Source organism: Dermacentor variabilis, unplaced genomic scaffold (assembly GCF_050947875.1).
Source record: "Dermacentor variabilis isolate Ectoservices unplaced genomic scaffold, ASM5094787v1 scaffold_13, whole genome shotgun sequence".
In the NCBI taxonomy this organism is placed as follows: domain Eukaryota; kingdom Metazoa; phylum Arthropoda; class Arachnida; order Ixodida; family Ixodidae; genus Dermacentor; species Dermacentor variabilis.
The window spans coordinates 193,714-265,802 of NW_027460291.1; positions in this window are offsets into that span (position 1 = coordinate 193,714).

The window sequence follows — 72,089 nt, forward strand, 5'->3', positions numbered from 1 at the left end:
TTGACAGATTCTGCCGCGTATCATCAGCAGTGCGGATCCCAGTTCAGCAACTGTTAACGTCACGTGGATTAGCCAATTGGATCGTCAAGCAGCAAGGACATCAGCAACGGGCAGCGGGCATATAAAGCCAACACTGCACTCGGCTACCTTCAGTGGGGGCTACAGCACGGCATCGGCCATGGCGCATAACCACGCATGGCTTGTTTTACAGGTTCTGCCGCTTATCATCAGCAGTGCGGATCCCAGTTCAGCAACAGTTAACGTCACCTGGATGAGCCAATCGGAACTTCAAGCAGCAGTGACATCGGCAACGGACTGCGGACATATAAAGCCAACACTGCACTCGGCTACCTTCAGTGGGGGCGGCAGCACGGCATCGGCCATGGCGCATAACCACGCATGACTTGTTTTACAGGTTCTGCCGCTTATCATTAGCAGTGCGGATCCCAGTTCAGCAACGGTTAACGTCACCTGGATGAGCCAATTGGATCGTCAAGCAGCAGTGACATTGGCAACGGACAGCGGACATATAAAGCCAACACTGCATTCGGCTACCTTCAGTGGGGGCGGCAGCATGGCAGCGGCAATGGCGCATAACCACGCATGGCTTGTTTTACAGATTCAGCCGCTTATCATCAAGAGACCGGATCCCAGTTCAGCAACGGTTGCCGTCACCTGGCTGAGACAATTGGATCGTCAAGCAGCAGTGGCATTAGCAACGGGCAGGGGGCATACAAAGCCAACGCTGCACTCGGCTACCTTCAGTGGGGACGGCAGCACGTCAGCGGCAATGGCGCATAACCACGCATGGCTTCTTTTGCAGATTCTGCCGCTTATCATCAACAGTGCGCATCCCAGTTCAGCAAAGGTTGACGTCACCTGGCTGAGAGAATTGGATCGTCAAGCAGCAGTGGCATAAGCGACGGGCAGCGGGCATATAAAGCCAACACTGCACTCGGCTACCTTCAGTGGGGGCGGCAGCACGGCATCGGCCATGGCGCATAACCACGCATGGCTTGTTTTACAGGTTCTGCCGCTTATCATCAGCAGTGTGGATCCCAGTTCAGCAACGGTTAACGTCACCTGGATGAGCCAATCGGAACTTCAAGCAGCAGTGACATCGGCAACGGACTGCGGACATATAAAGCCAACACTGCACTCGGCTACCTTCAGTGGGGGCGGCAGCACGGCAGTGGCATTGGCGCAAAACCACGCATGGCTTGTTTTACAGATTCTGCCGCTTATCATCAGAAGTGCGCATCCCAGTTCAGCAACTGTTAACGTCACCTGGATGACCCAATTGGATCGTCAAGCAGCAGTGACATCAGCAACGGGCCGCGGGCATATAAAGCCAACGCTGCACTCGGCTACCTTCAGTGGAGGCGGCAGCACTGCATTGGCAATGCGCATAAACACGCACGGCTTGTTTTACAGGTTCTGCCGCTTATTATGAGCAGTGCGGATCCGAGTTCAGCAACGGTTAACGTCACCTGGATGACCCAATTGGATCGTCAAGCAGCAGTGACATCGGCAACGGACAGCGGACATATAAAGCCAACACTGCATTCGGCTACCTTCAGTGGGGGCGGCAGCACGGCAGCGGCAAAGGCGCATAAACACGCATGGCTTGTTTTACAGATTCTGCCGCTTATCATCAGCAGTGCGGATCCCAGTTCAGCAACCGTTAACGTCACCTGGATTAGCCAATTGGATCGTAAAGCAGCAGTGACATCAGCAACGGGCAGCGGGCATATAAAGCCAACACTGCTCTCGGCTACCTTCAGTGGGGGCTGCAGCACGGCAGCGGCAATGCGCATAAACACGCATGGCTTGTTTTACAGGTTCTGCCGCTTATTATCAGCAGTGCGGATCCGAGTTCAGCAACGGTTAACGTCGCCTGGATGGCCCAATTGGATCGTCAAGCAGCAGTGACATCGGCAACGGACAGCGGGCATATAAAGCCACACTACATTCGGCAACCTTGAGTGGGGGCGGCAGCACGGCAGCGGCAATGGCGCATAACCACGCATGGCTTGTTTTACAGATTCTGCCGCTTATCACCAGCAGTGCGGATCCCAGTTCAGCAACCGTTAACGTCACCTGGATTAGCCAATTTGATCGTAAAGCAGCAGTGACATCAGCAGCGCACAGCGGGCATATAAAGCCAACACTGTACTCGGCTACCTTCAGTAGGGGCGGCAGCACGGCATTGGCAATGGCGTATAACCACGCATGGCTTGTTTTACAGATTCTGCCGCTTATCGTCAGCTGTGCGGATCCCAGTTGAGCAACGGTTGACGTCACCTGGATGAGCCAATTCGATCGTCAAGCAGCAGTGACATCAGCAAAGGACAGCTAGCATATAAAGCCAACACTGCACTCGGCTACTTTCAGTGGGGGCGGCAGCACGGCAGCGGCAATGGCGCATAACCACGCATGGCTTGTTTTACAGACTCTGCCGCTTATCATCAGCAGTGCGGATCCCAGTTCAGCAACCGTTAACGTCACCTGGATTAGCCAATTTGATCGTAAAGCAGCAGTGACATCAGCAACGGGCAGCGGGCATATAAAGCCAACACTGCTCTCGGCTACCTTCAGTGGGGGCGGCAGCACGGCAGCGGCAATGGCGCATAACCACGAATGGCTTGTTTTACAGATTCTATCGCTTATCATCAGCAGTGCGGATCCCAGTTCAGCAACGGATAACGTCACCTGGATGAGCCACTTGGGTCCTCAAGCTGCAGTGACATCAGCAACGGGCAGCGGGCATATAAAGCCAGCACTGCACTCGCCTACCTTCAGTGGAGACGGCAGCACGGCAGCGGCAATGGCGCATAACCACGCATGGCTTGTTTTAAGGGTAATGCCGCTTATCATCAGCAGTGCGGATCCCAGTTCAGCAATGGTTAACGTCAGCTGGATGAGTCAATTGGATCGTCAAGCAGCAGTGAGCTCGACAACGGACAGTGGACATATAAAGCCAACACTGCATTCGGCTACCTTCAGTGGGGGTGGCAGCACGGCAGCGGCAATGGCGCATAACCACGCATGGCTTGTTTGACAGATTCTGCCGCTTATCATCAGCAGTGCGGATCCCAGTTCAGCAACGGTTAACGTCACGTGGATTAGCCAATTGGATCGTCAAGCAGCAAGGACATCAGCAACGGGCAGCGGGCATATAAAGCCAACACTGTACTCGGCTACCTTCAGAAGGGGCGGCAGCACGGCAGCGGCAATGGCGCATAACCACGCATGGCTTGTTTTACAGATTCTGCCGCTTATCATCAACAGAGCGCATCCCAGTTCAACAAAGGTTGACGTCACCTGGATGAGACAATTGGATCGTGAAGCAGCAGTGACATCAGCAACGGGCTGCGGGAATATAAAGCCAACACTGCACTCGGCTACCTTCAGTGGGGGCGGCAGCACGGCATCGGCAATGGCGCATAACCACGCATGGCTTGTTTTACAGGTTCTGCCGCTTATCATCAGCAGTGCGGATCCCAGTTCAGCAACGGTTAACGTCACCTGGATGAGCCAATTGGATCGTCAAGCAGCAGTGACATCAGCAACGGGCCGCGGGCATATAAAGCCAACACTGCACTCGGCTACCTTCAGTGGAGGCGGCTGCACTGCATTGGCAATGGCGCATAACCACGCATGCCTTATTTTAGAGATTCTGCCGCTTATCATCAGCAGTGCGGATCCCAGTTCAGCAACGGTTAACGTCACCTGGATGAGCCAATTGGATCGACAAGCAGCAGTGACATCGGCAACGGACAGCGGGCATAAAAAGCCAACACTACATTCGGCTACCTTCGGTGGGGACGGCAGCACGTCAGCGGCAATGGGGCATAACCACGCATGGCTTCTTTTGCAGATTCTGCCGCTTATCACCAGCAGTGCGCATCCCAGTTCAGCAAAGGTTGACGTCACCTGGCTGAGACAATTGGATCGTCAAGCAGCAGTGGCATAAGCAACGGGCAGCGGGCATATAAAGCCAACACTACACTCGGCTACCTTCAGTGGGGGCGGCAGCACTGCATTGGCAATGGCACATAACCACGCATGCCTTGTTTTAGAGATTCTGCCGCTTATCATCAGCAGTGCGGATCCCAGTTCAGCAACGGTTAACGTCACCTGGATGAGCCAATTGGATCGACAAGCAGCAGTGACAGCGGCAACGGACAGCGGGCACATAAAGCCAACACTACATTCGGCTACCTTCAGTGGGGATGGCAGCACGGCAGCGGCAATGGCGCATAACCACGCATGGCATCTTTTGCAGATTCTGCCGCTTATCATCAGTAGTGCGGATCCCAGTTCAGCAACGGTTAACGTCACCTGGATGAGCCAATTGGATCGTCAAGCAGCAGCGACATCAGCAACGGGCAGCCGGCATATCTAGCCAACACTGCACTCAGCTACGTTAAGTGGGGGCGGCAGCACGGCAGCGGCAATGGCGCATAAACACGCATGGCTTGATTTACAGGTTCTGCCGCTTATCATCAGCAGTGCGGATCCGAGTTCAGCAATGGTTAACGTCACCTGGATGACCCAATTGGATCGTCAAGCAGCAGTGACGTCGGCAACGGACAGCGGGCATATAAAGCCAACACTACATTCGGCTACCTTCAGTGGGGGCGGCAGCACGGCAGCGGCAATGGCGCATAACGACGCATGGCTTCTTTTACAGATTCTGCCGCTTATCATCAACAGAGCGCATCCCAGTTCAACAAAGGTTGACTTCATCTGGATGAGACAATTGGATCGTCAAGCAGCAAGGACATCAGCAACGGGCAGCGGGCATATAAAGCCAACACTGTACTCGGCTACCTTCAGTAGGGGCGGCAGCACGGCAGCGGCAATGGCGCATAACCACGCATGGCTTGTTTTACAGATTCTGCCGCTTATCATCAACAGAGCGCATCCCAGTTCAACAAAGGTTGACGTCACCTGGATGAGACAATTGGATCGTGCAGCAGCAGTGACATCAGCAACGGGCTGCGGGCATATAAAGCCAACACTGCACTCGGCTACCTTCAGTGGGGGCGGCAGCACGGCATCGGCAATGGCGCATAACCACGCATGGCTTGTTTTACAGGTTCTGCCGCTTATCATCAGCAGTGCGGATCCCAGTTCAGCAACGGTTAACTTCACCTGGATGAGCCAATTGGATCGTCAAGCAGCAGTGACATCGCCAACGGACAGCGGACATATAAAGCCAACACTGCATTCGGCTACCTTCAGTGGGGGCGGCAGCACGGCAGCGGCCATGGCGCATAAACACGCATGGCTTGTTTGACAGGTTCTGTCGCTTATCATCAGCAGTGCGGATCCGAGTTCAGCAACGGTTAACGTCACCTGGATGACCCAATTGGATCGTCAAGCAGCAGTGACATCGGCAACGGACAGCGGGCATATAAAGGGAACACTACATTCGGCAACCTTCAGTGGGGGCGGCAGCACGGCAGCGGCAATGGCGTATAACCACGCATGGCTTGTTTTACAGATTCTGCCGCTTATCACCAGCAGTGCGGATCCCAGTTCAGCAACCGTTAACGTCACCTAGATTAGCCAATTTGATCGTAAAGCAGCAGTGACATCAGCAACGGGCAGCGGGCATATAAAGCCAACACTGCACTCGGCTACCTTCAGTGGGGGCGGCAGCAAGGCATTGGCAATGGCGCATAACCACGCATGGCCTGTTTTACAGGTTCTGCCGCTTATCATCAGCAGTGCCGATCCCAGTTCAGCAACGGTTAACGTCACCTGGATGAGCCAATTTGATCGTCAAGCAGCAGTGATATCAGCAACGGGCAGCGGACATATAAAGCCAACACTACACTCGGCTACCTTCAGTGGGGGCGGCAGCACGGCATTGGCAATGGCGTATAACAACGCATGGCTTGTTTTACAGATTCTGCCGCTTATCATCAGGAGTGCGGATCCCAGTTCAGCAACGGTTCACGTCACGTGGATTAGCCAATTGGATCGTCAAGCAGCAAGGACAACAGCAACGGGTAGCGGGCATATAAAGCCAACACTGCATTCGGCTACCTTCAGTGGGGGCGGCAGCACGCCAGCGGCAAAGGCGCATAAACACGCATGGCTTGTTTTACAGGTTCTGCCGCTTATCATCAGCAGTGCGGTTCCGAGATGAGCAACATTTAACGTCACCTGGATGACCCAATTGGATCGTCAAGCAGCAGTGACATCGGCAACGGACAGCGGGCATATAAAGCCAACACTACATTCGGCTACCTTCAGTGGCGGCGGCAGCACGGCAGCGGCAATGGCGCATAACCACGCATGGCTTGTTTTACAGATTCTGCCGCTTATCATCAGCAGTGCGGATCCCAGTTCAGCAACCGTTAACGTCACCTGGATTAGCCAATTGGATCGTAAAGCAGCAGTGACATCAGCAACGGGCAGCGGGCATATAAAGCCAACACTGCTCTCGGCTACCTTCAGTGGGGGCTGCTGCACGGCAGCGGCAGTGCGCATAAACACGCATGGCTTGTTTTACAGGTTCTGCCGCTTATTATCAGCAGTGCGGATCCGAGTTCAGCAACGGTTAACGTCGCCTGGATGACCCAATTGGATCGTCAAGCAGCAGTGACATCGGCAACGGACAGCGGGCATATAAAGCCAACACTACATTCGGCAACCTTGAGTGGGGGCGGCAGCACGGCAGCGGCAATGGCGCATAACCACGCGTGGCTTGTTTTACAGATTCTGCCGCTTATCACCAGCAGTGCGGATCCCAGTTCAGCAACCGTTAACGTCACCTGGATTAGCCAATTTGATCGTAAAGCAGCAGTGACATCAGCAGCGCACAGCGGGCATATAAAGCCAACACTGTACTAGGCTACCTTCAGTAGGGGCGGCAGCACGGCATTGGCAATGGCGTATAACCACGCATGGCTTGTTTTACAGATTCTGCCGCTTATCGTCAGCTGTGCGGATCCCAGTTGAGCAACGGTTGACGTCACCTGGATGAGCCAATTCGATCGTCAAGCAGCAGTGACATCAGCAACGGGCAGCGGGCATATAAAGCCAGCACTGCACTCGCCTACCTTCAGTGGAGACGGCAGCACGGCAGCGGCAATGGCGCATAACCACGCATGGCTTGTTTTAAGGGTAATGCCGCTTATCATCAGCAGTGCGGATCCCAGTTCAGCAATGGTTAACGTCAGCTGGATGAGTCAATTGGATCGTCAAGCAGCAGTGAGCTCGACAACGGACAGTGGACATATAAAGCCAACACTGCATTCGGCTACCTTCAGTGGGGGTGGCAGCATGGCAGCGGCAATGGCGCATAACCACGCATGGCTTGTTTTACAGATTCTGCCGCTTATCATCAACAGAGCGCATCCCAGTTCAACAAAGGTTGACGTCACCTGGATGAGACAATTGGATCGTGAAGCAGCAGTGACATCAGCAACGGGCTGCGGGAATATAAAGCCAACACTGCACTCGGCTACCTTCAGTGGGGGCGGCAGCACGGCATCGGCAATGGCGCATAACCACGCATGGCTTGTTTTACAGGTTCTGCCGCTTATCATCAGCAGTGCGGATCCCAGTTCAGCAACGGTTAACGTCACCTGGATGAGCCAATTGGATCGTCAAGCAGCAGTGACATCAGCAACGGGCCGCGGGCATATAAAGCCAACACTGCACTCGGCTACCTTCAGTGGAGGCGGCTGCACTGCATTGGCAATGGCGCATAACCACGCATGCCTTATTTTAGAGATTCTGCCGCTTATCATCAGCAGTGCGGATCCCAGTTCAGCAACGGTTAACGTCACCTGGATGAGCCAATTGGATCGACAAGCAGCAGTGACATCGGCAACGGACAGCGGGCATAAAATGCCAACACTACATTCGGCTACCTTCAGTGGGGACGGCAGCACGTCAGCGGCAATGGGGCATAACCACGCATGGCTTCTTTTGCAGATTCTGCCGCTTATCACCAGCAGTGCGCATCCCAGTTCAGCAAAGGTTGACGTCACCTGGCTGAGACAATTGGATCGTCAAGCAGCAGTGGCATAAGCAACGGGCAGCGGGCATATAAAGCCAACACTACACTCGGCTACCTTCAGTGGGGGCGGCAGCACTGCATTGGCAATGGCACATAACCACGCATGCCTTGTTTTAGAGATTCTGCCGCTTATCATCAGCAGTGCGGATCCGAGTTCAGCAACGGTTAACGTCACCTGGATGACCCAATTGGATCGTCAAGCAGCAGTGACGTCGGCAACGGACAGCGGGCATATAAAGCCAACACTACATTCGGCTACCTTCAGTGGGGGCGGAAGCACGGCAGCGGCAATGGCGCATAACGACGCATGGCTTCTTTTACAGATTCTGCCGCTTATTATCAACAGAGCGCATCCCAGTTCAACAAAGGTTGACTTCATCTGGATGAGACAATTGGATCGTCAAGCAGCAAGGACATCAGCAACGGGCAGCGGGCATATAAAGCCAACACTGTACTCGGCTACCTTCAGTAGGGGCGGCAGCACGGCAGCGGCAATGGCGCATAAACACGCATGGCTTGTTTTACAGATTCTGCCGCTTATCATCAACAGAGCGCATCCCAGTTCAACAAAGGTTGACGTCACCTGGATGAGACAATTGGATCGTGCAGCAGCAGTGACATCAGCAACGGGCTGCGGGCATATAAAGCCAACACTGCACTCGGCTACCTTCAGCGGGGGCGGCAGCACGGCATCGGCAATGGCGCATAACCACGCATGGCTTGTTTTACAGGTTCTGCCGCTTATCATCAGCAGTGCGGATCCCAGTTCAGCAACGGTTAACTTCACCTGGATGAGCCAATTGGATCGTCAAGCAGCAGTGACATCGCCAACGGACAGCGGACATATAAAGCCAACACTGCATTCGGCTACCTTCAGTGGGGGCGGCAGCACGGCAGCGGCCATGGCGCATAAACACGCATGGCTTGTTTGACAGGTTCTGCCGCTTATCATCAGCAGTGCGGATCCGAGTTCAGCAACGGTTAACGTCACCTGGATGACCCAATTGGATCGTCAAGCAGCAGTGACATCGGCAACGGACAGCGGGCATATAAAGGGAACACTACATTCGGCAACCTTCAGTGGGGGCGGCAGCACGGCAGCGGCAATGGCGTATAACCACGCATGGCTTGTTTTACAGATTCTGCCGCTTATCACCAGCAGTGCGGATCCCAGTTCAGCAACCGTTAACGTCACCTAGATTAGCCAATTTGATCGTAAAGCAGCAGTGACATCAGCAGCGCACAGCGGGCATATAAAGCCAACACTATACTCGGCTACCTTCAGTGGGGGCGGCAGCACGGCATTGGCAATGGCGTATAACAACGCATGGCTTGTTTTACAGATTCTGCCGCTTATCATCAGGAGTGCTGATCCCAGTTCAGCAACGGTTCACGTCACGTGGATTAGCCAATTGGATCGTCAAGCAGCAAGGACAACAGCAACGGGTAGCGGGCATATTAAGCCAACACTGCAATCGGCTACCTTCAGTGGGGGCGGCAGCACGGCATCGGCCATGGCGCATAACCACGCATGGCTTGTTTTACAGGTTCTGCCGCTTATCATCAGCAGTGCGGATCCCAGTTCAGCAACGGTTAACGTCACCTGGATGAGCCAATCGGAACTTCAAGCAGCAGTGACATCGGCAACGGACTGCGGACATATAAAGCCAACACTGCACTCGGCTACCTTCAGTGGGGGCGGCAGCACGGCATCGCCATGGCGCATAACCACGCATGGCTTGTTTTACAGGTTCTGCCGCTTATCATCAGCAGTGCGGATCCCAGTTCAGCAACGGTTAACGTCACCTGGATGAGCCAATTGGATCGTCAAGCAGCACTGACATTGGCAACGGACAGCGGACATATAAAGCCAACACTGCATTCGGCTACCTTCAGTGGGGGCGCAAGCACGGCAGCGGCAATGGCGCATAACCACGCATGGCTTGTTTTACAGATTCTGCCGCTTATCATCAAGAGAGCGGATCCCAGTTCAGCAACGGTTGACGTCACCTGGCTGAGACAATTGGATCGTCAAGCAGCAGTGGCATCAGCAACGGGCAGGGGGCAGATAAAGCCAACACTACACTCGTCCACCTTCAGTGGGGGCGGTAGCACGGCAGTGGCATTGGCGCATAACCACGCATGGCTTGTTTTACAGACTCTGCCGCTTATCATCAGCAGTGCGCATCCCAGTTCAGCAACTGTTAACGTCACCTGGATGACCAAATTGGATCGTCAAGCAGCAGTGACATCAGCAACGGGCCGCGGGCATATAAAGCCAACACTGCACTCGGCTACCTTCAGTGGAGGCGGCAGCACGGCATTGGCAACGGCACATAACCACGCATGCCTTGTTTTAGAGATTCTGCCGCTTATCATCAGCAGTGCGGATCCCAGTTCAGCAACGGTTAACGTCACCTGGATGAGCCAATTGGATCGACAAGCAGCAGTGACAGCGGCAACGGACAGCGGGCATATAAAGCCAACACTGCACTCGGCTACTTTCAGTGGGGGCGGCAGCACGGCAGCGGCAATGGCGCATAACCACGCATGGCTTGTTTTACAGATTCTGCCGCTTATCATCAGCAGTGCGGATCCCAGTTCAGCAACCGTTAACGTCACCTGGATTAGCCAATTTGATCGTAAAGCAGCAGTGACATCAGCAACGGGCAGCGGGCATATAAAGCCAACACTGCTCTCGGCTACCTTCAGTGGGGGCGGCAGTACGGCAGCGGCAATGGCGCATAACCACGAATGGCTTGTTTTACAGATTCTATCGCTTATCATCAGCAGTGCGGATCCCAGTTCAGCAACGAATAACGTCACCTGGATCAGCCATTTGGGTCCTCAAGCTGCAGTGACATCAGCAGCGGGCAGCGGGCATATAATGCCAACACTGCACTCCGCTACCTTCAGTGGAGACGGCAGCACGGCAGCGGCAATGGCGCATAACGACGCATGGCTTCTTTTACAGATTCTGCCGCTTATTATCAACAGAGCGCATCCCAGTTCAACAAAGGTTGACTTCATCTGGATGAGACAATTGGATCGTCAAGCAGCAAGGACATCAGCAACGGGCAGCGGGCATATAAAGCCAACACTGTACTCGGCTACCTTCAGTAGGGGCGGCAGCACGGCAGCGGCAATGGCGCATAAACACGCATGGCTTGTTTTACAGATTCTGCCGCTTATCATCAACAGAGCGCATCCCAGTTCAACAAAGGTTGACGTCACCTGGATGAGACAATTGGATCGTGCAGCAGCAGTGACATCAGCAACGGGCTGCGGGCATATAAAGCCAACACTGCACTCGGCTACCTTCAGCGGGGGCGGCAGCACGGCATCGGCAATGGCGCATAACCACGCATGGCTTGTTTTACAGGTTCTGCCGCTTTTCATCAGCAGTGCGGATCCCAGTTCAGCAACGGTTAACTTCACCTGGATGAGCCAATTGGATCGTCAAGCAGCAGTGACATCGCCAACGGACAGCGGACATATAAAGCCAACACTGCATTCGGCTACCTTCAGTGGGGGCGGCAGCACGGCAGCGGCCATGGCGCATAAACACGCATGGCTTGTTTGACAGGTTCTGCCGCTTATCATCAGCAGTGCGGATCCGAGTTCAGCAACGGTTAACGTCACCTGGATGACCCAATTGGATCGTCAAGCAGCAGTGACATCGGCAACGGACAGCGGGCATATAAAGGGAACACTACATTCGGCAACCTTCAGTGGGGGCGGCAGCACGGCAGCGGCAATGGCGTATAACCACGCATGGCTTGTTTTACAGATTCTGCCGCTTATCACCAGCAGTGCGGATCCCAGTTCAGCAACCGTTAACGTCACCTAGATTAGCCAATTTGATCGTAAAGCAGCAGTGACATCAGCAGCGCACAGCGGGCATATAAAGCCAACACTATACTCGGCTACCTTCAGTGGGGGCGGCAGCACGGCATTGGCAATGGCGTATAACAACGCATGGCTTGTTTTACAGATTCTGCCGCTTATCATCAGGAGTGCTGATCCCAGTTCAGCAACGGTTCACGTCACGTGGATTAGCCAATTGGATCGTCAAGCAGCAAGGACAACAGCAACGGGTAGCGGGCATATTAAGCCAACACTGCAATCGGCTACCTTCAGTGGGGGCGGCAGCACGGCATCGGCCATGGCGCATAACCACGCATGGCTTGTTTTACAGGTTCTGCCGCTTATCATCAGCAGTGCGGATCCCAGTTCAGCAACGGTTAACGTCACCTGGATGAGCCAATCGGAACTTCAAGCAGCAGTGACATCGGCAACGGACTGCGGACATATAAAGCCAACACTGCACTCGGCTACCTTCAGTGGGGGCGGCAGCACGGCATCGCCATGGCGCATAACCACGCATGGCTTGTTTTACAGGTTCTGCCGCTTATCATCAGCAGTGCGGATCCCAGTTCAGCAACGGTTAACGTCACCTGGATGAGCCAATTGGATCGTCAAGCAGCACTGACATTGGCAACGGACAGCGGACATATAAAGCCAACACTGCATTCGGCTACCTTCAGTGGGGGCGCAAGCACGGCAGCGGCAATGGCGCATAACCACGCATGGCTTGTTTTACAGATTCTGCCGCTTATCATCAAGAGAGCGGATCCCAGTTCAGCAACGGTTGACGTCACCTGGCTGAGACAATTGGATCGTCAAGCAGCAGTGGCATCAGCAACGGGCAGGGGGCAGATAAAGCCAACACTACACTCGTCCACCTTCAGTGGGGGCGGTAGCACGGCAGTGGCATTGGCGCATAACCACGCATGGCTTGTTTTACAGACTCTGCCGCTTATCATCAGCAGTGCGCATCCCAGTTCAGCAACTGTTAACGTCACCTGGATGACCAAATTGGATCGTCAAGCAGCAGTGACATCAGCAACGGGCCGCGGGCATATAAAGCCAACACTGCACTCGGCTACCTTCAGTGGAGGCGGCAGCACGGCATTGGCAACGGCACATAACCACGCATGCCTTGTTTTAGAGATTCTGCCGCTTATCATCAGCAGTGCGGATCCCAGTTCAGCAACGGTTAACGTCACCTGGATGAGCCAATTGGATCGACAAGCAGCAGTGACAGCGGCAACGGACAGCGGGCATATAAAGCCAACACTGCACTCGGCTACTTTCAGTGGGGGCGGCAGCACGGCAGCGGCAATGGCGCATAACCACGCATGGCTTGTTTTACAGATTCTGCCGCTTATCATCAGCAGTGCGGATCCCAGTTCAGCAACCGTTAACGTCACCTGGATTAGCCAATTTGATCGTAAAGCAGCAGTGACATCAGCAACGGGCAGCGGGCATATAAAGCCAACACTGCTCTCGGCTACCTTCAGTGGGGGCGGCAGTACGGCAGCGGCAATGGCGCATAACCACGAATGGCTTGTTTTACAGATTCTATCGCTTATCATCAGCAGTGCGGATCCCAGTTCAGCAACGAATAACGTCACCTGGATCAGCCATTTGGGTCCTCAAGCTGCAGTGACATCAGCAGCGGGCAGCGGGCATATAATGCCAACACTGCACTCCGCTACCTTCAGTGGAGACGGCAGCACGGCAGCGGCAATGGCGCATAACCACGCATGGCTTGTTTTACGGGTAATGCCACTTATCATCAGCAGTGCGGATCCCAGTTCGGCAATGGTTAACGTCAGCTCGATGAGTCAATTGGATCGTCAAGCAGCAGTGACCTCGACAATGGACAGTGGGCATATAAAGCCAACACTGCATTCGGCTACCTTCAGTGGGGGTTTCAGCACGGCAGCGGCAATGGCGCATAACCACGCATGGCTTGTTTGACAGATTCTGCCGCTTATCATCAGCAGTGCGGATCCCAGTTCAGCAACGGTTCACGTCACGTGGATGAGCCAATCGGAACTTCAAGCAGCAGTGACATCGGCAACGGACTGCGGACATACAAAGCCAACACTGCACTCGGCTACCTTCAGTGGGGGCGGCAGCACGGCATCGCCATGGCGCATAACCACGCATGGCTTGTTTTACAGGTTCTGCCGCTTATCATCAGCAGTGCGGATCCCAGTTCAGCAACGGTTAACGTCACCTGGATGAGCCAATTGGATCGTCAAGCAGCAGTGACATTGGCAACGGACAGCGGACATATAAAGCCAACACTGCATTCGGCTACCTTCAGTGGGGGCGGTAGCACGGCAGTGGCATTGGCGCATAACCACGCATGGCTTGTTTTACAGACTCTGCCGCTTATCATCAGCAGTGCGCATCCCAGTTCAGCAACTGTTAACGTCACCTGGATGACCCAATTGGATCGTCAAGCAGCAGTGACATCAGCAACGGGCCGCGGGCATATAAAGCCAACACTGCACTCGGCTACCTTCAGTGGAGGCGGCAGCACGGCATTGGCAATGGCGCATAACCACGCATGCCTTATTTTAGAGATTCTGCCGCTTATCATCAGCAGTGCGGATCCCAGTTCAGCAACGGTTAACGTCACCTGGATGAGCCAATTGTATCGACAAGCAGCAGTGACATCGGCAACGGACAGCGGGCATATAAAGCCAACACTGTACTCGGCTACCTTCAGTGGGGGCGGCAGCACGGCATTGGCAATGGCGCATAACCACGCATGGCTTGTTTTACAGATTCTGCCGCTTATCGTCAGCTGTGCGGATCCCAGTTGAGCAACGGTTGACGTCACCTCGATGAGCCAATTGGATCGTCAAGCAGCAGTGACATCAGCAACGGACAGCTAGCATATAAAGCCAACACTGCACTCGGCTACTTTCAGTGGGGGCGGCAGCACGGCAGCGGCAATGGCGCATAACCACGCATGGCTTGTTTTACAGATTCTGCTGCTTATCATCAGCAGTGCGGATCCCAGTTCAGCAACCGTTAACGTCACCTGGATTAGCCAATTTGATCGTAAAGCAGCAGTGACATCAGCAACGGGCAGCGGGCATATAAAGCCAACACTGCTCTCGGCTACCTTCAGTGGGGGCGGCAGCACGGCAGCGGCAATGGCGCATAACCACGAATGGCTTGTTTTACAGATTCTATCGCTTATTATCAGCAGTGCGGATCCCAGTTCAGCAACGGATAACGTCACCTGGATGAGTCAATTGGATCGTCAAGCAGTAGTGACCTCGGAAACGGACAGTGGGCATATAAAGCCAACACTGCATTCGGCTACCTTCAGTGGGGGTGGCAGCCCGGCAGCGGCAATGGCGCATAACCACGCATGGCTTGTTTTACAGATTCTGCCGCTTATCATCAGCAGTGCGGATCCCAGTTCAGCAACGGTTCACGTCACGTGGATTAGCCAATTGGATCGTCAAGCAGCAAGGACATCAGCAACGGGTAGCGGGCATATTAAGCCAACACTGCAATCGGCTACCTTCAGTGGGGGCGGCAGCACGGCATCGGCCATGGCGCATAACTACGCATGGCTTGTTTTACAGGTTCTGCCGCTTATCATCAGCAGTGCGGATCCCAGTTCAGCAACGGTTAACGTCACCTGGATGAGCCAATCGGAACTTCAAGGAGCAGTGACATCGGCAACGGACTGCGCACATATAAAGCCAACACTGCACTCGGCTACCTTCAGTGGGGGCGGCAGCACGGCATCGCCATTGCGCATAACCACGCATGGCTTGTTTTACAGGTTCTGCCGCTTATCATCAGCAGTGCGGATCCCAGTTCGGCAATGGTTAACGTCAGCTCGATGAGTCAATTGGATCGTCAAGCAGCAGTGACCTCGACAATGGACAGTGGGCATATAAAGCCAACACTGCATTCGGCTACCTTCAGTGGGGGTTTCAGCACGGCAGCGGCAATGGCGCATAACCACGCATGGCTTGTTTGACAGATTCTGCCGCTTATCATCAGCAGTGCGGATCCCAGTTCAGCAACGGTTCACGTCACGTGGATGAGCCAATCGGAACTTCAAGCAGCAGTGACATCGGCAACGGACTGCGGACATACAAAGCCAACACTGCACTCGGCTACCTTCAGTGGGGGCGGCAGCACGGCATCGCCATGGCGCATAACCACGCATGGCTTGTTTTACAGGTTCTGCCGCTTATCATCAGCAGTGCGGATCCCAGTTCAGCAACGGTTAACGTCATCTGGATGAGCCAATTGGATCGTCAAGCAGCAGTGACATTGGCAACGGACAGCGGACATATAAAGCCAACACGGCATTCGGCTACCTTCAGTGGGGGCGGTAGCACGGCAGTGGCATTGGCGCATAACCACGCATGGCTTGTTTTACAGACTCTGCCGCTTATCATTAGCAGTGCGCATCCCAGTTCAGCAACTGTTAACGTCACCTGGATGACCCAATTGGATCGTCAAGCAGCAGTGACATCAGCAACGGGCCGCGGGCATATAAAGCCAACACTGCACTCGGCTACCTTCAGTGGAGGCGGCAGCACGGCATTGGCAATGGCGCATAACCACGCATGCCTTATTTTAGAGATTCTGCCGCTTATCATCAGCAGTGCGGATCCCAGTTCAGCAACGGTTAACGTCACCTGGATGAGCCAATTGTATCGACAAGCAGCAGTGACATCGGCAACGGACAGCGGGCATATAAAGCCAACACTGTACTCGGCTACCTTCAGTGGGGGCGGCAGCACGGCATTGGCAATGGCGCATAACCACGCATGGCTTGTTTTACAGATTCTGCCGCTTATCGTCAGCTGTGCGGATCCCAGTTGAGCAACGGTTGACGTCACCTCGATGAGCCAATTGGATCGTCAAGCAGCAGTGACAACAGCAACGGACAGCTAGCATATAAAGTCAACACTGCACTCGGCTACTTTCAGTGGGGGCGGCAGCACGGCAGCGGCAATGGCGCATAACCACGCATGGCTTGTTTTACAGATTCTGCTGCTTATCATCAGCAGTGCGGATCCCAGTTCAGCAACCGTTAACGTCACCTGGATTAGCCAATTTGATCGTAAAGCAGCAGTGACATCAGCAACGGGCAGCGGGCATATAAAGCCAACACTGCTCTCGGCTACCTTCAGTGGGGGCGGCAGCACGGCAGCGGCAATGGCGCATAACCACGAATGGCTTGTTTTACAGATTCTATCGCTTATCATCAGCAGTGCGGATCCCAGTTCAGCAACGGATAACGTCACCTGGATGAGTCAATTGGATCGTCAAGCAGTAGTGACCTCGGAAACGGACAGTGGGCATATAAAGCCAACACTGCATTCGGCTACCTTCAGTGGGGGTGGCAGCCCGGCAGCGGCAATGGCGCATAACCACGCATGGCTTGTTTTACAGATTCTGCCGCTTATCATCAGCAGTGCGGATCCCAGTTCAGCAACGGTTCACGTCACGTGGATTAGCCAATTGGATCGTCAAGCAGCAAGGACATCAGCAACGGGTAGCGGGCATATTAAGCCAACACTGCAATCGGCTACCTTCAGTGGGGGCGGCAGCACGGCATCGGCCATGGCGCATAACCACGCATGGCTTGTTTTACAGGTTCTGCCGCTTATCATCAGCAGTGCGGATCCCAGTTCAGCAACGGTTAACGTCACCTGGATGAGCCAATCGGAACTTCAAGGAGCAGTGACATCGGCAACGGACTGCGCACATATAAAGCCAACACTGCACTCGGCTACTTTCAGTGGGGGCGGCAGCACGGCAGCGGCAATGGCGCATAACCACGCATGGCTTGTTTTACAGATTCTGCCGCTTATCATCAGCAGTGCGGATCCCAGTTCAGCAACCGTTAACGTCACCTGGATTAGCCAATTTGATCGTAAAGCAGCAGTGACATCAGCAACGGGCAGCGGGCATATAAAGCCAACACTGCTCTCGGCTACCTTCAGTGGGGGCGGCAGTACGGCAGCGGCAATGGCGCATAACCACGAATGGCTTGTTTTACAGATTCTATCGCTTATCATCAGCAGTGCGGATCCCAGTTCAGCAACGAATAACGTCACCTGGATCAGCCATTTGGGTCCTCAAGCTGCAGTGACATCAGCAGCGGGCAGCGGGCATATAATGCCAACACTGCACTCCGCTACCTTCAGTGGAGACGGCAGCACGGCAGCGGCAATGGCGCATAACCACGCATGGCTTGTTTTACGGGTAATGCCACTTATCATCAGCAGTGCGGATCCCAGTTCGGCAATGGTTAACGTCAGCTCGATGAGTCAATTGGATCGTCAAGCAGCAGTGACCTCGACAATGGACAGTGGGCATATAAAGCCAACACTGCATTCGGCTACCTTCAGTGGGGGTTTCAGCACGGCAGCGGCAATGGCGCATAACCACGCATGGCTTGTTTGACAGATTCTGCCGCTTATCATCAGCAGTGCGGATCCCAGTTCAGCAACGGTTCACGTCACGTGGATGAGCCAATCGGAACTTCAAGCAGCAGTGACATCGGCAACGGACTGCGGACATACAAAGCCAACACTGCACTCGGCTACCTTCAGTGGGGGCGGCAGCACGGCATCGCCATGGCGCATAACCACGCATGGCTTGTTTTACAGGTTCTGCCGCTTATCATCAGCAGTGCGGATCCCAGTTCAGCAACGGTTAACGTCACCTGGATGAGCCAATTGGATCGTCAAGCAGCAGTGACATTGGCAACGGACAGCGGACATATAAAGCCAACACTGCATTCGGCTACCTTCAGTGGGGGCGGTAGCACGGCAGTGGCATTGGCGCATAACCACGCATGGCTTGTTTTACAGACTCTGCCGCTTATCATCAGCAGTGCGCATCCCAGTTCAGCAACTGTTAACGTCACCTGGATGACCCAATTGGATCGTCAAGCAGCAGTGACATCAGCAACGGGCCGCGGGCATATAAAGCCAACACTGCACTCGGCTACCTTCAGTGGAGGCGGCAGCACGGCATTGGCAATGGCGCATAACCACGCATGCCTTATTTTAGAGATTCTGCCGCTTATCATCAGCAGTGCGGATCCCAGTTCAGCAACGGTTAACGTCACCTGGATGAGCCAATTGTATCGACAAGCAGCAGTGACATCGGCAACGGACAGCGGGCATATAAAGCCAACACTGTACTCGGCTACCTTCAGTGGGGGCGGCAGCACGGCATTGGCAATGGCGCATAACCACGCATGGCTTGTTTTACAGATTCTGCCGCTTATCGTCAGCTGTGCGGATCCCAGTTGAGCAACGGTTGACGTCACCTCGATGAGCCAATTGGATCGTCAAGCAGCAGTGACATCAGCAACGGACAGCTAGCATATAAAGCCAACACTGCACTCGGCTACTTTCAGTGGGGGCGGCAGCACGGCAGCGGCAATGGCGCATAACCACGCATGGCTTGTTTTACAGATTCTGCTGCTTATCATCAGCAGTGCGGATCCCAGTTCAGCAACCGTTAACGTCACCTGGATTAGCCAATTTGATCGTAAAGCAGCAGTGACATCAGCAACGGGCAGCGGGCATATAAAGCCAACACTGCTCTCGGCTACCTTCAGTGGGGGCGGCAGCACGGCAGCGGCAATGGCGCATAACCACGAATGGCTTGTTTTACAGATTCTATCGCTTATCATCAGCAGTGCGGATCCCAGTTCAGCAACGGATAACGTCACCTGGATGAGTCAATTGGATCGTCAAGCAGTAGTGACCTCGGAAACGGACAGTGGGCATATAAAGCCAACACTGCATTCGGCTACCTTCAGTGGGGGTGGCAGCCCGGCAGCGGCAATGGCGCATAACCACGCATGGCTTGTTTTACAGATTCTGCCGCTTATCATCAGCAGTGCGGATCCCAGTTCAGCAACGGTTCACGTCACGTGGATTAGCCAATTGGATCGTCAAGCAGCAAGGACATCAGCAACGGGTAGCGGGCATATTAAGCCAACACTGCAATCGGCTACCTTCAGTGGGGGCGGCAGCACGGCATCGGCCATGGCGCATAACCACGCATGGCTTGTTTTACAGGTTCTGCCGCTTATCATCAGCAGTGCGGATCCCAGTTCAGCAACGGTTAACGTCACCTGGATGAGCCAATCGGAACTTCAAGGAGCAGTGACATCGGCAACGGACTGCGCACATATAAAGCCAACACTGCACTCGGCTACCTTCAGTGGGGGCGGCAGCACGGCATCGCCATTGCGCATAACCACGCATGGCTTGTTTTACAGGTTCTGCCGCTTATCATCAGCAGTGCGGATCCCAGTTCGGCAATGGTTAACGTCAGCTCGATGAGTCAATTGGATCGTCAAGCAGCAGTGACCTCGACAATGGACAGTGGGCATATAAAGCCAACACTGCATTCGGCTACCTTCAGTGGGGGTTTCAGCACGGCAGCGGCAATGGCGCATAACCACGCATGGCTTGTTTGACAGATTCTGCCGCTTATCATCAGCAGTGCGGATCCCAGTTCAGCAACGGTTCACGTCACGTGGATGAGCCAATCGGAACTTCAAGCAGCAGTGACATCGGCAACGGACTGCGGACATACAAAGCCAACACTGCACTCGGCTACCTTCAGTGGGGGCGGCAGCACGGCATCGCCATGGCGCATAACCACGCATGGCTTGTTTTACAGGTTCTGCCGCTTATCATCAGCAGTGCGGATCCCAGTTCAGCAACGGTTAACGTCATCTGGATGAGCCAATTGGATCGTCAAGCAGCAGTGACATTGGCAACGGACAGCGGACATATAAAGCCAACACGGCATTCGGCTACCTTCAGTGGGGGCGGTAGCACGGCAGTGGCATTGGCGCATAACCACGCATGGCTTGTTTTACAGACTCTGCCGCTTATCATTAGCAGTGCGCATCCCAGTTCAGCAACTGTTAACGTCACCTGGATGACCCAATTGGATCGTCAAGCAGCAGTGACATCAGCAACGGGCCGCGGGCATATAAAGCCAACACTGCACTCGGCTACCTTCAGTGGAGGCGGCAGCACGGCATTGGCAATGGCGCATAACCACGCATGCCTTATTTTAGAGATTCTGCCGCTTATCATCAGCAGTGCGGATCCCAGTTCAGCAACGGTTAACGTCACCTGGATGAGCCAATTGTATCGACAAGCAGCAGTGACATCGGCAACGGACAGCGGGCATATAAAGCCAACACTGTACTCGGCTACCTTCAGTGGGGGCGGCAGCACGGCATTGGCAATGGCGCATAACCACGCATGGCTTGTTTTACAGATTCTGCCGCTTATCGTCAGCTGTGCGGATCCCAGTTGAGCAACGGTTGACGTCACCTCGATGAGCCAATTGGATCGTCAAGCAGCAGTGACAACAGCAACGGACAGCTAGCATATAAAGTCAACACTGCACTCGGCTACTTTCAGTGGGGGCGGCAGCACGGCAGCGGCAATGGCGCATAACCACGCATGGCTTGTTTTACAGATTCTGCTGCTTATCATCAGCAGTGCGGATCCCAGTTCAGCAACCGTTAACGTCACCTGGATTAGCCAATTTGATCGTAAAGCAGCAGTGACATCAGCAACGGGCAGCGGGCATATAAAGCCAACACTGCTCTCGGCTACCTTCAGTGGGGGCGGCAGCACGGCAGCGGCAATGGCGCATAACCACGAATGGCTTGTTTTACAGATTCTATCGCTTATCATCAGCAGTGCGGATCCCAGTTCAGCAACGGATAACGTCACCTGGATGAGTCAATTGGATCGTCAAGCAGTAGTGACCTCGGAAACGGACAGTGGGCATATAAAGCCAACACTGCATTCGGCTACCTTCAGTGGGGGTGGCAGCCCGGCAGCGGCAATGGCGCATAACCACGCATGGCTTGTTTTACAGATTCTGCCGCTTATCATCAGCAGTGCGGATCCCAGTTCAGCAACGGTTCACGTCACGTGGATTAGCCAATTGGATCGTCAAGCAGCAAGGACATCAGCAACGGGTAGCGGGCATATTAAGCCAACACTGCAATCGGCTACCTTCAGTGGGGGCGGCAGCACGGCATCGGCCATGGCGCATAACCACGCATGGCTTGTTTTACAGGTTCTGCCGCTTATCATCAGCAGTGCGGATCCCAGTTCAGCAACGGTTAACGTCACCTGGATGAGCCAATCGGAACTTCAAGGAGCAGTGACATCGGCAACGGACTGCGCACATATAAAGCCAACACTGCACTCGGCTACCTTCAGTGGGGGCGGCAGCACGGCATCGCCATTGCGCATAACCACGCATGGCTTGTTTTACAGGTTCTGCCGCTTATCATCAGCAGTGCGGATCCCAGTTCAGCAACGGTTAACGTCACCTGGATGAGCCAATTGGATCGTCAAGCAGCAGTGACATTGGCAACGGACAGCGGACATATAAAGCCAACACTGCATTCGGCTACCTTCAGTGGGGGCGGCAGCACGGCAGCGGCAATGGCGCATAACCACGCATGGCTTGTTTTACAGATTCTGCCGCTTATCATCAAGAGAGCGGATCCCAGTTCAGCAACGGTTGACGTCACCTGGCTGAGACAGTTGGATCGTCAAGCAGCAGTGGCATCAGCAACGGGCAGGGGGCAGATAAAGCCAACACTACACTCGTCCACCTTCAGTGGGGGCGGTAGCACGGCAGTGGCATTGGCGCATAACCACGCATGGCTTGTTTTACAGACTCTGCCGCTTATCATCAGCAGTGCGCATCCCAGTTCAGCAACGGTTGACGTCACCTGGCTGAGACAATTGGATCGTCAAGCAGCAGTGGCATCAGCAACGGGTAGGGGGCAGATAAAGCCTACACTACACTCGTCCACCTTCAGTGGGGGCGGTAGCACGGCAGTAGCATTGGCGCATAACCACGCATGGCTTGTTTTACAGACTCTGCCGCTTATCATCAGCAGTGCGAATCCCAGTTCAGCAACTGTTAACGTCACCTGGATGACCCAATTGGATCGTCAAGCAGCAGTGACATCAGCAACGGGCCGCGGGCATATAAAGCCAACACTGCACTCAGCTACCTTCAGTGGAGGCGGCAGCACTGCATTGACAATGGCGCATAACCACGCATGCCTTATTTTAGAGATTCTGCCGCTTATCATCAGCAGTGCGGATCCCAGTTCAGCAACGGTTAACGTCACCTGGATGAGCCCATTGGATCGGCAAGCAGCAGTGACATCGGCAACGGACAGCGGGCATATAAAGCCTACACTACATTCGGCTACCTTCAGTGGGGACGGCAGCACGTCAGCGGCAATGGCGCATAACCACGCATGGCTTCTTTTGCAGATTCTGCCGCTTACCATCAGCAGTGCGCATCCCAGTTCAGCAAAGGTTGACGTCACCTGGCTGAGACAATTGGATCGTCAAGCAGCAGTGGCATAAGCAACGGGCAGCGGGCATATAAAGCCAACACTACACTCGTCTACCTTCAGTGGGGGCGGCAGCACGGCATTGGCAATGGCACATAACCACGCATGCCTTGTTTTAGAGATTCTGCCGCTTATCATCAGCAGTGCGGATCCCAGTTCAGCAACGGTTAACGTCACCTGGATTAGCCAATTTGATCGTAAAGCAGCAGTGACATCAGCAGCGCACAGCGGGCATATAAAGCCAACACTATACTCAGCTACCTTCAGTGGGGGCGGCAGCACGGCATTGGCAATGGCGTATAACCACGCATGGCTTGTTTTACAGATTCTGCCGCTTATCATCAGCAGTGCGGATCCCAGTTCAGCAACGGTTCACGTCACGTGGATTAGCCAATTGGATCGTCAAGCAGCAAGGACATCAGCAACGGGTAGCGGGCATATTAAGCCAACACTGCAATCGGCTACCTTCAGTGGGGGCGGCAGCACGGCATCGGCCATGGCGCATAACCACGCATGGCTTGTTTTACAGGTTCTGCCGCTTATCATCAGCAGTGCGGATCCCAGTTCAGCAACGGTTAACGTCACCTGGATGAGCCAATCGGAACTTCAAGCAGCAGTGTCATCGGCAACGGACTGCGGACATATAAAGCCAACACTGCACTCGGCTACCTTCAGTGGGGGCGGCAGCACGGCATCGCCATGGCGCATAACCACGCATGGCTTGTTTTACAGGTTCTGCCGCTTATCATCAGCAGTGCGGATCCCAGTTCAGCAACGGTTAACGTCACCTGGATAAGCCAATTGGATCGTCAAGCAGCAGTGACATTGGCAACGGAAAGCGGACATATAAAGCCAACACTGCATTCGGCTACCTTCAGTGGGGGCGGCAGCACGGCAGCGGCAATGGCACATAACCACGCATGGCTTGTTTTACAGATTCTGCCGCTTATCATCAAGAGAGCGGATCCCAGTTCAGCAACGGTTGACGTCACCTGGCTGAGACAATTGGATCGTCAAGCAGCAGTGGCATCAGCAATGGGCAGGGGGCAGATAAAGCCAACACTACACTCGTCCACCTTCAGTGGGGGCGGTAGCACGGCAGTGGGATTGGCGCATAACCACGCATGGCTTGTTTTACAGACTCTGCCGCTTATCATCAGCAGTGCGCATCCCAGTTCAGCAACTGTTAACGTCACCTGGATGACCCAATTGGATCGTCAAGCAGCAGTGACATCAGCAACGGGCCGCGGGCATATAAAGCCAACACTGCACTCGGCTACCTTCAGTGGAGGCGGCAGCACTGCATTGGCAATGGCGCATAACCACGCATGCCTTATTTTAGAGATTCTGCCGCTTATCATCAGCAGTGCGGATCCCAGTTCAGCAACGGTTAACGTCACCTGGATGAGCCAATTGGATCGACAAGCAGCAGTGACATCGGCAACGGACAGCGGGCATATAAAGCCAAACTACATTCGGCTACCTTCAGTGGGGACGGCAGCACGTCAGCGGCAATGGCGCATAACCACGCATGGCTTCTTTTGCAGATTCTGCCGCTTACCATCAGCAGTGCGCATCCCAGGTCAGCAAAGGTTGACGTCACCTGGCTGAGACAATTGGATCGTCAAGCAGCAGTGGCATAAGCAACGGGCAGCGGGCATATAAAGCCAACACTACACTCGTCTACCTTCAGTGGGGGCGGCAGCACGGCATTGGCAATGGCACATAACCACGCATGCCTTGTTTTAGAGATTCTGCCGCTTATCATCAGCAGTGCGGATCCCAGTTCAGCAACGGTTAACGTCACCTGGATGAGCCAATTGGATCGACAAGCAGCAGTGACAGCGGCAACGGACAGCGGGCATATAAAGCCAACACTGCACTCGGCTACTTTCGGTGGGGGCGGCAGCACGGCAGCGGCAATGGCGCATAACCACGCATGGCTTGTTTTACAGATTCTGCCGCTTATCATCAGCAGTGCGGATCCCAGTTCAGCAACCGTTAACGTCACCTGGATTAGCCAATTTGATCGTAAAGCAGCAGTGACATCAGCAACGGGCAGCGGGCATATAAAGCCAACACTGCTCTCGGCTACCTTCAGTAGGGGCGGCAGCACGGCAGCGGCAATGGCGCATAACCACGAATGGCTTGTTTTACAGATTCTATCGCTTATCATCAGCAGTGCGGATCCCAGTTCAGCAACGAATAACGTCACCTGGATGAGCCATTTGGGTCCTCAAGCTGCAGTGACATCAGCAGCGGGCAGCGGGCATATAAAGCCAACACTGCACTCGGCTACCTTCAGTGGAGACGGCAGCACGGCAGCGGCAATGGCGCATAACCACGCATGGCTTGTTTTACGGGTAATGCCGCTTATCATCAGCAGTGCGGATCCCAGTTCGGCAATGGTTAACGTCAGCTGGATGAGTCAATTGGATCGTCAAGCAGCAGTGACCTCGACAACGGACAGTGGGCATATAAAGCCAACACTGCATTCGGCTACCTTCAGTGGGGGTGGCAGCACGGCAGCGGCAATGGCGCATAACCACGCATGGCTTGTTTGACAGATTCTGCCGCTAATCATCAGCAGTGCGGATCCCAGTTCAGCAACGCTTCACGTCACGTGGATGAGCCAATCGGAACTTCAAGCAGCAGTGACATCGGCAACGGACTGCGGACATATAAAGCCAACACTGCACTCGGCTACCTTCAGTGGGGGCGGCAGCACGGCATCGCCATGGCGCATCACCACGCATGGCTTGTTTTACAGGTTCTGCCGCTTATCATCAGCAGTGCGGATCCCAGTTCAGCAACGGTTAACGTCACCTGGATGAGCCAATTGGATCGTCAAGCAGCAGTGACATTGGCAACGGACAGCGGACATATAAAGCCAACACTGCATTCGGCTACCTTCAGTGGGGGCGGCAGCACGGCAGCGGCAATGGCGCATAACCACGCATGGCTTGTTTTACAGATTCTGCCGCTTATCATCAAGAGAGCGCATCCCAGTTCAGCAACGGTTGACGTCACGTGGATGAGCCAATCGGAACTTCAAGCAGCAGTGACATCGGCAACGGACTGCGGACATATAAAGCCAACACTGCACTCGGCTACCTTCAGTGGGGGCGGCAGCACGGCATCGCCATGGCGCATAACCACGCATGGCTTGTTTTACAGGTTCTGCCGCTTATCATCGGCAGTGCGGATCCCAGTTCAGCAACGGTTAACGTCACCTGGATGAGCCAATCGGAACTTCAAGCAGCAGTGTCATCGGCAACGGACTGCGGACATATAAAGCCAACACTGCACTCGGCTACCTTCAGTGGGGGCGGCAGCACGGCATCGCCATGGCGCATAACCACGCATGGCTTGTTTTACAGGTTCTGCCGCTTATCATCAGCAGTGCGGATCCCAGTTCAGCAACGGTTAACGTCACCTGGATAAGCCAATTGGATCGTCAAGCAGCAGTGACATTGGCAACGGAAAGCGGACATATAAAGCCAACACTGCATTCGGCTACCTTCAGTGGGGGCGGCAGCACGGCAGCGGCAATGGCACATAACCACGCATGGCTTGTTTTACAGATTCTGCCGCTTATCATCAAGAGAGCGGATCCCAGTTCAGCAACGGTTGACGTCACCTGGCTGAGACAATTGGATCGTCAAGCAGCAGTGGCATCAGCAATGGGCAGGGGGCAGATAAAGCCAACACTACACTCGTCCACCTTCAGTGGGGGCGGTAGCACGGCAGTGGGATTGGCGCATAACCACGCATGGCTTGTTTTACAGACTCTGCCGCTTATCATCAGCAGTGCGCATCCCAGTTCAGCAACTGTTAACGTCACCTGGATGACCCAATTGGATCGTCAAGCAGCAGTGACATCAGCAACGGGCCGCGGGCATATAAAGCCAACACTGCACTCGGCTACCTTCAGTGGAGGCGGCAGCACTGCATTGGCAATGGCGCATAACCACGCATGCCTTATTTTAGAGATTCTGCCGCTTATCATCAGCAGTGCGGATCCCAGTTCAGCAACGGTTAACGTCACCTGGATGAGCCAATTGGATCGACAAGCAGCAGTGACATCGGCAACGGACAGCGGGCATATAAAGCCAAACTACATTCGGCTACCTTCAGTGGGTACGGCAGCACGTCAGCGGCAATGGCGCATAACCACGCATGGCTTCTTTTGCAGATTCTGCCGCTTACCATCAGCAGTGCGCATCCCAGTTCAGCAAAGGTTGACGTCACCTGGCTGAGACAATTGGATCGTCAAGCAGCAGTGGCATAAGCAACGGGCAGCGGGCATATAAAGCCAACACTACACTCGTCTACCTTCAGTGGGGGCGGCAGCACGGCATTGGCAATGGCACATAACCACGCATGCCTTGTTTTAGCGATTCTGCCGCTTATCATCAGCAGTGCGGATCCCAGTTCAGCAACGGTTAACGTCACCTGGATGAGCCAATTGGATCGACAAGCAGCAGTGACAGCGGCAACGGACAGCGGGCATATAAAGCCAACACTGCACTCGGCTACTTTCAGTGGGGGCGGCAGCACGGCAGCGGCAATGGCGCATAACCACGCATGGCTTGTTTTACAGATTCTGCCGCTTATCATCAGCAGTGCGGATCCCAGTTCAGCAACCGTTAACGTCACCTGGATTAGCCAATTTGATCGTAAAGCAGCAGTGACATCAGCAACGGGCAGCGGGCATATAAAGCCAACACTGCTCTCGGCTACCTTCAGTAGGGGCGGCAGCACGGCAGCGGCAATGGCGCATAACCACGAATGGCTTGTTTTACAGATTCTATCGCTTATCATCAGCAGTGCGGATCCCAGTTCAGCAACGAATAACGTCACCTGGTTGAGCCATTTGGGTCCTCAAGCTGCAGTGACATCAGCAGCGGGCAGCGGGCATATAAAGCCAACACTGCACTCGGCTACCTTCAGTGGAGACGGCAGCACGGCAGCGGCAATGGCGCATAACCACGCATGGCTTGTTTTACTTGTAATGCCGCTTATCATCAGCAGTGCGGATCCCAGTTCGGCAATGGTTAACGTCAGCTGGATGAGTCAATTGGATCGTCAAGCAGCAGTGACCTCGACAACGGACAGTGGGCATATAAAGCCAACACTGCATTCGGCTACCTTCAGTGGGGGTGGCAGCACGGCAGCGGCAATGGCGCATAACCACGCATGGCTTGTTTGACAGATTCTGCCGCTTATCATCAGCAGTGCGGATGCCAGTTCAGCAACGCTTCACGTCACGTGGATGAGCCAATCGGAACTTCAAGCAGCAGTGACATCGGCAACGGACTGCGGACATATAAAGCCAACACTGCACTCGGCTACCTTCAGTGGGGGCGGCAGCACGGCATCGCCATGGCGCATAACCACGCATGGCTTGTTTTACAGGTTCTGCCGCTTATCATCAGCAGTGCGGATCCCAGTTCAGCAACGGTTAACGTCACCTGGATGAGCCAATTGGATCGTCAAGCAGCAGTGACATTGGCAACGGACAGCGGACATATAAAGCCAACACTGCATTCGGCTACCTTCAGTGGGGGCGGCAGCACGGCAGCGGCAATGGCGCATAACCACGCATGGCTTGTTTTACAGATTCTGCCGCTTATCATCAAGAGAGCGCATCCCAGTTCAGCAACGGTTGACGTCTCCTGGCTGAGACAATTGGATCGTCAAGCAGCAGTGGCATCAGCAACGGGCAGGGGGCAGATAAAGCCAACACTACACTCGTCCACCTTCAGTGGGGGCGGTAGCACGGCAGTGGCATTGGCGCATAACCACGCATGGCTTGTTTTACAGACTCTGCCGCTTATCATCAGCAGTGCGCAACCCAGTTCAGCAACTGTTAACGTCACCTGGATGACCCAATTGGATCGTCAAGCAGCAGTGACATCAGCAACGGGCCGCGGGCATATAAAGCCAACACTGTACTCGGCTACCTTCAGTGGGGGCGGCAGCACGGCATTGGCAATGGCGCATAACCACGCATGGCTTGTTTTACAGATTCTGCCGCTTATCGTCAGCTGTGCGGATCCCAGTTGAGCAACGGTTGACGTCACCTGGATGAGCCAATTGGATCGTCAAGCAGCAGTGACATCAGCAACGGACAGCTAGCATATAAAGCCAACACTGCTCTCGGCTACCTTCAGTGGGGGCGGCAGCACGGCAGCGGCAATGGCGCATAACCACGAATGGCTTGTTTTACAGATTCTATCGCTTATCATCAGCAGTGCGGATCCCAGTTCAGCAACGGATAACGTCACCTGGATGAGTCAATTGGATCGTCAAGCAGTAGTGACCTCGGCAACGGACAGTGGGCATATAAAGCCAACACTGCATTCGGCTACCTTCAGTGGGGGTGGCAGCACGGCAGCGGCAATGGCGCATAACCACGCATGGCTTGTTTGACAGATTCTGCCGCTTATCATCAGCAGTGCGGATCCCAGTTCAGCAACGGTTCACGTCACGTGGATTAGCCAATTGGATCGTCAAGCAGCAAGGACATCAGCAACGGGTTGCGGGCATATTAAGCCAACACTGCAATCGGCTACCTTCAGTGGGGGCGGCAGCACGGCATCGGCCATGGCGCATAACCACGCATGGCTTGTTTTACAGGTTCTGCCGCTTATCATCGGCAGAGCGGATCCCAGTTCAGCAACGGTTAACGTCACCTGGATGAGCCAATCGGAACTTCAAGGAGCAGTGACATCGGCAACGGACTGCGGACATATAAAGCCAACACTGCACTCGGCTACCTTCAGTGGGGGCGGCAGCACGGCATCGCCATGGCGCATAACCACGCATGGCTTGTTTTACAGGTTCTGCCGCTTATCATCAGCAGTGCGGATCCCAGTTCAGCAACGGTTAACGTCACCTGGATGAGCCAATTGGATCGTCAAGCAGCAGTGACATTGGCAACGGACAGCGGACATATAAAGCCAACACTGCATTCGGCTACCTTCAGTGGGGGCGGCAGCACGGCAGCGGCAATGGCGCATAACCACGCATGGCTTGTTTTACAGATTCTGCCGCTTATCATCAAGAGAGCGGATCCCAGTTCAGCAACTGTTGACGTCACCTGGCTGAGACAATTGGATCGTCAAGCAGCAGTGGCATCAGCAACGGGCAGGGGGCAGATAAAGCCAACACTACACTCGTCCACCTTCAGTGCGGGCAGTAGCACGGCAGTGGCATTGGCGCATAACCACGCATGGCTTGTTTTACAGACTCTGCCGCTTATCATCAGCAGTGCGCATCCCAGTTCAGCAACGGTTGACGTCACCTGGCTGAGACAATTGGATCGTCAAGCAGCAGTGGCATCAGCAACGGGCAGGGGGCAGATAAAGCCAACACTACACTCGTCCACCTTCAGTGGGGGCGGTAGCACGGCAGTAGCATTGGCGCATAACCACGCATGGCTTGTTTTACAGACTCTGCCGCTTATCATCAGCAGTGCGCATCCCAGTTCAGCAACTGTTAACGTCACCTGGATGACCCAATTGGATCGTCAAGCAGCAGTGACATCAGCAACGGGCCGCGGGCATATAAAGCCAACACTGCACTCAGCTACCTTCAGTGGAGGCGGCAGCACTGCATTGACAATGGCGCATAAATACGCATGCCTTATTTTAGAGATTCTGCCGCTTATCATCAGCAGTGCGGATCCCAGTTCAGCAACGGTTAACGTCACCTGGATGAGCCAATTGGATCGACAAGCAGCAGTGACATCGGCAACGGACAGCGGGCATATAAAGCCAACACTACATTCGGCTACCTTCAGTGGGGACGGCAGCACGTCAGCGGCAATGGCGCATAACCACGCATGGCTTCTTTTGCAGATTCTGCCGCTTACCATCAGCAGTGCGCATCCCAGTTCAGCAAAGGTTGACGTCACCTGGCTGAGACAATTGGATCGTCAAGCAGCAGTGGCATAAGCAACGGGCAGCGGGCATATAAAGCCAACACTACACTCGTCTACCTTCAGTGGGGGCGGCAGCACGGCATTGGCAATGGCACATAACCCCGCATGCCTTGTTTTAGAGATTCTGCCGCTTATCATCAGCAGTGCGGATCCCAGTTCAGCAACGGTTAACGTCACCTGGATTAGCCAATTTGATCGTAAAGCAGCAGTGACATCAGCAGCGCACAGCGGGCATATAAAGCCAACACTATACTCGGCTACCTTCAGTGGGGGCGGCAGCACGGCATTGGCAATGGCGTATAACCACGCATGGCTTGTTTTACAGATTCTGCCGCTTATCATCAGCAGTGCGGATCCCAGTTCAGCAACGGTTCACGTCACGTGGATTAGCCATTTGGATCGGCAAGCAGCAGTGACATTGGCAACGGACAGCGGACATATAAAGCCAACACTGCATTCGGCTACCTTCAGTGGGGGCGGCAGCACGGCAGCGGCAATGGCACATAACCACGCATGGCTTGTTTTACAGATTCTGCCGCTTATCATCAAGAGAGCGGATCCCAGTTCAGCAACGGTTGACGTCACCTGGCTGAGACAATTGGATCGTCAAGCAGCAGTGGCATCAGCAATGGGCAGGGGGCAGATAAAGCCAACACTACACTCGTCCACCTTCAGTGGGGGCGGTAGCACGGCAGTGGGATTGGCGCATAACCACGCATGGCTTGTTTTACAGACTCTGCCGCTTATCATCAGCAGTGCGCATCCCAGTTCAGCAACTGTTAACGTCACCTGGATGACCCAATTGGATCGTCAAGCAGCAGTGACATCAGCAACGGGCCGCGGGCATATAAAGCCAACACTGCACTCGGCTACCTTCAGTGGAGGCGGCAGCACTGCATTGGCAATGGCGCATAACCACGCATGCCTTATTTTAGAGATTCTGCCGCTTATCATCAGCAGTGCTGATCCCAGTTCAGCAACTGTTAACGTCAACTGGATGAGCCAATTGGATCGACAAGCAGCAGTGACATCGGCAACGGACAGCGGGCATATAAAGCCAACACTACATTCGGCTACCTTCAGTGGGGACGGCAGCACGTCAGCGGCAATGGCGCATAACCACGCATGGCTTCTTTTGCAGATTCTGCCGCTTACCATCAGCAGTGCGCATCCCAGTTCAGCAAAGGTTGACGTCACCTCGCTGAGACAATTGGATCGTCAAGCAGCAGTGGCATAAGCAACGGGCAGCGGGCATATAAAGCCAACACTGCTCTCGGCTACCTTCAGTGGGGACGGCAGCACGTCAGCGGCAATGGCGCATAACCACGCATGGCTTCTTTTGCAGATTCTGCCGCTTACCATCAGCAGTGCGCATCCCAGTTCAGCAAAGGTTGACGTCACCTGGCTGAGACAATTGGATCGTCAAGCAGCAGTGGCATAAGCAACGGGCAGCGGGCATATAAAGCCAACACTACACTCGTCTACCTTCAGTGGGGGCGGCAGCACGGCATTGGCAATGGCACATAACCCCGCATGCCTTGTTTTAGAGATTCTGCCGCTTATCATCAGCAGTGCGGATCCCAGTTCAGCAACGGTTAACGTCACCTGGATTAGCCAATTTGATCGTAAAGCAGCAGTGACATCAGCAGCGCACAGCGGGCATATAAAGCCAACACTATACTCGGCTACCTTCAGTGGGGGCGGCAGCACGGCATTGGCAATGGCGTATAACCACGCATGGCTTGTTTTACAGATTCTGCCGCTTATCATCAGCAGTGCGGATCCCAGTTCAGCAACGGTTCACGTCACGTGGATTAGCCAATTGGATCGTCAAGCAGCAAGGACATCAGCAACGGGTAGCGGGCATATTAAGCCAACACTGCAATCGGCTACCTTCAGTGGGGGCGGCAGCACGGCATCGGCCATGGCGCATAACCACGCATGGCTTGTTTTACAGGTTCTGCCGCTTATCATCAGCAGTGCGGATCCCAGTTCAGCAACTGTTAACGTCACCTGGATGACCCAATTGGATCGTCAAGCAGCAGTGACATCAGCAACGGGCCGCGGGCATATAAAGCCAACACTGCACTCGGCTACCTTCAGTGGAGGCGGCAGCACTGCATTGGCAATGGCGCATAACCACGCATGCCTTATTTTAGAGATTCTGCCGCTTATCATCAGCAGTGCGGATCCCAGTTCAGCAACTGTTAACGTCACCTGGATGAGCCAATTGGATCGACAAGCAGCAGTGACATCGGCAACGGACAGCGGGCATATAAAGCCAACACTACATTCGGCTACCTTCAGTGGGGACGGCAGCACGTCAGCGGCAATGGCGCATAACCACGCATGGCTTGTTTTACAGATTCTGCCGCTTATCATCAGCAGTGCGGATCCCAGTTCAGCAACCGTTAACGTCACCTGGATTAGCCAATTTGATCGTAAAGCAGCAGTGACATCAGCAACGGGCAGCGGGCATATAAAGCCAACACTGCTCTCGGCTATCTTCAGTGGGGGCGGCAGCACGGCAGCGGCAATGGCGCATAACCACGAATGGCTTGTTTTACACATTCTATCGCTTATCATCAGCAGTGCGGATCCCAGTTCAGCAACGAATAACGTCACCTGGATGAGCCATTTGGGTCCTCAAGCTGCAGTGACATCAGCAGCGGGCAGCGGGCATATAAAGCCAACACTGCACTCGGCTACCTTCAGTGGAGACGGCAGCACGGCAGCGGCAATGGCGCATAACCACGCATGGCTTGTTTGACAGATTCTGCCGCTTATCATCAGCAGTGCGGATCCCAGTTCAGCAACGGTTCACGTCACGTGGATGAGCCAATTTGATCGTAAAGCAGCAGTGACATCAGCAGCGCACAGCGGGCATATAAAGCCAACACTATACTCGGCTACCTTCAGTGGGGGCGGCAGCACGGCATTGGCAATGGCGTATAACCACGCATGGCTTGTTTTACAGATTCTGCCGCTTATCATCAGCAGTGCGGATCCCAGTTCAGCAACGGTTCACGTCACGTGGATTAGCCATTTGGATCGTCAAGCAGCAGTGACATTGGCAACGGACAGCGGACATATAAAGCCAACACTGCATTCGGCTACCTTCAGTGGGGGCGGTAGCACGGCAGTGGGATTGGCGCATAACCACGCATGGCTTGTTTTACAGACTCTGCCGCTTATCATCAGCAGTGCGCATCCCAGTTCAGCAACTGTTAACGTCACCTGGATGACCCAATTGGATCGTCAAGCAGCAGTGACATCAGCAACGGGCCGCGGGCATATAAAGCCAACACTGCACTCGGCTACCTTCAGTGGAGGCGGCAGCACTGCATTGGCAATGGCGCATAACCACGCATGCCTTATTTTAGAGATTCTGCCGCTTATCATCAGCAGTGCTGATCCCAGTTCAGCAACTGTTAACGTCACCTGGATGAGCCAATTGGATCGACAAGCAGCAGTGACATCGGCAACGGACAGCGGGCATATAAAGCCAACACTACATTCGGCTACCTTCAGTGGGGACGGCAGCACGTCAGCGGCAATGGCGCATAACCACGCATGGCTTCTTTTGCAGATTCTGCCGCTTACCATCAGCAGTGCGCATCCCAGTTCAGCAAAGGTTGACGTCACCTCGCTGAGACAATTGGATCGTCAAGCAGCAGTGGCATAAGCAACGGGCAGCGGGCATATAAAGCCAACACTGCTCTCGGCTACCTTCAGTGGGGACGGCAGCACGTCAGCGGCAATGGCGCATAACCACGCATGGCTTCTTTTGCAGATTCTGCCGCTTACCATCAGCAGTGCGCATCCCAGTTCAGCAAAGGTTGACGTCACCTGGCTGAGACAATTGGATCGTCAAGCAGCAGTGGCATAAGCAACGGGCAGCGGGCATATAAAGCCAACACTACACTCGTCTACCTTCAGTGGGGGCGGCAGCACGGCATTGGCAATGGCACATAACCCCGCATGCCTTGTTTTAGAGATTCTGCCGCTTATCATCAGCAGTGCGGATCCCAGTTCAGCAACGGTTAACGTCACCTGGATTAGCCAATTTGATCGTAAAGCAGCAGTGACATCAGCAGCGCACAGCGGGCATATAAAGCCAACACTATACTCGGCTACCTTCAGTGGGGGCGGCAGCACGGCATTGGCAATGGCGTATAACCACGCATGGCTTGTTTTACAGATTCTGCCGCTTATCATCAGCAGTGCGGATCCCAGTTCAGCAACGGTTCACGTCACGTGGATTAGCCAATTGGATCGTCAAGCAGCAAGGACATCAGCAACGGGTAGCGGGCATATTAAGCCAACACTGCAATCGGCTACCTTCAGTGGGGGCGGCAGCACGGCATCGGCCATGGCGCATAACCACGCATGGCTTGTTTTACAGGTTCTGCCGCTTATCATCAGCAGTGCGGATCCCAGTTCAGCAACTGTTAACGTCACCTGGATGACCCAATTGGATCGTCAAGCAGCAGTGACATCAGCAACGGGCCGCGGGCATATAAAGCCAACACTGCACTCGGCTACCTTCAGTGGAGGCGGCAGCACTGCATTGGCAATGGCGCATAACCACGCATGCCTTATTTTAGAGATTCTGCCGCTTATCATCAGCAGTGCGGATCCCAGTTCAGCAACTGTTAACGTCACCTGGATGAGCCAATTGGATCGACAAGCAGCAGTGACATCGGCAACGGACAGCGGGCATATAAAGCCAACACTACATTCGGCTACCTTCAGTGGGGACGGCAGCACGTCAGCGGCAATGGCGCATAACCACGCATGGCTTGTTTTACAGATTCTGCCGCTTATCATCAGCAGTGCGGATCCCAGTTCAGCAACCGTTAACGTCACCTGGATTAGCCAATTTGATCGTAAAGCAGCAGTGACATCAGCAACGGGCAGCGGGCATATAAAGCCAACACTGCTCTCGGCTATCTTCAGTGGGGGCGGCAGCACGGCAGCGGCAATGGCGCATAACCACGAATGGCTTGTTTTACACATTCTATCGCTTATCATCAGCAGTGCGGATCCCAGTTCAGCAACGAATAACGTCACCTGGATGAGCCATTTGGGTCCTCAAGCTGCAGTGACATCAGCAGCGGGCAGCGGGCATATAAAGCCAACACTGCACTCGGCTACCTTCAGTGGAGACGGCAGCACGGCAGCGGCAATGGCGCATAACCACGCATGGCTTGTTTGACAGATTCTGCCGCTTATCATCAGCAGTGCGGATCCCAGTTCAGCAACGGTTCACGTCACGTGGATGAGCCAATCGGAACTTCAAGCAGCAGTGACATCGGCAACGGACTGCGGACATATAAAGCCAACACTGCATTCGGCTACCTTCAGTGGGGGCGGCAGCACGGCAGCGGCAATGGCGCATTACCACGCATGGCTTCTTTTGCAGATTCTGCCGCTTACCATCAAGAGAGCGCATCCCAGTTCAGCAACGGTTGACGTCTCCTGGCTGAGACAATTGGATCGTCAAGCAGCAGTGGCATCAGCAACGGGCAGGGGGCAGATAAAGCCAACACTACACTCGTCCACCTTCAGTGGGGGCGGTAGCACGGCAGTGGCATTGGCGCATAACCACGCATGGCTTGTTTTACAGACTCTGCCGCTTATCATCAGCAGTGCGGATCCCAGTTCAGCAACGGTTAACGTCACCTGGATGAGCCAATTGGATCGACAAGCAGCAGTGACATCGGCAACGGACAGCGGGCATATAAAGCCAACACTACATTCGGCTACCTTCAGTGGGGACGGCAGCACGTCAGCGGCAATGGCGCATAACCACGCATGGCTTGTTTTGCAGATTCTGCCGCTTATCATTAGCAGTGCGGATCCCAGTTCAGCAACGGTTAACGTCACCTGGATGAGCCAATTGGATCGACAAGCAGCAGTGACAGTGGCAACGGGCAGCGGGCATATAAAGCCAACACTGCTCTCGGCTACCTTCAGTGGGGGCGGCAGCACGGCAGCGGCAATGGCGCATAACCACGAATGGCTTGTTTTACAGATTCTATCGCTTATCATCAGCAGTGCGGATCCCAGTTCAGCAACGGATAACGTCACCTGGATGAGCCAATCGGAACTTCAAGCAGCAGTGACATCGGCAACGGACTGCGGACATATAAAGCCAACACTGCACTCGGCTACCTTCAGTGGGGGCGGCAGCACGGCATCGCCATGGCGCATAACCACGCATGGCTTGTTTTACAGGTTCTGCCGCTTATCATCAGCAGTGCGGATCCCAGTTCAGCAACGGTTAACGTCACCTGGATGAGCCAATTGGATCGTCAAGCAGCAGTGACATTGGCAACGGACAGCGGACATATAAAGCCAACACTGCATTCGGCTACCTTCAGTGGGGGCGGCAGCACGGCAGCGGCAATGGCGCATAACCACGCATGGCTTGTTTTACAGATTCTGCCGCTTATCATCAAGAGAGCGGATCCCAGTTCAGCAACGGTTGACGTCACCTGGCTGAGACAATTGGATCGTCAAGCAGCAGTGACATCAGCAACGGGCCGCGGGCATATAAAGCCAACACTGCACTCGGCTACCTTCAGTGGAGGCGGCAGCACTGCATTGGCAATGGCGCATAACCACGCATGCCTTATTTTAGAGATTCTGCCGCTTATCATCAGCAGTGCGGATCCCAGTTCAGCAACGGTTAACGTCACCTGGATGAGCCAATTGGATCGACAAGCAGCAGTGACATCGGCAACGGACAGCGGGCATATAAAGCCAACACTACATTCGGCTACCTTCAGTGGGGACGGCAGCACGTCAGCGGCAATGGCGCATAACCACGCATGGCTTCTTTTGCAGATTCTGCCGCTTACCATCAGCAGTGCGCATCCCAGTTCAGCAAAGGTTGACGTCACCTGGCTGAGACAATTGGATCGTCAAGCAGCAGTGGCATAAGCAACGGGCAGCGGGCATATAAAGCCAACACTACACTCGTCTACCTTCAGTGGGGGCGGCAGCACGGCATTGGCAATGGCACATAACCACGCATGCCTTGTTTTAGAGATTCTGCCGCTTATCATCAGCAGTGCGGATCGGATCCCAGTTCAGCAACCGTTAACGTCACCTGGATTAGCCAATTGGATCGTAAAGCAGCAGTGACATCAGCAACGGGCAACGGGCATATAAAGCCAACACTGCTCTCGGCTACCTTCAGTGGGGGCTGCAGCACGGCAGCGGCAATGCGCATAAACACGCATGGCTTGTTTTACAGGTTCTGCCGCTTATTATGAGCAGTGCGGATCCGAGTTCAGCAACGGTTAACGTCACCTGGATGACCCAATTGGATCGTCAAGCAGCAGTGACATCGGCAACGGACAGCGGGCATATAAAGGCAACACTACATTCGGCAACCTTCAGTGGGGGCGGCAGCACGGCAGCGGCAATGGCGCATAACCACGCATGGCTTGTTTACAGATTCTGCCGCTTATCACCAGCAGTGCGGATCCCAGTTCAGCAACCGTTAACATCACCTGGATTAGCCAATTTGATCGTAAAGCAGCAGTGACATCAGCAGCGTACAGCGGGCATATAAAGCCAACACTGTACTCGGCTACCTTCAGTGGGGGCGGCAGCACGGCATTGGCAATGGCGTATAACCACGGATGGCTTGTTTTACAGATTCTGCCGCTTATCATCAGCAGTGCGGATCCCAGTTCAGCAACCGTTAACGTCACCTGGATTAGCCAATTTGATCGTAAAGCAGCAGTGACATCAGCAACGGGCAGCGGGCATATAAAGCCAACACTGCTCTCGGTTACCTTCAGTGGGGGCGGCAGCACGGCAGCGGCAATGGCGCATAACCACGAATGGCTTGTTTTACAGATTCTATCGCTTAACATCAGCAGTGCGGATCCCAGTTCAGCAACGGTTGACGTCACCTGGAAGAGCCAATTGGATCGTCAAGCAGCAGTGACCTCGACAACGGACAGTGGGCATATAAAGCCAACACTGCACTCGGCTACCTTCAGTGGGGGTGGCAGCACGGCAGCGGCAATGGCGCATAACCACGCATGGCTTGTTTGACAGATTCTGCCGCTTATCATCAGCAGTGCGGATCCCAGTTCAGCAACGATTAACGTCACGTGGATTAGCCAATTGGATCGTCAAGCAGCAGTGACATCGGCAACGGACAGCGGGCATATAAAGCCAACACTACATTCGGCTACCTTCAGTGGCGGCGGCAGCACGGACGGCAATGGCGCATAACCACGCATGGCTTGTTTTACAGATTCTGCCGCTTATCATCAACAGAGCGTATCCCAGTTCAACAAAGGTTGACGTCACCTGGATGAGACAATTGGATCGTGAAGCAGCAGTGACATCAGCAACGGGCTGCGGGCATATAAAGCCAACACTGCACTCGGCTACCTTCAGTGGGGGCGGCAGCACGGCATCGGCAATGGCGCATAACCACGCATGGCTTGTTTTACAGGTTCTGCCGCTTATCATCAGCAGTGCGGATCCCAGTTCAGCAACCGTTAACGTCACCTGGATTAGCCAATTTGATCGTAAAGCAGCAGTGACATCAGCAGCGCACAGCGGGCATATAAAGCCAACTCTGTACTCGGCTACCTTCAGTGGGGGCGGCAGCACGGCATTGGCAATGGCGCATAACCACGCATGGCTTGTTTTACAGATTCTGCCGCTTATCGTCAGCTGTGCGGATCCCAGTTGAGCAACGGTTGACGTCACCTGGATGAGCCAATTGGATCGTCAAGCAGCAGTGACATCAGCAACGGACAGCTAGCATATAAAGCCAACACTGCACTCGGCTACTTTCAGTGGGGGCGGCAGCACGGCAGCGGCAATGGCGCATAACCACGCATGGCTTGTTTTACAGATTCTGCTGCTTATCATCAGCAGTGTGGATCCCAGTTCAGCAACCATTAACGTCACCTGGATTAGCCAATTTGATCGTAAAGCAGCAGTGACATCAGCAACGGGCAGCGGGCATATAAAGCCAACACTGCTCTTGGCTACCTTCAGTGGGGGCGGCAGCACGGCAGCGGCAATGGCGCATAACCACGCATGGCTTGTTTTACAGGTTCTGCCGCTGATCATTAGCAGTGCGGATCCCAGTTCAGCAACGGTTAACGTCACCTGGATGAGCCAATCGGAACTTCAAGCAGCAGTGACATCGGCAACGGACTGCGGACATATAAAGCCAACACTGCACTCGGCTACCTTCAGTGGGGGCGGTAGCACGGCATCGCCATGGCGCATAACCACGCATGGCTTGTTTTACAGGTTCTGCCGCTTATCATCAGCAGTGCGGATCCCAGTTCAGCAACGGTTAACGTCACCTGGATGAGCCAATTGGATCGTCAAGCAGCAGTGACATTGGCAACGGACAGCGGACATATAAAGCCAACACTGCATTCGGCTACCTTCAGTGGGGGCGGCAGCACGGCAGCGGCAATGGCGCATAACCACGCATGGCTTGTTTTACAGATTCTGCCGCTCATCATCAAGAGAGCGGATCCCAGTTCAGCAACGGTTAACGTCACCTGGATTAGCCAATTTGTTCGTAAAGCAGCAGTGACATCAGCAGCGCACAGCGGGCATATAAAGCCAACACTATACTCGGCTACCTTCAGTGGGGGCGGCAGCACGGCATTGGCAATGGCGTATAACCACGCATGGCTTGTTTTACAGATTCTGCCGCTTATCATCAGCAGTGCGGATCCCAGTTCAGCAACGGTTCACGTCACGTGGATTAGCCAATTGGATCGTCAAGCAGCAAGGACATCAGCAACGGGTAGCGGGCATATTAAGCCAACACTGCAATCGGCTACCTTCAGTGGGGGCGGCAGCACGGCATCGGCCATGGCGCATAACCACGCATGGCTTGTTTTACAGGTTCTGCCGCTTATCATCAGCAGTGCGGATCCCAGTTCAGCAACTGTTAACGTCACCTGGATGACCCAATTGGATCGTCAAGCAGCAGTGACATCAGCAACGGGCCGCGGGCATATAAAGCCAACACTGCACTCGGCTACCTTCAGTGGAGGCGGCAGCACTGCATTGGCAATGGCGCATAACCACGCATGCCTTATTTTAGAGATTCTGCCACTTATCATCAGCAGTGCGGATCCCAGTTCAGCAACTGTTAACGTCACCTGGATGAGCCAATTGGATCGACAAGCAGCAGTGACATCGGCAACGGACAGCGGGCATATAAAGCCAACACTACATTCGGCTACCTTCAGTGGGGACGGCAGCACGTCAGCGGCAATGGCGCATAACCACGCATGGCTTGTTTTACAGATTCTGCCGCTTATCATCAGCAGTGCGGATCCCAGTTCAGCAACCGTTAACGTCACCTGGATTAGCCAATTTGATCGTAAAGCAGCAGTGACATCAGCAACGGGCAGCGGGCATATAAAGCCAACACTGCTCTCGGCTATCTTCAGTGGGGGCGGCAGCACGGCAGCGGCAATGGCGCATAACCACGAATGGCTTGTTTTACAGATTCTATCGCTTATCATCAGCAGTGCGGATCCCAGTTCAGCAACGAATAACGTCACCTGGATGAGCCATTTGGGTCCTCAAGCTGCAGTGACATCAGCAGCGGGCAGCGGGCATATAAAGCCAACACTGCACTCGGCTTCCTTCAGTGGAGACGGCAGCACGGCAGCGGCAATGGCGCATAACCACGCATGGCTTGTTTGACAGATTCTGCCGCTTATCATCAGCAGTGCGGATCCCAGTTCAGCAACGGTTCACGTCACGTGGATGAGCCAATCGGAACTTCAAGCAGCAGTGACATCGGCAACGGACTGCGGACATATAAAGCCAACACTGCATTCGGCTACCTTCAGTGGGGGCGGCAGCACGGCAGCGGCAATGGCGCATTACCACGCATGGCTTCTTTTGCAGATTCTGCCGCTTACCATCAAGAGAGCGCATCCCAGTTCAGCAACGGTTGACGTCTCCTGGCTGAGACAATTGGATCGTCAAGCAGCAGTGGCATCAGCAACGGGCAGGGGGCAGATAAAGCCAACACTACACTCGTCCACCTTCAGTGGGGGCGGTAGCACGGCAGTGGCATTGGCGCATAACCACGCATGGCTTGTTTTACAGACTCTGCCGCTTATCATCAGCAGTGCGGATCCCAGTTCAGCAACGGTTAACGTCACCTGGATGAGCCAATTGGATCGACAAGCAGCAGTGACATCGGCAACGGACAGCGGGCATATAAAGCCAACACTACATTCGGCTACCTTCAGTGGGGACGGCAGCACGTCAGCGCCAATGGCGCATAACCACGCATGGCTTGTTTTGCAGATTCTGCCGCTTACCATCAGCAGTGCACATCCCAGTTCAGCAAAGGTTGACGTCACCTGGCTGAGACAATTGGATCGACAAGCAGCAGTGACAGCGGCAACGGGCAGCGGGCATATAAAGCCAACACTGCTCTCGGCTACCTTCAGTGGGGGCGGCAGCACGGCAGCGGCAATGGCGCATAACCACGAATGGCTTGTTTTACAGATTCTATCGCTTATCATCAGCAGTGCGGATCCCAGTTCAGCAACGGATAACGTCACCTGGATGAGCCAATCGGAACTTCAAGCAGCAGTGACATCGGCAACGGACTGCGGACATATAAAGCCAACACTGCACTCGGCTACCTTCAGTGGGGGCGGCAGCACGGCATCGCCATGGCGCATAACCACGCATGGCTTGTTTTACAGGTTCTGCCGCTTATCATCAGCAGTGCGGATCCCAGTTCAGCAACGGTTAACGTCACCTGGATGAGCCAATTGGATCGTCAAGCAGCAGTGACATTGGCAACGGACAGCGGACATATAAAGCCAACACTGCATTCGGCTACCTTCAGTGGGGGCGGCAGCACGGCAGCGGCAATGGCGCATAACCACGCATGGCTTGTTTTACAGATTCTGCCGCTTATCATCAAGAGAGCGGATCCCAGTTCAGCAACGGTTGACGTCACCTGGCTGAGACAATTGGATCGTCAAGCAGCAGTGACATCAGCAACGGGCCGCGGGCATATAAAGCCAACACTGCACTCGGCTACCTTCAGTGGAGGCGGCAGCACTGCATTGGCAATGGCGCATAACCACGCATGCCTTATTTTAGAGATTCTGCCGCTTATCATCAGCAGTGCGGATCCCAGTTCAGCAACGGTTAACGTCACCTGGATGAGCCAATTGGATCGACAAGCAGCAGTGACATCGGCAACGGACAGCGGGCATATAAAGCCAACACTACATTCGGCTACCTTCAGTGGGGACGGCAGCACGTCAGCGGCAATGGCGCATAACCACGCATGGCTTCTTTTGCAGATTCTGCCGCTTACCATCAGCAGTGCGCATCCCAGTTCAGCAAAGGTTGACGTCACCTGGCTGAGACAATTGGATCGTCAAGCAGCAGTGGCATAAGCAACGGGCAGCGGGCATATAAAGCCAACACTACACTCGTCTACCTTCAGTGGGGGCGGCAGCACGGCATTGGCAATGGCACATAACCACGCATGCCTTGTTTTAGAGATTCTGCCGCTTATCATCAGCAGTGCGGATCGGATCCCAGTTCAGCAACCGTTAACGTCACCTGGATTAGCCAATTGGATCGTAAAGCAGCAGTGACATCAGCAACGGGCAACGGGCATATAAAGCCAACACTGCTCTCGGCTACCTTCAGTGGGGGCTGCAGCACGGCAGCGCCAATGCGCATAAACACGCATGGCTTGTTTTACAGGTTCTGCCGCTTATTATGAGCAGTGCGGATCCGAGTTCAGCAACGGTTAACGTCACCTGGATGACCCAATTGGATCGTCAAGCAGCAGTGACATCGGCAACGGACAGCGGGCATATAAAGGCAACACTACATTCGGCAACCTTCAGTGGGGGCGGCAGCACGGCAGCGGCAATGGCGCATAACCACGCATGGCTTGTTTTACAGATTCTGCCGCTTATCACCAGCAGTGCGGATCCCAGTTCAGCAACCGTTAACATCACCTGGATTAGCCAATTTGATCGTAAAGCAGCAGTGACATCAGCAGCGTACAGCGGGCATATAAAGCCAACACTGTACTCGGCTACCTTCAGTGGGGGCGGCAGCACGGCATTGGCAATGGCGTATAACCACGGATGGCTTGTTTTACAGATTCTGCCGCTTATCATCAGCAGTGCGGATCCCAGTTCAGCAACCGTTAACGTCACCTGGATTAGCCAATTTGATCGTAAAGCAGCAGTGACATCAGCAACGGGCAGCGGGCATATAAAGCCAACACTGCTCTCGGTTACCTTCAGTGGGGGCGGCAGCACGGCAGCGGCAATGGCGCATAACCACGAATGGCTTGTTTTACAGATTCTATCGCTTAACATCAGCAGTGCGGATCCCAGTTCAGCAACGGTTGACGTCACCTGGAAGAGCCAATTGGATCGTCAAGCAGCAGTGACCTCGACAACGGACAGTGGGCATGTAAAGCCAACACTGCACTCGGCTACCTTCAGTGGGGGTGGCAGCACGGCAGCGGCAATGGCGCATAACCACGCATGGCTTGTTTGACAGATTCTGCCGCTTATCATCAGCAGTGCGGATCCCAGTTCAGCAACGATTAACGTCACGTGGATTAGCCAATTGGATCGTCAAGCAGCAGTGACATCGGCAACGGACAGCGGGCATATAAAGCCAACACTACATTCGGCTACCTTCAGTGGCGGCGGCAGCACGGCAGCGGCAATGGCGCATAACCACGCATGGCTTGTTTTACAGATTCTGCCGCTTATCATCAACAGAGCGTATCCCAGTTCAACAAAGGTTGACGTCACCTGTATGAGACAATTGGATCGTGAAGCAGCAGTGACATCAGCAACGGGCTGCGGGCATATAAAGCCAACACTGCACTCGGCTACCTTCAGTGGCTGCGGCAGCACGGCATCGGCAATGGCGCATAACCACGCATGGCTTGTTTTACAGGTTCTGCCGCTTATCATCAGCAGTGCGGATCCCAGTTCAGCAACCGTTAACGTCACCTGGATTAGCCAATTTGATCGTAAAGCAGCAGTGACATCAGCAGCGCACAGCGGGCATATAAAGCCAACACTGTACTCGGCTACCTTCAGTGGGGGCGGCAGCACGGCATTGGCAATGGCGCATAACCACGCATGGCTTGTTTTACAGATTCTGCCGCTTATCGTCAGCTGTGCGGATCCCAGTTGAGCAACGGTTGACGTCACCTGGATGAGCCAATTGGATCGTCAAGCAGCAGTGACATCAGCAACGGACAGCTAGCATATAAAGCCAACACTGCACTCGGCTACTTTCAGTGGGGGCGGCAGCACGGCAGCGGCAATGGCGCATAACCACGCATGGCTTGTTTTACAGATTCTGCTGCTTATCATCAGCAGTGTGGATCCCAGTTCAGCAATCGTTAACGTCACCTGGATTAGCCAATTTGATCGTAAAGCAGCAGTGACATCAGCAACGGGCAGCGGGCATATAAAGCCAACACTGCTCTCGGCTACCTTCAGTGGGGGCGGCAGCACGGCAGCGGCAATGGCGCATAACCACGCATGGCTTGTTTTACAGGTTCTGCCGCTGATCATTAGCAGTGCGGATCCCAGTTCAGCAACGGTTAACGTCACCTGGATGAGCCAATCGGAACTTCAAGCAGCAGTGACATCGGCAACGGACTGCGGACATATAAAGCCAACACTGCACTCGGCTACCTTCAGTGGGGGCGGTAGCACGGCATCGCCATGGCGCATAACCACGCATGGCTTGTTTTACAGGTTCTGCCGCTTATCATCAGCAGTGCGGATCCCAGTTCAGCAACGGTTAACGTCACCTGGATGAGCCAATTGGATCGTCAAGCAGCAGTGACATTGGCAACGGACAGCGGACATATAAAGCCAACACTGCATTCGGCTACCTTCAGTGGGGGCGGCAGCACGGCAGCGGCAATGGCGCATAACCACGCATGGCTTGTTTTACAGATTCTGCCGCTCATCATCAAGAGAGCGGATCCCAGTTCAGCAACGGTTGACGTCACCTGGCTGAGACAATTGGATCGTCAAGCAGCAGTGGCATCAGCAACGGGCAGGGGGCAGATAAAGCCAACACTACACTCGTCCACCTTCAGTGGGGGCGGTAGCACGGCAGTGGCATTGGCGCATAACCACGCATGGCTTGTTTTACAGACTCTGCCGCTTATCATCAGCAGTGCGCATCCCAGTTCAGCAACGGTTGACGTCACCTGGCTGAGACAATTGGATCGTCAAGCAGCAGTGGCATCAGCAACGGGCAGGGGGCAGATAAAGCCAACACTACACTCATCCACCTTCAGTGGGGACGGTAGCACGGCAGTGGCATTGGCGCATAACCACGCATGGCTTGTTTTACAGACTCTGCCGCTTATCATCAGCAGTGCGCATCCCAGTTCAGCAACTGTTAACGTCACCCGGATGACCCAATTGGATCGTCAAGCAGCAGTGACATCAGCAACGGGCCGCGGTCATATAAAGCCAACACTGCACTCGGCTACCTTCAGTGGAGGCGGCAGCACTGCATTGGCAATGGCGCATAACCACGCATGCCTTATTTTAGAGATTCTGCCGCTTATCATCAGCAGTGCGGATCCCAGTTCAGCAACGGTTAACGTCACCTGGATGAGCCAATTGGATCGACAAGCAGCAGTGACATCGGCAACGGACAGCGGGCATATAAAGCCAACACTACATTCGGCTACCTTCAGTGGGGACGGCAGCACGTCAGCGGCAATGGCGCATAACCACGCATGGCTTCTTTTGCAGATTCTGCCGCTTACCATCAGCAGTGCGTATACCAGTTCAGCAAAGGTTGACGTCACCTGGCTGAGACAATTGGATCGTCAAGCAGCAGTGGCTAAGCAACGGGCAGCGGGCATATAAAGCCAACACTACACTCGTCTACCTTCAGTGGGGGCGGCAGCACGGCATTGGCAATGGCACATAACCACGCATGCCTTGTTTTAGAGATTCTGCCGCTTATCATCAGCAGTGCGGATCCCAGTTCAGCAACGGTTAACGTCACCTGGATGAGCCAATTGGATCGACAAGCAGCAGTGACAGCGGCAACGGACAGCGGGCATATAAAGCCAACACTACATTCGGCTACCTTCAGTGGGGGCGGCAGCACGGCAGCGGCAATGGCGCATAACCACGCATGGCTTGTTTTACAGATTCTGCCGCTTATCATCAGCAGTGCGGATCCCAGTTCAGCAACCGTTAACGTCACCTGGATTAGCCAATTTGATCGTAAAGCAGCAGTGACATCAGCAACGGGCAGCGGGCATATAAAGCCAACACTGCTCTCGGCTACCTTCAGTGGGGGCGGCAGCACGGCAGCGGCAATGGCGCATAACCACAAATGGCTTGTTTTACAGATTCTATCGCTTATCATCAGCAGTGCGGATCCCAGTTCAGCAACGGATAACGTCACCTGGATGAGCCATTTGGGTCCTCAAGCTGCAGTGACATCATCAGCGGGCAGCGGGCATATAAAGCCAACACTGCACTCGGCTACCTTCAGTGGAGACGGCAGCACGGCAGCGGCAATGGCGCATAACCACGCATGGCTTGTTTTACGGGTAATGCCGCTTATCATCAGCAGTGCGGATCCAGTTCGGCAATGGTTAACGTCAGCTGGATGAGTCGATTGGATCGTCAAGCAGCAGTGACCTCGACAACGGACAGCGGGCATATAAAGGCAACACTGCTCTCGGCTACCTTCAGTGGGGGCTGCAGCACGGCAGCGGCAATGGCGCATAACCACGAATGGCTTGTTTTACAGATTCTGTCGCTTATCATCAACAGTGTGGATCCCAGTTCAGCAAATGTTAACGTCACCTGGAAGAGCCAATTGGATCGTCAAGCAGGAGTGACATCAGCAACGGGCAGCGGGCATATAAAGCCAACACTGCACTCGGCTACCTTCAGTGGAGGCGGCAGCATGGCAGCGGCAATGGCGCATAACCACGCATGGCTTGTTTTACAGGTAATGCCGCTTATCATCAGCAGTGCGGATCCCAGTTCAGCAATGGTTAACGTCAGCTGGATGAGCCAATTGGATCGTCAAGCAGCAGTGACATCGACAACGGACAGCGGGCTTATAAAGCCAACACTGCATTCGGCTACCTTCAGTGGGGGTGGTAGCACGGCAGCGGCAATGGCGCATACCCACGCATGGCTGGTTTGACAGATTCTGCCGCTTGTCATCAGCAGTACGCATCCCAGTTCAGCAAAGGTTGACGTCACCTGGATGAGCCATTTGGATCGTCAAGCAGCAGTGACATCGGCAACAGACAGCGGACATACAAAGCCAATACTGCATTCGGCTACCTTCAGTGGGGGCGGCAGCACGGCAGCGGCAATGGCGCATAACCACGCATGGCTTGTTTTACAGATTCTGCCACTTATCATCAAGAGAGCGGATCCCAGTTCAGCAACGGTTGACGTCACCTGGATGAGCCAATTGGATCGTCAAGCAGCAGTGACATCAGCAACGGGCAGCGGGCATATAAAGCCAACACTGCTCTAGGCTACCTTCAGTGGGGGCGGCAGCAGGGCATCGTCAACGGCGCATAAGCACGCATGGCTTGTTTTACATATTCTGACGCTTATCATCAACAGTGCGGATGCCTGGTCAGCAACGGTTAAGGTGACCTGGATGAGCCAATTGGATCGTCAAGCAGCAGTGACATCAGCAACGGGGAGCGGGCATATAAAGCCAACACTGCTCTAGGCTACTTTCAGTGGGGGCGGCAGCACGGCAGCGGCAATGGCGCATAACCACGCATGGCTTGTTTTACAGATTCTGCCGCTTATCATCAACAGAGCGGATCCCAGTTCAGCAACGGTTGACGTCACCTAGATGAGCCAATTGGATCGTCAAGCAGCAGTGACATCAGCAACGGGCAGCGGGCATATAAAGCCAACACTGCACTCGGCTACCTTCAGTGGGGGCGGCAGCACGGCATCAGCAATGGCGCATAAGCACGCATGGCTTGTTTTACATATTCTGACGCTTATCATCAACAGTGCGGATCCCAGTTCAGCAACGGTTGACGTCACCTGGATGAGCCAATTGGATCGTCAAGCAGGAAGCACATCAGCAACGGGCAGCGGGCATATAAAGCCAACACTGCACTCGGCTACCTTCAGTGGGGGCGGCAGCACGGCATCAGCAATGGCGCATAAGCACGCATGGCTTGTTTTACATATTCTGACGCTTATCATCAACAGTGCGGATCCCAGTTCAGCAATGTTTAACGTCAACTGGATGAGCCCAAATGATCGTCAACCAGTAGTGACATCAGCAACGGGCAGCGGGTATATAAAGCCAACACTACACTCGGCTACCTTCAGTGGGGGCGGCAGCACGGCAGCGGCAATGGCGCATAAACACACATGGCTTGTTTTACAGATTCTACCGCTTATCATCAGCAGTACGGATGCCTGGTCAGCAACGGTTAAGGTGACCTGGATGAGCCAATTGGATCGTCAAGCAGCAGTGACATCAGCAACGGGGAGCGGGCATATAAAGCCAACACTGCTCTAGGCTACCATCAGTGGGGGCGGCAGCAGGGCATCGGCAACGGCGCATAACCACGCATGGCTTGTTTTACAGGTTCTGCTGCTTATCATCAGCAGTGCGGATCCCAGTTCAGCAAAGGTTAACGTCATACGGATGAGCCAATTGGATCGTCAAGCAGCAGTGACATCGACAACGGACAGCGGGCATATAAAGCCAACACTGCATTCGGCTACCTTCAGTGGGGGCGGCAGCACGGCAGCGGCGAATGCGCATAACCACGCATGGCTTGTTTAATAGGTTTTGCCGCTTATCATAAGCAGTGCGGATCCTAGTTCAGCAACGGTTAACGTCACCTGGATGAGCCAATTGGATCGTCAAGCAGCAGTGACATCGGCAACGGACAGCGGGCATATAAAGCCAACACTACATTCGGCTACCTTCAGTGGCGGCGGCAGCACGGCAGCGGCAATGGCGCATACCCACGCATGGCTGGTTTGACAGATTCTGCCGCTTATCATCAGCAGTACGCATCCCAGTTCAGCAAAGGTTGACGTCACCTGGATGAGCCACTTGGATCGTCAAGCTGCAGTGACATAGCAACGTGCAGCGGGCATATAAAGCGAGCACTGCGCTCGGCTACCTTCAGTGGGGGCACGGCATTGGCAATGGCGCATAACCACGCATGGCTTGTTTTACAGATTCTGCCGCTTATCGTCAGCAGTGCGGATCCCAGTTCAGCGACGGTTTACTTCAACTGGATGAGCCAATTGGATCGTCAAGCAGCACTGACATCAGCAACGGACAGCGGGCATATAAAGCCAACACTACACTCGTCTACCTTCAGTGGGGGCGGCAGCACGGCATTGGCAATGGCACATAACCACGCATGCCTTGTTTTAGAGATTCTGCCGCTTATCATCAGCAGTGCGGATCCCAGTTCAGCAACGGTTAACGTCACCTGGATGAGCCAATTGGATCGACAGGCAGCAGTGACAGCGGCAACGGACAACGGGCATATAAAGCCAACACTACATTCGGCTACCTTCAGTGGGGACGGCAGCACGGCAGCGGCAATGGCGTATAACCACGCATGGCTTCTTTCACAGATTCTGCCGCTTATCATAAGCAGTGCGGATCCTAGTTCAGCAACGGTTAACGTCACCTGGATGAGCCAATTGGATCGTCAAGCAGCAGTGACATCGGCAACGGACAGCGGGCATATAAAGCCAACACTACATTCGGCTACCTTCAGTGGCGGCGGCAGCACGGCAGCGGCAATGGCGCATACCCACGCATGGCTGGTTTGACAGATTCTGCCGCTTATCATCAGCAGTACGCATCCCAGTTCAGCAAAGGTTGACGTCACCTGGATGAGCCACTTGGATCGTCAAGCTGCAGTGACATAGCAACGTGCAGCGGGCATATAAAGCGAGCACTGCGCTCGGCTACCTTCAGTGGGGGCACGGCATTGGCAATGGCGCATAACCACGCATGGCTTGTTTTACAGATTCTGCCGCTTATCGTCAGCAGTGCGGATCCCAGTTCAGCAACGGTTAACGTCACCTGGATGAGCCAATTGGATCGACAAGCAGCAGTGACAGCGGCAACGGACAGCGGGCATATAAAGCCAACACTACATTCGGCTACCTTCAGTGGGGATGGCAGCACGGCAGCGGCAATGGCGCATAACCACGCATGGCATCTTTTGCAGATTCTGCCGCTTATCATCAGTAGTGCGGATCCCAGTTCAGCAACGGTTAACGTCACCTGGATGAGCCAATTGGATCGTCAAGCAGCAGTGACGTCGGCAACGGACAGCGGGCATATAAAGCCAACACTACATTCGGCTACCTTCAGTGGCGGCGGCAGCACGGCAGCGGCAATGGCGCATAACCACGCATGGCTTGTTTTACAGATTCTGCCACTTATCATCAGCAATGCGGATCCCAGTTCAGCAACCGTTAACGTCACCTGGATTAGCCAAGTGGATCGTCAAGCACCAGGGACATCAGCAACGGGCAGCGGGCATATAAAGCCAACACTGCTCTCGGCTACCTTCAGTGGGGGCTGCAGCACGGCAGCGGCAATGGCGCATAACCACGCATGGCTTGTTTTACAGGTAATGCCGCTTATCATCAGCAGTGCGGATCCCAGTTAAGCAATGGTTAACGTCTGCTGGATGAGCCAATTGGATCGTCAAGCAGCAGTGACATCGACAACGGACAGCGGGCATATAAAGCCAACACATCATTCGGCTACCTTCAGTGGGGGTGGTAGCACGGCAGCGGCAATGGCGCATACCCACGCATGGCTGGTTTGACAGATTCTGCCGCTTATCATCAACAGAGCGGATCCCAGTTCAGCAACGGTTGACGTCACCTGGATGAGCCCATTGGATCGTCAAGCAGCAGTGACATCAGCAACGGGCAGCGGGCATATAAAGCCAACAGTGCACTCGGCTACCTTCAGTGGGGGCGGCAGCACGGCATCAGCAATGGCGCATAAGCACGCATGGCTTGTTTTACATATTCTGACGCTTATCATCAACAGTGCGGATCCCAGTTCAGCAACGGTTGACGTCACCTGGATGAGCCAATTGCATCGTCAAGCAGCAAGGACATCAGCAACGGGCAGCGGGCATATAAAGCCAACACTGCACTCGGCTACCTTCAGTGGGGGTGGCAGCACGGCGTCAGCAATGGCGCATAAGCACGCATGGCTTGTTTTACATATTCTGACGCTTATCATCAACAGTGCGGATCCCAGTTCAGCAACGTTTAACGTCAACTGGATGAGCCAATTGGATCGTCAAGCAGTAGTGACATCAGCAACGGACAGCTGGTATATAAAGCCAAGACTACACTCGGCAACTTTCAGTGGGGGCGGCAGCACGGCAGCGGCAATGGCGCATAACCACGCATGGCTTGTTTTACAGATTCTGCTGCTTATCATTAACAGTGCTGATCCCAGTTCAGCAACGGTTAACGTCACCTGTATGAGCCCAAATGATCGTCAACCAGCAGTGACATCAGAACGGGCAGCGGTCATATAAAGCCAACACTACACTCGGCTACCTTCAGTGGGGGCGGCAGCACGGCAGCGGCAATGGCGCATAAACACACATGGCTTGTTTTACAGATTCTATCGCTTATCATCAGCAGTGCGGATGCCTGGTCAGCAACGGTTAACGTCACCTGGATGAGCCAATTGGATCGTCAAGCAGCAGTGACATCAGCAACGGGGAGCGGGCATATAAAGCCAACACTGCTCTAGGCTACCTTCAGTCGGGGCGGCAGCACGGCAGCGGCGATTGCGCATAACCACGCATGGCTTGTTTAATAGGTTTTGCCGCTTATCGTCAGCAGTGCGTATCCCAGTTCAGCAAAGGTTAACGTCACCTGGATGAGCCAATTGGATCGTCAAGCAGCAGTGACATCACCAAAGCACAACGTGCACATAAAGCCAACACTGCATTCGGCTACCTTCAGTGGGGACGGCAGCACGGCAGCGGCAATGGCGCATAACCACGCATGGCTTCTTTCACAGATTCTGCCGCTTATCAAAAGCAGTGCGGATCCTAGTTCAGCAACGGTTAACGCCACCTGGATGAGCCAATTGGATCGTCAAGTAGCAGTGACATCAACAACGGGCAGCGGGCATATAAAGCCAACACTGCACTCGGCTACCTTTAGTGGGGGCGGCAGCACGGCAGCGGCAATGCGCATAAACACGCATGGCTTGTTTTACAGGTTCTGCCGCTTATTATCAGCAGTGCGGATCCGAGTTCAGCAACGGTTAACGTCACCTGGATGAGCCAATTCGATCGTCAAGCAGCAGTGAAACGGCAACGGACAGCGGGCATATAAAGGCAACACTACATTCGGCAACCTTCAGTAGGGGCGGCAGCACGGCAGCGGCAATGGCGCATAACCACGCATGGCTTGTTTTACAGATTCTGCCGCTTATCATCAGCAGTGCGGATCCCAGTTCAGCAACCGTTAACGTCACCTGGATTAGCCAATTTGATCGTAAAGCAGCAGTGACATCAGCAGCGCACAGCGGGCATATAAAGCCAACACTGTACTCAGCTACCTTCAGTGGGGGCGGCAGCACGGCATTGGCAATGACGTATAACCACGCATGGCTTGTTTTACAGATTCTGCCGCTTATCGTCAGCTGTGCGGATCCCAATTGAGCAACGGTTGACGTCACCTGGATGAGCCAATTGGATCGTCAAGCAGCAGTGACATCAGCAACGGACAACGGCCATACAAAACCAACACTGCACTCGGCTACTTTCAGTGGGGGCGGCAGCATGGTAGCGGCAATAGCGCATAACCACGCATAGCTTGTTTTACAGATTCTGCCGCTTATCATCAGCAGTGCGGATCCCAGTTCAGCAACCGTTAACGTCACCTGGATTAGCCAATTTGATCGTAAAGCAGCAGTGACATCAGCAGCGCACAGCGGGCATATAAAGCCAAAACTCTACTCGGCTACCTTCAGTGGGGGCGGCAGCACGGCATTGGCAATGACGTATAACCACGCATGGCTTGTTTTACAGATTCTGCCGCTTATCGTCAGCTGTGCGGATCCCAGTTCAGCAACGGTTAACGTCACCTGGATAAGCCAATTGGATCGTCAAGCAGCAGTGAGATCAGGAACGGGCAGCGGGCATATAAAGCCAACACTTCACTCGGCTACCTTCAGTGGGGGCGGCAGCGCGGCAGCGGCAATGGCGGATAAACACGCATAGCTTGTTTTACAGATTTTGCCGCTTATCATCAGCAGTCGGATCCCAGTTCAGCAACGGTTAACGTCACGTGGACTAGCCAATTGGATCGTCAAGCAGCAAGGACATCAGCAACGGGCAGCGGGCGTATAAAGCGAACACTGCACTCGGCTACCTTCAGTGGGGGCGGCAGCACGGCATCGGCCGTGGCGCATAACCACGCATGGCTTGTTTTACAGGTTCTGCCGCTTATCATCAGCAGTGCGGATTCCAGTTCAGCAACGGTTAACGTCAACTGGATGAGCCAATCGGAACTTCAAGCAGCAGTGACATCGGCAACGGACTGCGGACATATAAAGCCAACACTGCACTCGGCTACCTTCAGTGGGGGCGGCAGCACGGCATCGGCCATGGCGCATAACCACGCATGGCGTGTTTTACAGATTCTGCCGGTTATCATCAGCAGTGCGGATCCCAGTTCAGCAATCGTTAACGTCACCTGGATTAGCCAATTTGATCGTAAAGCAGCAGTGACATCAGCAGCGCACGGCGGGCATATAAAGCCAAAACCCTACTCGGCTACCTTCAGTGGGGGTGGCAGCACGGCATTGGCAATGGCGTATAACCACGCATGGCTTGTTTTACAGATTCTGCCGCTTATCGTCAGCTGTGCGGATCCCAGTTCAGCAACTGTTAACGTCACCTGGATAAGCCAATTGGATCGTCAAGCAGCAGTGACATCAGGAACGGGCAGCGGGCATATAAAGCCAACACTGCACTCGGCTACCTTCAGTGGGGGCGGCAGCGCGGCAGCGACAATGGCGGATAAACACGCATGGCTTGTTTTACAGGTTCTGCCGCTTATCATCAGCAGTGCGGATCCGAGTTCAGCAACGGTTAACGTCACCTGGATGACCCAATTGGATCGTCAAGCAGCAGTGACATCAACAACGGGCAGCGGGCATATAAAGCCAACACTGCACTCGGCTACCTTTAGTGGGGGCGGCAGCACGGCAGCGGCAATGCGCATAAACACGCATGGCTTGTTTTACAGGTTCTGCCGCTTATTATCAGCAGTGCGGATCCGAGTTCAGCAACGGTTAACGTCACCTGGATGAGCCAATTCGATCGTCAAGCAGCAGTGACATCGGCAACGGACAGCGGGCATATAAAGGCAACACTGCATTCGGCTACCTTCAGTGGGGGCGGCAGCACGGCAGCGGCAATGGCGCATAAACACTAATGGCTTGTTTTACAGGTTCTGCCGCTTATCATCAGCAGTGCGGATCCGAGTTCAGCAACGGTTAACGTCACCTGGATGACCCAATTGGATCGTCAAGCAGCAGTGACGTCGGCAACGGACAGCGGGCATATAAAGCCAACACTACATTCGGCTACCTTTAGTGGGGGCGGCAGCACGGCAGCGGCAATGGCGCATAACCACGCATGGCTTGTTTTACAGATTCTGCCGCTTATCATCAGCAGTGCCGATCCCAGTTCAGCAACCGTTAACGTCACCTGGATGAGCCAATTGGATCGTCAAGCAGCAGCGACATCGGCAACGGGCAGAGGGCCTATCTAGCCAAAACTGCACTCGGCTACGTTAAGTGGGGGCGGCAGCACGGCATCGGCAATGGCGCATAACCACGCATGGCTTGTTTTACAGGTTCTGCCGCTTATCATCAGCTGTGCGGATCCGAGTTCAGCAACGGTTAACGTCACCTGGATGAGCCAATTGGATCGTCAAGCAGCAGTGACATCGGCGACAGACAGCGGACATATAAAGCCAATACTGCATTCGGCTTCCTTCAGTGGGGGCGGCAGCAGGGCATCGTCAACGGCGCATAACCACGCATGGCTTGTTTTACAGGTTCTGCCGCTTATCATCAGCAGTGCGGATCCCAGTTAAGCAAAGGTTAACGTCTCCTGGATGAGCCAATTGGATCGTCAAGAAGCAGTGACATCGGCAACGGACAGCGGACATATAAAGCAAACACTGCATTCGGCTACCTTCATTGGGGGCGGCAGCACGGCAGCGGCAATGGCGCATAACCACGCATGGCTTGTTTTACAGATTCTGCCGCTTATCATCAACAGAGCGGATCCCAGTTCAGCAACGGTTGACGTCACCTGGATGAGCCAATTGGATGGTCACGCAGCAGTGACATCAGCAACGGGCAGCGGGCATATAAAGCCAACACTGCACTCGGCTACCTTCAGTGGGGGCGGCAGCACGACATCAGCAATGGCGCATAAGCACGCATGGCTTGTTTTACATATTCTGACGCTTATCATCAACAGTGCGGATCCCAGTTCAGCAGCGGTTGACGTCACCTGGATGAGCCAATTAGATCGTCAAGCTGCAAGGACATCAGCAACGGGCAGCGGGCATATAAAGCCAACACTGCACTCGGCTGCCTTCAGTGGGGGCGGCAGCACGGCATCAGCAATGGCGCATAGGCACGCATGGCTTGTTTTACATATTCTGACGCTTATCATCAACAGTGCGGATCCCAGTTCAGCAACGTTTAACGTCAACTGGATGAGCCAATTGGATTGTCAAGCAGCAGTGACGTCAGCAACGGACAGCTGGCATATAAAGCCAAGACTACACTCGGCTACTTTCAATGGGGGCGGCAGCACGGCAGCGGCAATGGCATATAACCACGCATGGCTTGTTTTACAGATTCTGCTGCTTATCATTAACAGTGCTGACCCAGTTCAGCAATGGTTAACGTCACCTGTATGAGCCCAAATGATCGTCAACCAGAAGTGACATCAGGAACGGGCAGCGGGTATATAAAGCCAACACTACACTCGGCTACCTTCAGTGGGGGCGGCAGCACGGCAGCGGCAATGGCGCATAAACACACATGGCTTGTTTTACAGTTTCTACCGCTTATCATCAGCAGTGCGGATGCCTGGTCAGCAACGGTTAACGTCACCTGGATGAGTCGATTGGATCGTCAAGCAGCAGTGACATCAGCAACGGGGAGCGGGCATATAAAGCCAACACTGCTCTAGGCTACCTTCAGCGGGGGCGGCAGCAGGGCATCGGCAACGGCGCATAACCACGCATGGCTTGTTTTACAGGTTCTGCTGCTGATCATCAGCAGTGCGGATCCCAGTTCAGCAAAGGTTAACGTCACCTAGATGAGCCAATTGGATCGTCAAGCAGCAGTGACATCGACAACGGACAGCGGGCATATAAAGCCAACACTGCATTCGGCTACGTTCAATGGGGGCCGCAGCACGGCAGCGGCGATTGCGCATAACCACGCATGGCTTGTTTAATAGGTTTTGCCGCTTATCGTCAGCAGTGCGTATCCCAGTTCAGCAACGGTTAACGTCACCTGGATGACCCAATTGGATCGTCAAGCAGCAGTGACATCGGCAACGGACAGCGGGCATATAAAGGCAACACTACATTCGGCAACCTTCAGTGGGGGCGGCAGCACTGCAGCGGTAATGGCGCATAACCACGCATGGCTTGTTTTACAGATTCTGCCGCGTACCATCAGCAATGCGGATCCCAGTTCAGCAACCGTTAACGTCACCTGGATTAGCCAATTTGATCGTAAAGCAGCAGTGACATCAGCAGCGCACAGCGGGCATATAAAGCCAACACTGTACTCGGCCACCTTCAGTGGGGGCGGCAGCACGGCATTGGCAATGACGTATAACCACGCATGGCTTGTTTTACAGATTCTGCCGCTTATCGTCAGCTGTGCGGATCCCAGTTGAGCAACGGTTGACGTCACCTGGATGAGCCAATTGGATCGTCAAGCAGCAGTGACATCAGCAACGGACAACGGGCATATAAAACCAACACTGCACTCGGCTACTTTCAGTGGGGGCGGCAGCACGGCAGCGGCAATGGCGAATAACCAGGCATAGCTTGTTTTGCAGATTCTGCCGCTTATCATCAGCAGTGCGGATCCCAGTTCAGCAACCGTTAACATCACCTGGATTAGCCAATTTGATCGTAAAGCAGCAGTGACATCAGCAGCGCACAGCGGGCATATAAAGCCAAAACTGTACTCGGCTACCTTCAGTGGGGGCGGCAGCACGGCATTGGCAATGGCGTATAACCACGCATGGCTTGTTTTACAGATTCTGCCGCTTATTGTCAGCTGTGCGGATCCCAGTTCAGCAACGGTTAACGTCACCTGGATAAGCCAATTGGATCGTCAAGCAGCAGTGACATCAGGAACGGGCAGCGGGCATATAAAGCCAACACTGCACTCGGCTACCTTCAGTGGGGGCGGCAGCGGCAATGGCGGATAAACACGCATGGTTTGTTTTACAGATTTTTCCGCTTATCATCACCAGTGCGGATCCCAGTTCAGCAAGGGTTAACGTCAGCTGGATGAGTCAATTCGATCGTCAAGCAGCAGTGACCTCGACAACGGACAGCGGGCATATAAAGCCAACACTGCATTCGGCTACCTTCAGTGGGGGTGGCAGCACGGCAGCGGCAATGGCGCATAACCACGCATGGCTTGTTTGACAGATTCTGCGGCTTATCATCAGCAGTGCGGATCCCAGTTCAGCAACGGTTAACGTCACTTGGACTAGCCAATTGGATCGTCAAGCAGCAAGGACATCAGCAACGGGCAGCGGGCGTATAAAGCCAACACTGCACTCGGCTACCTTCAGTGGGGGCGGCAGCACGGCATTGGCAATGGCACATAACCACGCATGGCTTGTTTTACAGATTCTGCCGCTTATCATCAAGAGAGCGGATCCCAGTTCAGCAACGGTTGACGTCACCTGGCTGAGACAATTGGATCGTCAAGCAGCAGTGGCATCAGCAACGGGCAGGGGGCATATAAAGCCAACACTACACTCGGCTACCTTCAGTGGGGGCGGCAGCACGGCATTGGCAATGGCACATAACCACGCATGCCTTGTTTTAGAGATTCTGCCGCTTATCATCAGCAGTGCGGATCCCAGTTCAGCAACGGTTAACGTCACCTGGATGAGCCAATTGGATCGACAAGCAGCAGTGACATCGGCAACGGACAGCGGGCATATAAAGCCAACACTACATTCGGCTACCTTCAGTGCGGACGGCAGCACGTCAGCGGCAATGGCGCATAACCACGCATGGCTTCTTTTGCAGATTCTGCCGCTTATCATCAGCAGTGCGCATCCCAGTTCAGCAAAGGTTGACGTCACCTGGCTGAGACAATTGGATCGTCAAGCAGCAGTGGCATAAGCAACGGGCAGCGGGCATATAAAGCCAACACTACACTCGGCTACCTTCAGTGGGGGCGGCAGCACGGCATTGGCAATGGCACATAACCACGCATGCCTTGTTTTAGAGATTCTGCCGCTTATCATCAGCAGTGCGGATCCCAGTTCAGCAACGGTTAACGTCACCTGGATGAGCCAATTGGATCGACAAGCAGCAGTGACAGCGGCAACGGACAGCGGGCATATAAAGCCAACACTACATTCGGCTACCTTCAGTGCGGACGGCAGCACGTCAGCGGCAATGGCGCATAACCACGCATGGCTTCTTTTGCAGATTCTGCCGCTTATCATCAGCAGTGCGCATCCCAGTTCAGCAAAGGTTGACGTCACCTGGCTGAGACAATTGGATCGTCAAGCAGCAGTGGCTAAGCAACGGGCAGCGGGCATATAAAGCCAACACTACACTCGTCTACCTTCAGTGGGGGCGGCAGCACGGCATTGGCAATGGCACATAACCACGCATGCCTTGTTTTAGAGATTCTGCCGCTTATCATCAGCAGTGCGGATCCCAGTTCAGCAACGGTTAACGTCACCTGGATGAGCCAATTGGATCGACAAGCAGCAGTGACAGCGGCAACGGACAGCGGGCATATAAAGCCAACACTACATTCGGCTACCTTCAGTGGGGGCGGCAGCACGGCAGCGGCGATGGCGCATAACCACGCATGGCTTGTTTTACAGATTCTGCCGCTTATCATCAGCTGTGCGGATCCCAGTTCAGCAACCGTTAACGTCACCTGGATTAGCCAATTTGATCGTAAAGCAGCAGTGACATCAGCAACGGGCAGCGGGCATATAAAGCCAACACTGCTCTCGGCTACCTTCAGTGGGGGCGGCAGCACGGCAGCGGCAATGGCGCATAACCACAAATGGCTTGTTTTACAGATTCTATCGCTTATCATCAGCAGTGCGGATCCCAGTTCAGCAACGGATAACGTCACCTGGATGAGCCATTTGGGTCCTCAAGCTGCAGTGACATCATCAGCGGGCAGCGGGCATATAAAGCCAACACTGCACTCGGCTACCTTCAGTGGAGACGGCAGCACGGCAGCGGCAATGGCGCATAACCACGCATGGCTTGTTTTACGGGTAATGCCGCTTATCATCAGCAGTGCGGATCCCAGTTCGGCAATGGTTAACGTCAGCTGGATGAGTCGATTGGATCGTCAAGCAGCAGTGACCTCGACAACGGACAGCGGGCATATAAAGGCAACACTGCTCTCGGCTACCTTCAGTGGGGGCTGCAGCACGGCAGCGGCAATGGCGCATAACCACGAATGGCTTGTTTTACAGATTCTGTCGCTTATCATCAACAGTGTGGATCCCAGTTCAGCAAATGTTAACGTCACCTGGAAGAGCCAATTGGATCGTCAAGCAGGAGTGACATCAGCAATGGGCAGCGGGCATATAAAGCCAACACTGCACTCGGCTACCTTCAGTGGAGGCGGCAGCACGGCAGCGGCAATGGCGCATAACCACGCATGGCTTGTTTTACAGGTAATGCCGCTTATCATCAGCAGTGCGGATCCCAGTTCAGCAATGGTTAACGTCAGCTGGATGAGCCAATTGGATCGTCAAGCAGCAGTGACATCGACAACGGACAGCGGGCTTATAAAGCCAACACTGCATTCGGCTGCCTTCAGTGGGGGTGGTAGCACGGCAGCGGCAATGGCGCATACCCACGCATGGCTGCATTGACAGATTCTGCCGCTTGTCATCCGCAGTACGCATCCCAGTTCAGCAAAGGTTGACGTCACCTGGATGAGCCATTTGGATCGTCAAGCAGCAGTGACATCGGCAACAGACAGCGGACATACAAAGCCAATACTGCATTCGGCTACCTTCAGTGGGGGCTACAGCACGGCAGCGGCAATGGCGCATAACCACGCATGGCTTGTTTTACAGATTCTGCCACTTATCATCAAGAGAGCGGATCCCAGTTCAGCAACGGTTGACGTCACCTGGATGAGCCAATTGGATCGTCAAGCAGCAGTGACATCAGCAACGGGCAGCGGGCATATAAAGCCAACACTGCTCTAGGCTACCTTCAGTGGGGGCGGCAGCAGGGCATCGTCAACGGCGCATAAGCACGCATGGCTTGTTTTACATATTCTGACGCTTATCATCAACAGTGCGGGTGCCTGGTCAGCAACGGTTAAGGTGACCTGGATGAGCCAATTGGATCGTCAAGCAGCAGTGACATCAGCAACGGGGAGCGGGCATATAAAGCCAACACTGCTCTAGGCTACCTTCAGTGGGGGCGGCAGCACGGCAGCGGCGATGGCGCATAACCACGCATGGCTTGTTTTACAGATTCTGCCGCTTATCATCAACAGAGCGGATCCCAGTTCAGCAACGGTTGACGTCACCTAGATGAGCCAATTGGATCGTCAAGCAGCAGTGACATCAGCAACGGGCAGCGGGCATATAAAGCCAACACTGCACTCGGCTACCTTCAGTGGGGGCGGCAGCACGGCATCAGCAATGGCGCATAAGCACGCATGGCTTGTTTTACATATTCTGACGCTTATCATCAACAGTGCGGATCCCAGTTCAGCAACGGTTGACGTCACCTGGATGAGCCAATTGGATCGTCAAGCAGGAAGCACATCAGCAACGGGCAGCGGGCATATAAAGCCAACACTGCACTCGGCTACCTTCAGTGGGGGCGGCAGCACGGCATCAGCAATGGCGCATAAGCACGCATGGCTTGTTTTACATATTCTGACGCTTATCATCAACAGTGCGGATCCCAGTTCAGCAATGTTTAACGTCAACTGGATGAGCCCAAATGATCGTCAACCAGTAGTGACATCAGCAACGGGCAGCGGGTATATAAAGCCAACACTACACTCGGCTACCTTCAGTGGGGGCGGCAGCACGGCAGCGGCAATGGCGCATAAACACACATGGCTTGTTTTACAGATTCTACCGCTTATCATCAGCAGTACGGATGCCTGGTCAGCAACGGTTAAGGTGAGCTGGATGAGCCAATTGGATCGTCAAGCAGCAGTGACATCAGCAACGGGGAGCGGGCATATAAAGCCAACACTGCTCTAGGCTACCATCAGTGGGGGCGGCAGCAGGGCATCGGCAACGGCGCATAACCACGCATGGCTTGTTTTACAGGTTCTGCTGTTTATCATCAGCAGTGCGGATCCCAGTTCAGCAAAGGTTAACGTCATACGGATGAGCCAATTGGATCGTCAAGCAGCAGTGACATCGACAACGGACAGCGGGCATATAAAGCCAACACTGCATTCGGCTACCTTCAGTGGGGGCGGCAGCACGGCAGCGGCGAATGCGCATAACCACGCATGGCTTGTTTAATAGGTTTTGCCGCTTATCATAAGCAGTGCGGATCCTAGTTCAGCAACGGTTAACGTCACCTGGATGAGCCAATTGGATCGTCAAGCAGCAGTGACATCGGCAACGGACAGCGGGCATATAAAGCCAACACTACATTCGGCTACCTTCAGTGGCGGCGGCAGCACGGCAGCGGCAATGGCGCATACCCACGCATGGCTGGTTTGACAGATTCTGCCGCTTATCATCAGCAGTACGCATCCCAGTTCAGCAAAGGTTGACGTCACCTGGATGAGCCACTTGGATCGTCAAGCTGCAGTGACATAGCAACGTGCAGCGGGCATATAAAGCGAGCACTGCGCTCGGCTACCTTCAGTGGGGGCACGGCATTGGCAATGGCGCATAACCACGCATGGCTTGTTTTACAGATTCTGCCGCTTATCGTCAGCAGTGCGGATCCCAGTTCAGCGACGGTTTACTTCAACTGGATGAGCCAATTGGATCGTCAAGCAGCACTGACATCAGCAACGGACAGCGGGCATATAAAGCCAACACTACACTCGTCTACCTTCAGTGGGGGCGGCAGCACGGCATTGGCAATGGCACATAACCACGCATGCCTTGTTTTAGAGATTCTGCCGCTTATCATCAGCAGTGCGGATCCCAGTTCAGCAACGGTTAACGTCACCTGGATGAGCCAATTGGATCGACAGGCAGCAGTGACAGCGGCAACGGACAACGGGCATATAAAGCCAACACTACATTCGGCTACCTTCAGTGGGGACGGCAGCACGGCAGCGGCAATGGCGTATAACCACGCATGGCTTCTTTCACAGATTCTGCCGCTTATCATAAGCAGTGCGGATCCTAGTTCAGCAACGGTTAACGTCACCTGGATGAGCCAATTGGATCGTCAAGCAGCAGTGACATCGGCAACAGACAGCCGGCATATAAAGCCAACACTACATTCGGCTACCTTCAGTGGCGGCGGCAGCACGGCAGCGGCAATGGCGCATACCCACGCATGGCTGGTTTGACAGATTCTGCCGCTTATCATCAGCAGTACGCATCCCAGTTCAGCAAAGGTTGACGTCACCTGGATGAGCCACTTGGATCGTCAAGCTGCAGTGACATAGCAACGTGCAGCGGGCATATAAAGCGAGCACTGCGCTCGGCTACCTTCAGTGGGGGCACGGCATTGGCAATGGCGCATAACCACGCATGGCTTGTTTTACAGATTCTGCCGCTTATCGTCAGCAGTGCGGATCCCAGTTCAGCGACGGTTTACTTCAACTGGATGAGCCAATTGGATCGTCAAGCAGCACTGACATCAGCAACGGACAGCGGGCATATAAAGCCAACACTACACTCGTCTACCTTCAGTGGGGGCGGCAGCACGGCATTGGCAATGGCACATAACCACGCATGCCTTGTTTTAGAGATTCTGCCGCTTATCATCAGCAGTGCGGATCCCAGTTCAGCAACGGTTAACGTCACCTGGATGAGCCAATTGGATCGACAAGCAGCAGTGACAGCGGCAACGGACAGCGGGCATATAAAGCCAACACTACATTCGGCTACCTTCAGTGGGGATGGCAGCACGGCAGCGGCAATGGCGCATAACCACGCATGGCATCTTTTGCAGATTCTGCCGCTTATCATCAGTAGTGCGGATCCCAGTTCAGCAACGGTTAACGTCACCTGGATGAGCCAATTGGATCGTCAAGCAGCAGTGACGTCGGCAACGGACAGCGGGCATATAAAGCCAACACTACATTCGGCTACCTTCAGTGGCGGCGGCAGCACGGCAGCGGCAATGGCGCATAACCACGCATGGCTTGTTTTACAGATTCTGCCACTTATCATCAGCAATGCGGATCCCAGTTCAGCAACCGTTAACGTCACCTGGATTAGCCAAGTGGATCGTCAAGCACCAGGGACATCAGCAACGGGCAGCGGGCATATAAAGCCAACACTGCTCTCGGCTACCTTCAGTGGGGGCTGCAGCACGGCAGCGGCAATGGCGCATAACCACGCATGGCTTGTTTTACAGGTAATGCCGCTTATCATCAGCAGTGCGGATCCCAGTTAAGCAATGGTTAACGTCAGCTGGATGAGCCAATTGGATCGTCAAGCAGTAGTGACATCAGCAACGGACAGCTGGTATATAAAGCCAAGACTACACTCGGCAACTTTCAGTGGGGGCGGCAGCACGGCAGCGGCAATGGCGCATAACCACGCATGGCTTGTTTTACAGATTCTGCTGCTTATCATTAACAGTGCTGATCCCAGTTCAGCAACGGTTAACGTCACCTGTATGAGCCCAAATGATCGTCAACCAGCAGTGACATCAGAACGGGCAGCGGTCATATAAAGCCAACACTACACTCGGCTACCTTCAGTGGGGGCGGCAGCACGGCAGCGGCAATGGCGCATAAACACACATGGCTTGTTTTACAGATTCTATCGCTTATCATCAGCAGTGCGGATGCCTGGTCAGTAACGGTTAACGTCACCTGGATGAGCCAATTGGATCGTCAAGCAGCAGTGACATCAGCAACGGGGAGCGGGCATATAAAGCCAACACTGCTCTAGGCTACCTTCAGTCGGGGCGGCAGCACGGCAGCGGCGATTGCGCATAACCACGCATGGCTTGTTTAATAGGTTTTGCCGCTTATCGTCAGCAGTGCGTATCCCAGTTCAGCAAAGGTTAACGTCACCTGGATGAGCCAATTGGATCGTCAAGCAGCAGTGACATCACCAAAGCACAACGTGCACATAAAGCCAACACTGCATTCGGCTACCTTCAGTGGGGACGGCAGCACGGCAGCGGCAATGGCGCATAACCACGCATGGCTTCTTTCACAGATTCTGCCGCTTATCAAAAGCAGTGCGGATCCTAGTTCAGCAACGGTTAACGCCACCTGGATGAGCCAATTGGATCGTCAAGTAGCAGTGACATCAACAACGGGCAGCGGGCATATAAAGCCAACACTGCACTCGGCTACCTTTAGTGGGGGCGGCAGCACGGCAGCGGCAATGCGCATAAACACGCATGGCTTGTTTTACAGGTTCTGCCGCTTATTATCAGCAGTGCGGATCCGAGTTCAACAACGGTTAACGTCACCTGGATGAGCCAATTCGATCGTCAAGCAGCAGTGACATCGGCAACGGACAGCGGGCATATAAAGGCAACACTACATTCGGCAACCTTCTGTAGGGGCGGCAGCACGGCAGCGGCAATGGCGCATAACCACGCATGGCTTGTTTTACAGATTCTGCCGCTTATCATCAGCAGTGCGGATCCCAGTTCAGCAACCGTTAACGTCACCTGGATTAGCCAATTTGATCGTAAAGCAGCAGTGACATCAGCAGCGCACAGCGGGCATATAAAGCCAACACTGTACTCAGCTACCTTCAGTGGGGGCGGCAGCACGGCATTGGCAATGACGTATAACCACGCATGGCTTGTTTTACAGATTCTGCCGCTTATCGTCAGCTGTGCGGATCCCAATTGAGCAACGGTTGACGTCACCTGGATGAGCCAATTGGATCGTCAAGCAGCAGTGACATCAGCAACGGACAACGGGCATACAAAACCAACACTGCACTCGGCTACTTTCAGTGGGGGCGGCAGCATGGTAGCGGCAATAGCGCATAACCACGCATAGCTTGTTTTACAGATTCTGCCGCTTATCATCAGCAGTGCGGATCCCAGTTCAGCAACCGTTAACGTCACCTGGATTAGCCAATTTGATCGTAAAGCAGCAGTGACATCAGCAGCACACAGCGGGCATATAAAGCCAAAACTCTACTCGGCTACCTTCAGTGGGGGCGGCAGCACGGCATTGGCAATGACGTATAACCACGCATGGCTTGTTTTACAGATTCTGCCGCTTATCGTCAGCTGTGCGGATCCCAGTTCAGCAACGGTTAACGTCACCTGGATAAGCCAATTGGATCGTCAAGCAGCAGTGAGATCAGGAACGGGCAGCGGGCATATAAAGCCAACACTTCACTCGGCTACCTTCAGTGGGGGCGGCAGCGCGGCAGCGGCAATGGCGGATAAACACGCATAGCTTGTTTTACAGATTTTGCCGCTTATCATCAGCAGTCGGATCCCAGTTCAGCAACGGTTAACGTCACGTGGACTAGCCAATTGGATCGTCAAGCAGCAAGGACATCAGCAACGGGCAGCGGGCGTATAAAGCGAACACTGCACTCGGCTACCTTCAGTGGGGGCGGCAGCACGGCATCGGCCGTGGCGCATAACCACGCATGGCTTGTTTTACAGGTTCTGCCGCTTATCATCAGCAGTGCGGATTCCAGTTCAGCAACGGTCAACGTCAACTGGATGAGCCAATCGGAACTTCAAGCAGCAGTGACATCGGCAACGGACTGCGGACATATAAAGCCAACACTGCACTCGGCTACCTTCAGTGGGGGCGGCAGCACGGCATCGGCCATGGCGCATAACCACGCATGGCGTGTTTTACAGATTCTGCCGGTTATCATCAGCAGTGCGGATCCCAGTTCAGCAATCGTTAACGTCACCTGGATTAGCCAATTTGATCGTAAAGCAGCAGTGACATCAGCAGCGCACGGCGGGCATATAAAGCCAAAACCCTACTCGGCTACCTTCAGTGGGGGCGGCAGCACGGCATTGGCAATGGCGTATAACCACGCATGGCTTGTTTTACAGATTCTGCCGCTTATCGTCAGCTGTGCGGATCCCAGTTCAGCAACTGTTAACGTCACCTGGATAAGCCAATTGGATCGTCAAGCAGCAGTGACATCAGGAACGGGCAGCGGGCATATAAAGCCAACACTGCACTCGGCTACCTTCAGTGGGGGCGGCAGCGCGGCAGCGACAATGCCGGATAAACACGCATGGCTTGTTTTACAGGTTCTGCCGCTTATCATCAGCAGTGCGGATCCGAGTTCAGCAACGGTTAACGTCACCTGGATGACCCAATTGGATCGTCAAGCAGCAGTGACGTCGGCAACGGACAGCGGGCATATAAAGCCAACACTACATTCGGCTACCTTCAGTGGGGGCGGCAGCACGGCAGCGGCAATGGCGCATAACCACGCATGGCTTGTTTTACAGATTCTGCCGCTTATCATCAGCAGTGCGGATCCCAGTTCAGCAACGGTTAATGTCACCTGGATGAGCCAATTGGATCGTCAAGCAGCAGTGACATCGGCAACGGGCAGCGGACATATAAAGCCAACACTGCATTCGGCTACCTTCAGTGGGGGCGGCAGCACGGCAGCGGCAATGGCGCATAAACACTAATGGCTTGTTTTACAGGTTCTGCCGCTTATCATCAGCAGTGCGGATCCGAGTTCAGCAACGGTTAACGTCACCTGGATGACCCAATTGGATCGTCAAGCAGCAGTGACGTCGGCAACGGACAGCGGGCATATAAAGCCAACACTACATTCGGCTACCTTTAGTGGGGGCGGCAGCACGGCAGCGGCAATGGCGCATAACCACGCATGGCTTGTTTTACAGATTCTGCCGCTTATCATCAGCAGTGCGGATCCCAGTTCAGCAACCATTAACGTCACCTGGATGAGCCAATTGGATCGTCAAGCAGCAGCGACATCGGCAACGGGCAGAGGGCCTATCTAGCCAAAACTGCACTCGGCTACGTTAAGTGGGGGCGGCAGCACGGCATCGGCAATGGCGCATAACCACGTATGGCTTGTTTTACAGGTTCTGCCGCTTATCATCAGCTGTGCGGATCCGAGTTCAGCAACGGTTAACGTCACCTGGATGAGCCAATTGGATCGTCAAGCAGCAGTGACATCGGCGACAGACAGCGGACATATAAAGCCAATACTGCATTCGGCTACCTTCAGTGGGGGCGGCAGCAGGGCATCGTCAACGGCGCATAACCACGCATGGCTTGTTTTACAGGTTCTGCCGCTTATCATCAGCAGTGCGGATCCCAGTTAAGCAAAGGTTAACGTCTCCTGGATGAGCCAATTGGATCGTCAAGAAGCAGTGACATCAGGAACGGGCAGCGGGTATATAAAGCCAACACTACACTCGGCTACCTTCAGTGGGGGCGGCAGCACGGCAGCGGCAATGGCGCATAAACACACATGGCTTGTTTTACAGTTTCTACCGCTTATCATCAGCAGTGCGGATGCCTGGTCAGCAACGGTTAACGTCACCTGGATGAGCCGATTGGATCGTCAAGCAGCAGTGACATCAGCAACGGGGAGCGGGCATATAAAGCCAACACTGCTCTAGGCTACCTTCAGCGGGGGCGGCAGCAGGGCATCGGCAACGGCGCATAACCACGCATGGCTTGTTTTACAGGTTCTGCTGCTGATCATCAGCAGTGCGGATCCCAGTTCAGCAAAGGTTAACGTCACCTAGATGAGCCAATTGGATCGTCAAGCAGCAGTGACATCGACAACGGACAGCGGGCATATAAAGCCAACACTGCATTCGGCAACCTTCAGTGGGGGCCGCAGCACGGCAGCGGCGATTGCGCATAACCACGCATGGCTTGTTTAATAGGTTTTGCCGCTTATCGTCAGCAGTGCGTATCCCAGTTCAGCAACGGTTAACGTCACCTGGATGACCCAATTGGATCGTCAAGCAGCAGTGACATGGGCAACGGACAGCGGGCATATAAAGGCAACACTACATTCGGCAACCTTCAGTGGGGGCGGCAGCACTGAAGCGGTAATGGCGCATAACCACGCATGGCTTGTTTTACAGATTCTGCCGCGTACCATCAGCAATGCGGATCCCAGTTCAGCAACCGTTAACGTCACCTGGATTAGCCAATTTGATCGTAAAGCAGCAGTGACATCAGCAGCGCACAGCGGGCATATAAAGCCAACACTGTACTCGGCCACCTTCAGTGGGGGCGGCAGCACGGCATTGGCAATGACGTATAACCACGCATGGCTTGTTTTACAGATTCTGCCGCTTATCGTCAGCTGTGCGGATCCCAGTTGAGCAACGGTTGACGTCACCTGGATGAGCCAATTGGATCGTCAAGCAGCAGTGACATCAGCAACGGACAACGGGCATATAAAACCAACACTGCACTCGGCTACTTTCAGTGGGGGCGGCAGCACGGCAGCGGCAATGGCGAATAACCAGGCATAGCTTGTTTTGCAGATTCTGCCGCTTATCATCAGCAGTGCGGATCCCAGTTCAGCAACCGTTAACATCACCTGGATTAGCCAATTTGATCGTAAAGCAGCAGTGACATCAGCAGCGCACAGCGCGCATATAAAGCCAAAACTGTACTCGGCTACCTTCAGTGGGGGCGGCAGCACGGCATTGGCAATGGCGTATAACCACGCATGGCTTGTTTTACAGATTCTGCCGCTTATTGTCAGCTGTGCGGATCCCAGTTCAGCAACGGTTAACGTCACCTGGATAAGCCAATTGGATCGTCAAGCAGCAGTGACATCAGGAACGGGCAGCGGGCATATAAAGCCAACACTGCACTCGGCTACCTTCAGTGGGGGCGGCAGCGGCAATGGCGGATAAACACGCATGGTTTGTTTTACAGATTTTTCCGCTTATCATCACCAGTGCGGATCCCAGTTCAGCAAGGGTTAACGTCAGCTGGATGAGTCAATTCGATCGTCAAGCAGCAGTGACCTCGACAACGGACAGCGGGCATATAAAGCCAACACTGCATTCGGCTACCTTCAGTGGGGGTGGCAGCACGGCAGCGGCAATGGCGCATAACCACGCATGGCTTGTTTGACAGATTCTGCGGCTTATCATCAGCAGTGCGGATCCCAGTTCAGCAACGGTTAACGTCACTTGGACTAGCCAATTGGATCGTCAAGCAGCAAGGACATCAGCAACGGGCAGCGGGCGTATAAAGCCAACACTGCACTCGGCTACCTTCAGTGGGGGCGGCAGCACGGCATTGGCAATGGCACATAACCACGCATGGCTTGTTTTACAGATTCTGCCGCTTATCATCAAGAGAGCGGATCCCAGTTCAGCAACGGTTGACGTCACCTGGCTGAGACAATTGGATCGTCAAGCAGCAGTGGCATCAGCAACGGGCAGGGGGCATATAAAGCCAACACTACACTCGGCTACCTTCAGTGGGGGCGGCAGCACGGCATTGGCAATGGCACATAACCACGCATGCCTTGTTTTAGAGATTCTGCCGCTTATCATCAGCAGTGCGGATCCCAGTTCAGCAACGGTTAACGTCACCTGGATGAGCCAATTGGATCGACAAGCAGCAGTGACATCGGCAACGGACAGCGGGCATATAAAGCCAACACTACATTCGGCTACCTTCAGTGCGGACGGCCGCACGTCAGCGGCAATGGCGCATAACCACGCATGGCTTCTTTTGCAGATTCTGCCGCTTATCATCAGCAGTGCGCATCCCAGTTCAGCAAAGGTTGACGTCACCTGGCTGAGACAATTGGATCGTCAAGCAGCAGTGGCATAAGCAACGGGCAGCGGGCATATAAAGCCAACACTACACTCGGCTACCTTCAGTGGGGGCGGCAGCACGGCATTGGCAATGGCACATAACCACGCATGCCTTGTTTTAGAGATTCTGCCGCTTATCATCAGCAGTGCGGATCCCAGTTCAGCAACGGTTAACGTCACCTGGATGAGCCAATTGGATCGACAAGCAGCAGTGACAGCGGCAACGGACAGCGGGCAGATAAAGCCAACACTACATTCGGCTACCTTCACTGGGGATGGCAACACGGCAGCGGCAATGGCGCATAACCACGCATGGCTTCTTTTGCAGATTCTGCCGCTTACCGTCAGTAGTGCGGATCCCAGTTCAGCAACGGTTAACGTCACCTGGATGAGCCAATCGGATCGTCAAGCAGCGACATCAGCAACGGGCAGCGGGCATATCTAGCCAACACTGCCCTCGGCTACGTTAAGTGA